Raw genomic sequence first — 72,089 nt, 5'->3', positions numbered from 1 at the left:
ATCTGCTTTGCCTGCTAGAGTTTTTATGTACTGGCCATGTAATATTTTATCTACCGGTAGTAATGTCTCTTTTCTATTTTTTATTTGTCTTTCTTATAGGGCTGTTTGATCTCTTTGGTATTCAGTAAGCCTTCCTAGTATGCTACGTTCAGTGCATCATCTTAATTGTCTTTCAGATGCTCTTCCAATGCCCTTTTTTCTTCTTCAACTGTCTGGTGTAATTGCGACATTCTGTGCCCACCTTTGCTCCTTGGTAAGAAGAGTCTGTCAATGTCCATATGTGGCATGATTCATGGCCATTATTTTTCTGGTCTCCTTAGCCAGAGTTTTTGTTCTGCTTGAGTCCAGTCCATTATTCAGCTCCCCAAGAGGAAGACAAGTGGGAGGTGGGGGGAGGAAGAGGGAGAAGGACAAGCTGCTTAGGAGTGGGGAGGAAGGATGCCCATGTACCACTGGGCCTAATCAGCCAAGGCCTCCCAGCCCACAGTGAGGGGAAGTTGCAGCACTCCTGTTGTTGTAATGGCAGCCATTCTAAAAATGCAGCCTAATTTTGATCATGTTACAACACCATACAAAAGGTCACTGAACAAATGGTCATAAGTCAAGGACTACCTGTACAGAGCTCTGATAGAACTTTCTAGTTTTATTTAATGTCTAAGTGGCCGTTTTCTCTCTTTATTCTTCATCCCCTTTTGCAATGGGATTTCCAATATCACAATTTAGGCAGACAGAGAAAATTTAGCTCTCCTTGATTCTTTCAAGATTCTTTATAATTTCCTTGATTCTTTCCTATATCAAAGTCAATCTTCTCCCCCTGAATTTCTGGCTCAGAGTAAATATAGCCTTTTATGCTGGCAGACATTTTTCTAGGTAAAAATAAACACTGATATTTTTCGTTAATATTATCATGCTTGAATTTTGTAACATATGATCTTCTATTGCTTCGGATCTTTGGATTTATAGCTAGAAAAGCTAAAGGAAGTCTGGGAATGCTATTATCAAGAAAAAACTGGCTTGGTAGTTGATATAACAAGCCTTCAAATTGTGCAAATTGGCAACCCATAAAACCTCTCCAATAATAGTACATGTAGTCCTCAACTTACAGCCATTTGTTTAGTGACCATTCAAACTTACAACAGCACTGAAAAATGTTTTTCACACTTAGTGACCATTGTAGCACCCCTCCATAGTCTGTGATCAAAATTCAGATGCTTGACAACTGATTCGTGTTTATGATGTTTGCAGTGTCCTGGGGTATGGGGTCACCTTTTACAACCTACTGACAAGCAAAGTCAATGGGGAAGTCGCATTCACTTAACAACTGTGTTACTAACTTAACAACTGTTAATGATTCACTTAACAACTGGCATGAAAGGTTGTACAGCAATGCAGACTCACTTAACCACTCTCCTTTGCTTGGCAAAGGAAATTTTGGGCTCAGTTGTGGTCATAAATCAAGGACTAGCATGGTTAGAATGGGTTTCATCACATTTCAGATAGGATGCCCCATTTCGCATTAACTGAAACCTCCAAGTGGTTTTCAGGGGCAGCCCCCTGTAAAGGAAATTACAAGGTTACAATAAAACGGGTTAATAGGTTTTGCACCCATCATCTCAGAGAAAAGTCATGTCAGAGGCAGGATTGGACTTGGCTATAGGAACAACAAATGTCATGCCAACTAATGGTTGGATTCTGAGCTCTTAATCCTAACAGTGAAGGCATTAACCCAGTTACTACAACAGTAGAGTTAGTTCAGAGGTGGTATTCAGCCGGTTCGGACCAGTTCGGGCAAACTAGTAGTGGAAATTTTCAATAGTTCAGAGAACTGGCATATACCACCTCTGACTGGCCCTGCCCTCCAGCCCCCGCCGTTCCCTGTCCTATATTCCTTTGTTTTTTAGCTCAGCAGAGTGGATTGCTGTACCTCAGCTGAGGTAAAAAAAAAAAAAAACACCAGCTCAGCTCAACAGCACCGACACCATATGCAGTCTTCGAGTGCTGCATGCACACAAAGCATGATAATGCATGCAAAGCATGATAATGCATGCAAAGCATGCTCTCATTGAAGTGGTAGGAAAAGATTTGGAATCCCACCACTGAGTTAGTTCAGCTATCACTCTGAATTTCTGCTAATGGTATTAAGTGTTGGTATTTCAACCTCTCAACTGTTCGGCACATTCTGATTACTTATGCAACTTTCTTGTCACCTGAAGAAAGATAATTTTCAAAAGATATGACCAGTCTTCAGGAAGCAGAAGAAGAAAAAACACAACTACAGAAAATCAAGTAATATTTAGCAAAGAAGAGGCAGCTTTTAACACTTCCCTTCTTTATGATATAAGGAAAATGACAAAGAAGATTAAGCACCTGTGAAGAAAGCTCATTGCTATCATAAGGGTTCTTCACAAATAACTTTTCTTTAGATTGGCATCTTTGGTTGAAGCTCTTTATCCTTAAATGCTGATGGACAGAAAACAATACAAGTTTTCCCCTCACACATGTCTAATTGTACATATTACAGGAAAATATGACCAGTTGCCATATTTTATTCGGCTTTTCTATGACTTCTGCTTTAAAAGAATCTCTGAAATCTATGTAAGAGTTATCATCTGTAATAAAATATTAAATGTTTTGAATTGTAAGCTGCCCAAAGTCATTGACTGAGATGAGTGGCTATAGAAATGGAATGAACAAACAAACAAATGAACAAACGAATGAATGAAATGAAATGAAGTCTCTCTGTTAGTGAAATCTATGGTTGGAACCCATCTGAAATTGTATTCTGGAGGTTATAAGATGCCCCTTTATCAATCCACTCGCATGTTTCTTTGCCTGTCCTATTTTTGACGGGACATAGAGAGAGATCCAGAACTGAATCTGGAAGCAACACATTCAGATGTTACTCTCTTGTAGTTTTCTTTGGCCTTTCCTTCTTTCCAACCAAGTTTGCATCCCCAACCACCACCATCACAACACCCTCCCCATGGGAAAAGATTCTTCCCTTCCAAGGAGGCAGAATTTGGGCCACTGCTCATGACAGATTATGCCATCTTCCAGACCAGCCTCAGGCCCCTCTGCCCTATATAGGCCACCTGCTTCCATAAAGGATCGGGGATGCTGGAGCCTGAGGGCTGGGAGACCCATCCCTCAACCTTCCAGTGCCACAGCGGCCTTTCCAGTGGCAAGGTTTGCCCTCCCTCCCCTCTCTCTCTCTCCTCCCCTCCTCCCCATGTTTCTCCCTCCAGCCTAGGACCTCATATCTCGGTAGCTCAATAAACAGAGGTTTCCATAGCAACCAGTTCCGGCTGTGCAGACTTCTCCCACTAATGAGATGAAACAAGAGACGGCAGGAAGGAAGTGCTTTGCTTAGGAACCTGTTGCGGGGAGGGGGGGCGGTTTGAGGGCGCCCAGGCAGCCAAGTCTTTAAAAAAAGATGACACCAGGACTGTCAACCAGGGCCATTTAAAAAACTAGCATTATTATTACTGTTATAAAGCACAATCTGTAAGGCAGAAGGCAACTCCCTTCTACCTGCCTGCTAGGGTCGGGTGGTTGTTTCTAATAGGACAGAACCCTTGCGGTGAAGTGCCAGCAATGAAAATGCTGAAATCGCCACTTCTCTCAGAGCACACTAAGACCTGAAATAGGTACTTCAATCTGTTTTAAGTAATTCTGGCTTTATTCTACTTAGGTTTTTTCAAGGATTGGTCTACGGGGTTGTTGTTGTTTTTTAGAGAAAGGAATGCCCAAACTATACGTCCTCAACATATTTTTCAATAATAATAATAATAATAATAACAACAACAACAACAACAAGCAGCAGCAGCAGCAGCAGTCCAGATTTAACAGAGCAGAAGAGAAGAGAAAATAAAAAAAGAGCTTCAAATAGAAGCAGAACAACTGTGGCAAAAGAAAGCACAGATAGTACCAATAGTAAGAGGCACCTTGGGTGCAATTCCAAAACATCTGGAGGGCCATTTAAACACCATCGGCATTGACAAAATTACCAGCAGTCGATGGCAAAAGGCAGCTTTATTTGGAACAGGTTACCTCCTGCAACAACACCTTTAACGTTATTAAACAACATCTGTCTATTCCAGGTCCTTGGTAAGGACTGAATAGGTGGACAAAAATGCCAAATCCAGTCTAAACATCTGCTAACTGTGTTACCATAATTAATTAAATTTCTATTGTGCTTGATGCTGGGTAATTCATAACTAAGAGATTACAATGAAATTGTTAAAAAAATAAAACCCAATGAAGTGAAGGGTCTCACTCTTCTTTGCCGAAGGTCTGGATGAAGAGTTTTAAACTGCATCAGATCCCCCTCACTTTTCCTTAGGAGACAATGTGTATTATTTCAAACTGAGATAAGGCAGCTTTTCATTTTCATTTGAAAGGGTGGCACTGCTTGGCTCTCCTCTTTCCCCTCTGCTCTTTCCCCTCACCATTGTCCATTCCCATATCTTGCCCTCTTCATTTAGTCAGCAACACACACACACACACACACACACACACACACACACAAGACAAAGAAGAGGAATGTTGAACGTTTCCATATCGTCCTTCACATGGAAAGGCTGAACAAGATACAAAAAGAAGGACATTTGCAGAAGAGGAATAAACTCCAACTCCAAAAAAGTACCCAGCAGTATTCCTCCTGATGCCCAACCTATCTTCGTCTAAAGTGCAATGAAATGCCAACAGAGGCAACCATAACCATTTGATTTATATTTTTTATTTTATTTTTGGGGGACATGAGCCAGAAACCATCACTCCCTTTAGTACTGAAAAATCTCAGGTTTCACATAATAATTTCATGAGCAAGCACATTCCAGTCTGTGAAATATGTGCAAGCTGCAGGTCAAAATTGTCTAGCAAAAGCTATCAATAACACGACCCAGTGAAAATCCAGACTGGAATGAAAGTGGGGGGTCTCAACTGGTATTTTGGAAACCAGATTGAATTTAGATACTGTCTGCAATACGACCACGGTGCTGACTGACAAAAGCTAGGAGTGCTCTCATGAATCACTTGACCACTGGACTGAAAACACTGATCAATGCAATTAATCAATGGGTTTCTCACAGCTCAAGAAGTATTGCCTAACAGATGGATTTTATTCCTACCTGCCCTGTACAGAAGGTTTGTAATGCCCCTGAAACAAGCTCTATATAGTTGCCTTCTAATTTCAGCAATATATTTAATCCTATCCCCTGGGAAGATCAGATCTCGCTCTCTCCCCTTTAAGCTACAGAATATTGCCTGGTATAAGGTGAGATGTTTAAAAGCATGGGGGGCGGGGGCGGGGATGAGATGCTAATTTAAATACCAACATATATATTCTTTGAACAGAAATAACATTGGCCTGTTTCTAAGAGTTGCAAACATCCCCTCCTTGCATTGCTGCATAAAGAAAATGACTCCTTTAACTGTACTTGGAGTAGGATAGTCCAACACAGCCATTCACATGTTCTGCAATACCAGTTGCAAGCAGATGATGGCTCCCAAGCTGTGCTGCTATTAAAATAAGCATAATGCATTTTTAACCCCCTGGGCATAGGCTTTTGCAGCTGCAGGGTCAAAACAGGCCAGGGAAGAAATGAGCTCCATCAGCATATTTTTCAAATGCCGAGCAGCTTTTACTTGGCGCTGTTATCACATAAGGTCAACATAACAATTTCCTTTCTTAGTATTGAGATAGCATTGGTCTAATCCAAGTTAGTGTTCTCTAGATGTGCTAGATTTCTACTGCCATAATCCCTATCCAAGAGGTGGCTGGGGAATTTACACATTTGGCATACACTGAGTGGAGGGGCTACACTAAAAAGTGCTAACCTAATTCACCTAGATTAATACGCCTCTTCCCTAAACCCAGGCAAGCAATTATTATAGGCTGAAGATCACAGCTACAGGAATATGTACAGTGCAGAAGATTCCTAATTGACGCCAAAACAACATCGAGAGTTAAAGCAAGGGCCTGTCTGTTTGCCTCCCTCTGTGCTTTGACCTTTTTCAAAGCAATTGTAGCAGCAGTATGTATAATATGTGTGAAGCAGAATAATTTGGGCCTTGAGTGAGAACTCTGGATTGATTTATTTGATTAACCATTTGTTTGTGTTTGTTTTGTTTGTTTTTCTTGGTTTCCACAGTATTCTCGGGAGTCTTCTCCAACAATAAAATTCAAAAGCATCAATACTGTCCTTCTCCTGCTCCTTCAAAGGCTAACTTTCACTTCCATGGATTATTACAGGAACTACTGTTTGCGCTGTTCTGACCTTTGTAAACATAGGTACATCAAAGCATCTATATGTCTTCTCCAAGATCTTCAGGGCTTTTTCTACCAAAGTGCTACTACCGTAGATTGCAGCATATTTCTTGACTGCTTTTTCCTTTATTATTGATGGCTGATGCTCAAAGGCAGAAGCTACCCACCATTTCAATCTCTTCATTGTTAATTCTAAGTCTGGGTATTTCACCAATTCTCATTATTTTGACCTTTATTTTTAGTGTAAGCCCCTTTTTTCACTGCACTGCTTGACTTTTATTACTGGAATTTGCATTTTCAGCTATCAGGCTAGTGTTATCAGCATAATGCAGGTTATTGGTGGTTTTTACCTTCAATTTTAAAACATAATCTTCCATTCTAGTATTCCTTAATATATTTTCAGCATTGGATTTATGTGAAATTGAATATTTACATTAGTTTACACATTCAGTTAAGTATCTCTTTTTTGGTATTGGTATGTAGATTGTCCTCTTCCAATCTTTTGGCCACTGTATTGTTCTTCAGATTTGCTGACATAATTTGTTGATTCTTCTGTTGCCAGCCATGTTTCTGTGGATATTCCATCAGTTCCTGTAGCCTTCAGACTTGGTAAGATTTGGAGTACTGATCTATCAACTACTACTACCAGTAGAGCTCCTTGTAAGTAGGGAATGCCTTCTAATCTAAACTATCTAGGATGTTGTCATCTCTGATTTTCATTATGTCAGATATTCCTTCCAACCTTGTTTGATTTCCTTTGAATTGGTCACTATCTCTCTATTGGCATCCATTACCATTCTAAATAAAGATTGGAAACCCCTTTTGAATTTAGAGATATTTTGAAGACTTTCTTTGTTTTTCCATGTCTGATTCTATCTTCAGATGTTTTCAGATGAGCAAGCACATTCAGATTTCAGATTTCAGTTTTGAGATGTTGTTGCAATAGTCCTTATCTGTCCCCTCTAAGCGCTCTCTGAAATTATTTGCTAAATTCTCTCTTTTCTTCTCCTTCTCAGTAATTTCCACAATTTAATAATTGCTTTTCCCCCCTTCTGCTTCTTCATTTCTGGCAATCTCTTTCCACATTCATTCTTTACAACTTTTTTGAATTCATTCACTTTAAACTAGTGTGTTCCTTGAAAATAGTGGGCATATTCAAGATCATAAGCATGCAAAGCGGTTGGCTTTCTTCTTCTTTAGCTTAGCTTGGAATTGCATACGAGTAGTTTGTGATGAATTAATTCATTTGCTACTATCACTAAAGTGAGCCTATTGCTCCAGCATCTTCCTATATTGCTGCTACCACCCAATTTAAATGCCTGCTTGCTTTAGCTGAGCAGCTGGGACAACTTCACACCTTAGATGACCCTGCTGTGAATAGATATTCTTGGCATACACTCCTCACATTCTTCCTTCATTCTTCCCAGAAACTTACCCCCACCATAATGAGATAGCACAGCAGGACTTGAGGGAATAACTTGACACTATGTTAATGGCTGGAGACCATTACTAGTCTAAAATCACTCTATAGCCAATCACTGTATTGACTAGCTATCAAATATACTGCCAATATATACTTTTTGATTTCTTGATGACTGCAACATTATAGGGTGACTTGTGTATTTATGAATATTCCATTTAGACCTAGCATTTCAAACTGACCTTTTATGTCATTGATGTTAAGCAAATCTCATGTCTATGGACATTCTCAATAATCCAAGTCATGGTTGTCCCAAAGGTACTTTTCAAAAGGCAACTGGACTTTCTTAGGGGAGGGGGGGGTTGTCCTTGAAAAAAATTCACTTCTCATTCAAGAAGCTTCTTTGCTTCTAACTGGACCAAATCTTGGTGAGTCAGAACCTCAACATCCATATAATGTGCCTTGAGTTCCATAGGAAATGTGACTCCCTATGTATGAATGGATGGGTGTATTAATTAATGGCCAAACTGAAGTAAGTACCGCTTTCTTCTGTATACGTTATATGGAATTAAAAAATGAAATAAAAATGAATTTGGAATGAAAATTTCAAAAGAAAATATTTTAACTAAACAAAACAATATGCAGTTCTGTAGCACCAGTAACACAATGTTGAAATGGTTCCCATGTGGGCCACTGGGTATCTTTTGGGCACATCTACATCACAAGGTGGTTAAAAGTGTGACATGAAAAAAATGTAAATAATTCCTTACATAAATGTTTGCATATCAAATTATTAAAATAGTAAAATATTAAAAGTATACCATAGTCTCATAAAGCTTTGCCAATGAGAACTATCATTGTAAGATGGATTTTGTTTCCTTTAGGGAACAGACAGATGGTTAGGGTTTTTTCAGTTTAATTGGCTTCCATGCTTTCTCCTTAGATTTTAGCAAAAAAATGTAGAAACATTTCATGTAAACTTATAAGGATAAGGAGGAATCTAAAATTGCAATTGTTTCAAAGTAAGCAGTGTTACAATAGGATTGTGGAACCGATGTTTGAAAGATTGAAACTAAATTCATAAGATTTGTGTTTGTTGTTAAGGACCCTTTGTAATTTTCACTGCAAACGCCTGTTGTTTTAGTACAGTACTGTTGTATTATAAGTAGTCAGGATCATTTATACAAGATCACATCAATCGGTCAGAGGATTGTGTGAACTCTCCTGTAATTTTTTTCAGAAGAAAAAAACACTCTTCCTTTGGGGGGAGGCAAACTAGATGATAGTGGTGGATAACCTTCCTTCCAGGGGTGAAATTCAGCAGGTTCTGACCAGTTCTGGAGAACCGGTAGCGGAAATTTTGAGTAGTTTGGAGAACCAGTAAATACCACCCCTTACTGGCCCCGCCCCCATCTATACTCTAGGGACTTTGTAGTAACCTTCCTCTGGAGTCGGGTGGGAATGGAGATTTTACAGTATCCTTCCCCTGCCATGCCCACCAAGCAGGGCCAGATTTAGATGAAAAGAGGCCCTAGGCTATTCCACTTATAGGGCCCTTTCACCTCCCATTTTTAAGTTTGTAAATTACATGAGAGATAATAAAATACATCATTACTGTGATATATATCAATATATTAAATGAAACATGTTGTAATTGGTACTAACCTTTATAAAAAATGTGGCACGGATAATAAATAAAAATAAAAGGCCCCTCTTGATCTTGAGGCCCTAGGCTGAAGCCTAGTTAGCCTATAGGAAAATCCGGCCCTGCCACCAAGCCACACCCACAGAATTGATAGTAAAAAAATTTGAATTTCACCACTGATTCCTTCTGTGTTTGAAGGAAGGAAGGAAGGAAGGAAGGAAGGAAGGAAGGAAGGAAGGAAGGAAGGAAGGAAGGAAGGAAGGAAGGAAGGAAGGAAGGAGAAAGAGAGAGAGAGAGAGAGAGAGAGAGAGAAAGTAAGTAAGTAAGTAAGTAAGTAAGTAAGTAAGTATTCAGGCATCCTGACTTTCTAGGGATCTGGTCAGAAAATTCATTTCTTCTCCTGTAGACACAGAAGTAGGGATATCTGGCTATAAAGCTAATAAAAAAACCCTTCTTTGAAAAGTCAAGAAGGTTTTTTTCTCTCTCAGTTCTGGATGCCATATTTAGGTGAGGAACCTGAGCATATTGTACAGGTACAGGCAATCCTCAACTTGCAACAGTTCATTTAGTGACCATCCGAAGTTACAATGGTCCTGAAAAAAAGAGATCTGTGACCATTTTTCACCCTTACAACCATTGTACCATCCCCGTGATCAAAATCCAGATGCTTGGAGGCTGGTTCATATCTCTAACGGTTGCGTGTCCATGGATCATGTGACCCCCCTCTGCCACCTTCTGAAAAGCAGTGTCAAAGAGGAAGCCAGACTCACTTAACAAACATGTTACTAACTTAACCGCCACAGTGATTCACTTAGCAACTATGGCAAAATAATAATAATAATCATAAAATGGGGCAAAACTCACTTAACAAATGTCTCACTTAGTGACAGAAATGTTGGGCTCAATTGTGGTCGTAAGCCTCGACTTACAGCCATTCATTTCATGACCATTCAAAGTTACAAGAACAGTGAAAAAAGTGACTTAACAACCGGTTCTCACACTTACAACTGTCACAGCAATCCCCTCAATCACCTGATCCAAAGTTGTGTGCTTGTCAACCAGCATGTTTTTCCGCTGGTTGCAGCATCCCAGAATCGCATCATTGCCATTTGTGACCTTCCCAGCTGGCTTCCAAAGTCAATGGGTGAAGCGGGATTCACTTAATGACCGTGTGATTCAGTTTAAAAACTGCAGTGATTCACAAAACCTCTGTGGCAACAAAGGTTGCAAAATAGGGCTTGACTCACTTAACAAATGCCTTGCTCAGGGTGGAAATGGTGGTCATAAGTAGAGGACTACCCGTACAGTGTAAAATCGTCAACTCAAAGGCTCTCCAAAAACTTTAGGCTATAGATCCCACCAATCCGCCTTTGGTATGGTTGAGGGAGATGATGATGGAAGCTTAACCCAAAGGATGCAGGATTGGAGAAGGCTGACCCAGGAACATGCTCCAAAAGCCTCCCTTCTCCAGCTCCCTTCCAAATGTCTTAATGACATTTAAAAAAAAAAATAATAATTACTTTTCGCGTGATTGAAGAAAGAAGAGCGGTGGGTTACAAAAGCCAAAGAGCCCTATGGAGGGTTTTGGCGGGTGCTTCTGTCCACAAAAGGGGTTTGTAAAGGCCATTATTGTTTCCCTCTGCCCCGGAATGATTGGTTCCCCATCTGCCTCTCCTGCCTCCCAGGCGGAAAGGAATCACACAGCACAGCAGGGAGAGGTCCGTGTTATATTGCCTTCTAATTTGCTACGCATTTCCACACCATTTGCTTCCCTTTCTCTCTCCTAGGCTGGAAAGGCATTTGCTGCCCAGGGGGTCGTAGCTGACCAAGGGAGCTGGAGCTAAATCTAGAAGAGCTGCCTGTCAGGGGACCGGCTTGGGGGCTGCCCAGGTGTTCCTATGGTTACCCCGAAGCCACAGGGACAATAAGGGTCTCAGGCCAGCTGACTGGTGGAGATTTGAGAGCTATACATCTATAGTTTCCTTATTGCGAGGCATACTCAGATTCTAACAGGCCAGAAGCCTCTTAATAGCCGTGGCCAACCTATGCTAGCTAAACCTCTCCATCACCCCTGCTGCATTGCAGAAGTTTGTACAGCTGGAGATGGGAAATAAATACTCTAGGAAACTATTTTCCTACCAAGGGCTGTTGTAGTCTAGAAGTTCTGACCAATTTCCTCTGAATTCCAGACTCTCCTGGGTCAACCTGCTCTTGGATTGATATCTAAGATAACCTTTTCCAGATTTCAGTGTCACCAGAGATAAAACTCGGCAAACTGGAAACGGAAGATAAAGACATTTTCGGGCATGGCACCTTGGATTGAAAAGCAGGTTGGCGGACGTTAACATGAGGAAATCAGCTAGATACTCATTGCATTTGGGCTGCTGAAAGATGCGAAATCATTGAAATCTAGAACATGGAAGTTGCACAGCTTTCACTTCAAGCTATAATGAAGCAGAAGCAATTGTTTGGCTGACTCAGGAATGGCCATCAAGCCAGTTTGTCCAGGCTGTGGGTGTCTTCACGTCTCGTGCATTGTGATGTGAATTGCACTTGCAAGCAGTCTATCTGAAATCTCTGCCAGGGTGGCTTTGTTTTGATGGTTTCACAGTTTGTCATTGGGAAATGCTCAGGAAGGTCAAAAAGTGATCTCAAAGGCTGTTGCAATCGTTCCAGTGAAGCACATAAAAAGTCGGCTCTTCTTCTTTTTCTAGTACTGTAATGTCAGTATGTCCCTAGAGCTGGAACAAAATATCAGTAATGTCATGCAGGGTTTTTTTTCCCTCTTTTCAACAGTTTTTATTAGTTCATAATATCGCATGCAAAGAAAATACAAAAATAAATAGTAGGGAAAATAGGGAAGGAAAAAGCGAGGGCAAGGAAAGCGGAAAAAGAAAAGACATTGATTTCCCTTTTGTGCTATAGAATAAGCCATTAACATCAAACCTCAACATTTTATTTTTAAATAATAGTATAAACTAGCTATTTCTAAAACAACAAATCTATCTAACTGGTAAAACCCAAAATCAAAGTTTCATTTTTTCACCACCTCAAGCACAAAGTCCAGAAGCAGTTTCCAAGTAGAAATAAAAGCATATATATATATATATATATATATATATATATATATATATATATATATATATATATATATATATATATATATATATATATATATATATATATATATATATATATATATATATATATATATATATATCCTTTGATCAAAACAGTCAATTTAGCCATCTCTGCTAACTCCATCACTTTTTGCAGCCATTCATCCATTGTTGGGATCGAGGTGACCTTCCATTTCTGTGTGTAAAGTAGTCTTGCTGCCGTCAATATGTATAACATCAAACTTCCCCCAAAAAAATTCTACGTCTTTTTCCATTAAACCCAAACGAAAAGTCTCAGGTTTTCTCTTTATATTCACTTTAAGAATTTTTTATATTAAGATGTGTATCCTACTCCAATATTTCTTTGCTTTATCATCCATCCACCATATATGATAAAAACTCTCTTCTTTACATTTACATTTCCAACATTCATTCAAAATACCTTTATACATTCTTGACAACTTATCTGGAGTTAAATACCAACAATACATCATATTATATAAATGTTTATTTAAGTTATAGTTTAATGTAAATTTTAAACCTTTATTCCACATATTCTCCCATTGTTCAACCATTACAGGTTTTTTTTTCTCTTAAAGCAATCTATATTCCTCTATTTTGACAATAACCTACAACTGTGTGTTTCTATTTACAGTCAGGGCCGTATTTTCCTATAGGCCAGTGATGGCGAACCTTTTTTTGCTCCCGTGCCATAAGTGGGGGGAGCGCAGGGGGGTCGAGTGCGCGCGTGCCGCATCCATAATGCAACGCGCGACCCCCCAGGGCGCATGCGCGCACAACGCGCGACCCCCCCCCATTTTTACATTTTTTTTGCCCTTCCCAGGCTCCAGGGGCTTTATAGGAGCCTGGGGAGAGCGAAAAGAGCCTCCCCGACCCCCCCCCCCAAAGGCCCTCCGGAGGCTGACAAGCTAGGACACAAATACACACAGGCACGAAGTCTATAATATGCATAATTCAGAATCCCCGGACATTTACATTTCCACGACAGTAGTTCTTGAACCACCCAGCTGAGTAGACACGCATACATAAAACGAGCGTGAAAGTCGCTGGGCAAAACCTGGTGAGATTCTCTCAGTTTGGGATCTCCGCTCTCATCTCTTTCCCCTCCCCACGCCGCTCTGTCGTCTGCGTTTCCCTCTCGTTTTACATCCCTTCCCAACGCCACTTGCGTTTCAACACGCGCCCCAATTCCACACGCGGGCACGAATGTGAACCAGCGCACACGCACACACCGAGTCAGACACAGGCTGAGCGGGCAAACCTGCGGCCGCCAGCCGGGCTGTCGGTCCCTTTAAGAGTAGTGCCTCTGACATCACGGCCAGCTGCAGTGAGCCGGGCTGGGTGCTGCTAAACTGGGGATGATTGTGAATTCTCCTCGCACCCCTCGTCAGTTCCCAGCCGAGCGGATCCCGTGATCCAGCTGGATCCGGTAGAGGGGGCGCCTTGTGCTTTCCATCCTGGGTGTGTGGGTCTGTCTGTGTGTATGTATGTAGGTCCATAAGCAGGCGCGCGTGTGTGTGTGTGTGTGCGCCTACGTGTGCGCGAAAAAGTGGGGGAACCGAGTCAGAGACAACCCAGCTGCCTCTCGGCAGCCGACTGCAGCACCAGTGTCTGATCGAAGCCCCTAGGACAAGCTCGGTAGCGGCGGCAGCTGCCATCCTGTCCCTCCTCATTGCGGCTCAGCTTCATCTCTCACCGCCACGGCAACTGGCTGAGCCAAGCCGAGCCTCCCCCTTGCCCCCTCCGCCAGTGGGATCCTTTGAAGAAACAGGGCGCTCTGGGATTCGTAGCGGCCTGGGCATTTCCACCTCTCGTCTTTTTGTCTTTCTTTGCGGCGCTTTTTCTTTCTTGTTTTCTTCTCTCTCTCTCTCTCTTTCCCTCTGAGCGCTTAAAACCACGCTCCGAGCAAACCGGAAGTGACTTCCGGGTTGCTTGGAGCGTGGTTTTAAGCGCTCCGAAGGCGTCAGGGAAGCCTCGGACGGTCCCTGAAGCCTTTGGAACGCTTAAAACGACCCGCCGAGCAACCCGGAAGTGACTTCCGGGTTGCTCGGAGCGTGGTTTTAAGCGCTCCGAAGGCGTCAGGGAAGCCTCGGACGGTCCCTGAAGCCTTCGGAACGCTTAAAATGACCCGCCGAGCAACCCGGAAGTGACTTCCGGGTTGCTCGGAGCGTGGTTTTAAGCGCTCCGAAGGCGTCAGGGAAGCCTCGGACGGTCCCTGAAGCCTTCGGAACGCTTAAAACGACCCGCCGAGCAACCCGGAAGTGACTTCCGGGTTGCTCGGAGCGTGGTTTTAAGCGCTCCGAAGGCTTCAGGGATGGTCCCTGAAGCCTCCGGGGGGCGGGGGAGGCTCTTTTCGCCCTCCCCAGGCTCCTATAAAGCCTCTGGAGCCTGGGGAAGGTGAAAAATAGCTTTTAAAAATGGTGAACTCAGCTGGCCAGCGCGCGCATGCGCGGTGGCCAGCTGACAGGGCAGCGCCTCGCGTGCCCTGACAAATGGCTCCGCGTGCCCCTTGTGGCACGCGTGCCATAGGTTCGCCATCACGGTTATAGGCTAACTAGGCTTCAGCCTAGGGCCTCAAGATCAAGAGGGGCATTTTATTTTTATTTATTATCCGTGCCACATTTTTATAAAGGTTAGTACCAATTACAACATGTTTCATTTAATATATTGATATATATCACAGTAATGATGTATTTTATTATCTCTCATGTAATTTACAAACTTAAAAATGGGAGGTGAAAGGGCCCCATAAGTGGAATAGACTAGGGCCTCTTTTCATCTAAATCCAGCCCTGCTTACAGTAATATCAGAAATGTTAAAAAAGCTCTAACACAATACATATTCTTTTGGGAATAAAACCTGTGGACCTTATTGGAACTAACATTTAAATCAAGATACATAGGATTCTGATGCTAGTTAGGGATTGCCATGTTGAAGGGTACAAACATAAAGAAAGTGCTGTCCTGATTTTAAAAAAGAACCCAAGGGACCTACTCATCTGTTACAAGAAGGTTATTTTTAAAATGCTCTTTGATTTCTATCAAAGTCTCAAAGTATTTAGCGGTAAGGAAAAATCTGTCTTTGAAGCATCCTCCTTCAGAATTAGATATAATTAGGTATAATATACATTATGGTAGCAATGTGTGTTACCACCAAATGGTTTGTTTCAATTTAGATTCATAAGTAGATCAGTGGTCACTTAAGGTCCATCTTAAATAGGAATGTTTCAGCAGCCAGTATGTTATTGTGCACAATGGTTTAAATTTGACCTGGCAAGATTTGCTTCCAAATTCTTATGGAGCAATGAAGTACATGGCTTCATTCTATATTATCTTTTATGATATGGAAGCCACTGGTGGGATTCAAAAATTTTGTGGGCGTGGCTTGGTGGGCTTGGCATGGCTTGGTGGGCGTGGCTTGGTGGGCATGGCAGGGGAAGGATACTGTGAAATCTCCATTCCCTCCCCACTCCAGGGGAAGGTTACTGCAAAATCCCCATTTCCTCCTGATCAGCTGGGACTCAGGAGGCAGAGAATAGATGGGGGCAGGGCCATCAGAGATGGTATTTACTAGTTCTCCGAATTACTCAAAATTTCTGCTACTGGTTCCCCAGAACTGGTCAGAACCTGCTGAATACCACCTCTGATGGAAGCTATAGAAACATGGTCATAGGTAAGTAGAATTATCCCTATAGCTGCAAGAGGAAGAGCTGGACAATAGAAGACCTGTTTTTTCATACAAATGTGTCTAAAAATTAATAAGTACATTCAATATTTTTCTCCAGATACTTTCACTATCAGAAGTTATATGCAGAGAATGACTTAGAAAAAATAACTAGGAGTGTTAAATAGATATTTTTAAAAAGCAACAAGAAAACATCCTTTCTTTCCCATGCAAATATTACTTTAGGCTTGGGGAGGGCTAATTCTGGAAGAGGTCATGCCAACAAATCTTGTTTCATTCTCCCATCATCTTCGGTGTCCTGGAAAGGAATTCTTGCTGAAACTGATCTCAAATCACAGGAAAAAAAATATTGTACTGGACACAAGCACCAGGGTCAAAAGATATAAATAATTTGGCATTAAGTATGATGTGAGTTATTTCAGGCTTAAAGTAAAGAATAGCTTGGTGGAATATGTGGCACTAGTCGGGAGTTAGAACATTAGAGTACTTCGGAAAAATTGTAACACAATTTTGATGATTAATTTTATTTTAGTTTAAGTGTGTATATGCAACCTTGTTCTCCATTTGAAGAAAAATCCCAGATAAGACACAAAGGATTTACACATGCTGGGCTCCAAATTTAGGGGGGGGGATCATTCCATCAAAATGTGCATACAACAGTTTATACATAACAAGAAGCATTGTTATCTATATTTTATTTAATTTGGGAACAGTTGTCTTTAAAGTATTTTATTTTGTTGTTTTTTGGATGCTGAGTTTAGTTTCTTATTTATTTGCTTGTAACCTCCTTTTGTTTTTTATGCATCCTTCATTTGTTGTCAACATGAATTTATTATTTGTGAATTCAATTTATTTTTGTTATAATTTTATTTTTGACTTGTGTTGTACTTATTGTTACTGCTTTGAAATGAAGGGAGCCGTGTATTCTATTTAAGAGTTGTTTTAAGGTGATTTCTACTGCCTAATCCAAATTTGGTATAAAAATGAACATGTTAAAGGGAAAGAGAAGCAGGCTTCAAGCTGCCCAACAAGGTTAACAACAAAATTAAAGTCCATAATAATAATTTACTCACTAAACCTCCAAACATTAGAATACAAAATACCATGTTCCTAGAAATAAAACACGTACCAAAGAAGTACTACCGCACTCACAATCAACACAATAATGGAAAGCAGGTGACTCTTCCTAAAGTGTTCATTTTATAAATTTGTTTCTCTGTAAGAAGATTTTTTTTCCTCTAATTGCTACTCTAGGAAAGGGGTCATTTATGGGGAAAGGACCTGAATGCATGTCTTAAATCACATTCAGATGGAAGCAAGCCAAGCAAAGCATTTTGCTCTCAAGGCCTTTTCATTCTGATATTTCAAAAGCTTTTGGAGAGAGACAGACAGGATGTGATGTATCAGCTGATATTCAGTCTATAATATGAGCTTCCAATAGGCTGCACAACTTTTTAAAGTTGTGTAGAATGCATCCTTTTGGCTTTCAAGTGGAAGAAAAATGCACCCATCTATAGCATCTGCCTCACCCTATTTAATGAGCCTCACATGTGACCTGACCATTAAAAAAAACATAGAATATAGAATAATAGGATTGGAAGGAACCTTGGAGGTCTTCTAGTCCAACCTCCTACTCAAGCAGGAGACCCTATACCCATGATGGCGAACCTATGGCACACTTGCCACAGGTGGCACATGGAGCAATTTCTTAGGGCACTCAAGGCATTGGCCTGTCAGCTCCAGTGAGCATGCGCACACTGGCTAGTTGATTTTGGCCTTCATTTTCAGCTGGTTTTTGCCCTCCGGAGTCTTTAGGGAAGACTCCTGAAGCCTCTGGAGGGCGAAAAACAATCCAACACACAAACCGGAAGTTGGAAGACGGGCCATTTCCGGCCTACAGAGGGCCTCCAATGGAGCTGGAGAGGCCGTTTTCGCCCTCCCTAGACTCCAAGAAAGCCATGCATGTATGCGTGGGACAGCCGGGGGGTGGTCACACGCACATACGCAATGGGCACAGCATGGGGGGGGCATTAATTTATGGGGTGGGTATGCAAGCACATGCGATAGTGCGCACGCTTGTGCTTTTGGCACCCAAGGTGAAAAAGATTCGCCATCACTGCCCTATAACATTCCAGGCAAATGGCTGCCCAGTATCTTCTTGAACACCTCCAATCAGGGGTGGGTTGTTACCGGTGTTACTGCCGGTTTGCTTAGCACATGCTTTGCTTGCATGTGCCATGCGTTGCCTGTAAATTGTTATGTGCATAGCATTAGAAAATGACTAAAAAACATGTCGGCAACAGTGTGGGTGACCGGTGAACCGGTTCGGGGGCGTGGCCAGCCTGCTGTCCCTACCGGTTTGGCAACCCAATCTCTATTTCCACTACCAGTTTGCCTGAGCCGGTGCAAACCGGTAGCAACCCACCTCTGCCTCCACTGATGGAATACCCAGAGGTAAGCAAGGTAGGGATCTTGCTAAGTAGAGAAGTCTGTATTTTTGATAGGCACAAAGGGTTCTCTTTTAAAAAAATATTTCTTTATACTGGGGTATCTAATGGGAGATAAAGAGGAAGTGTTGCAGGGGGAAAAAAGTGGGAGCCACAACTGCACCATCAAAGCCCTGCCCTTTTTATGTACATCATTTTGACAGCACAGTCATGGATCCTTTCTGAAAGACAGACAGACAGATATAGAATTATTATTTTTCAATACAATAAAAGTACATAAAACAAACAAAAAATGAGATGGAAAGTAAGAAAAAGAAGAGAATAATAAAATACAGTATTGCCTTCCACCCTTCTTTCTATTGAGTAATTATTCTTTTTCTCAACATCTTTGGGCATTTTTAATCCCCAAATTCAAAAACCATCAATTTTATTTATTTTTCCTTTGAATAGAAAGTCCACATAAGGTTTCCAGACTTTCAAAAGAATTCATTGTTTTCTGCAAGTTCGGTTAAATTTATGATCCAGTCTTCCACTGTAGATATCTCATTACTTTAGCAGCTTTTTGTAAACAATGATCTTACCACAGTTTCCCATCTTTTTTTTCTAATTCTCTGCCTGTAAAACCCAATAGGAATAATTCTGGATTCAACATGACATGAGTAGCATTTTGACTTTTCACACACACACTCACAGAGAGGGAGGGAGGGAGGGAGGGAGGGAGGGAGGGAGGAGAGAGAGAGAGAGAGAGAGAGAGAGAGAGAGAGAGAGAGAGAGAGAGAGAGAGAGAGACTGACTACAGACACCCCTAGCATGATTGATAGGACTCTTGTGTCTCAGGCAATATAAAATTTTCCAGGATAATTCCATCCCCTACCAACTGTATTCGTAAGCCTATATAGCAAGCCTTGTTGCATCTGCAACCCACTCCACAAATTATTCCAGAGATGTATTGGTGCCAGATGAGTCCCAATATTTTAAAAGCAAGGCCAAAGCTCTCATTGTAGGAGTTATAAAGCAATAAGGAATGGAGCACCATAGAGGTAGCCTGGAGATGCAGTTGATCCTTCTTATTTTATCCTGAGCCCCAGTGACCAGCAGTCAAAGAGGGAACTGACCGGCTCCAACCGTAATCTCAGGTACATTGGAAAGAAATGCATTTCTCCACAAAACACAACTCCTTGACTGCACACCAATTGAAGAAGTCCCTTCTCCTATTCAAAAGAGAGATAGTCAAGATGAGCTCAGGAAGATCATCAACTGAATAACAAGGAAAGGTGGCAACAAGGGAAGAAGGATTTACATGTTAATTTTGCCAAATAGACTTGTGTTGTGCTCTCTGGCTACGCAAGTCCATCTTTGATGTTTATAGATGCCAACTGAGGCATTCGTTTCATTGAATCTAATGAGGCTTTGTTCTGAGTCTGGGGCAACAACAAAGGAAAATTGATAAATTTGGCAAATCAAACATGATTTGCCAAAGGGGAAATGAAAACAAGGAAGGTTTGTTGGAGATATGAACAGCTCCACTCAAATAGAAGGTATTATAAATAATAATCCTAAAAACCAAAGAACAAAAGGCCTTTTTTTAATCTTCAGAAGAACCCCAATCTGATTGAAAAGAGGAGGAAACCTCTCAGGGCTGCTGCTGCTGCTAATGAAGTCGCTCTTCATTCAGAAAGGGCTCTGGAGGAACAGATGAGGAGGAGGCAGCCCAGCCAGTAGTGGCTATCCTTTCACTCATTTGCTCCTTCCTTCTACATTACGTCTCTGCTGTGGCTCCTATTTTTAGGGCATTTACCTGGGCTGCAAAATTTGGACAACCACTTTATCTGCAACTAATTTCAGAGCACTGTTCTGTTCACTAGGTCACTTTCTCTCTTCCCTGGGTTGAGAAGAAACTGGATCTGCACCCAACCTTCTTATTTTCCAGTCAATGATTATTGACATTCTTGTGTTCCTCTTCACAGACTTTGCCACCAAAAAAAAACCCTAAGGCTCATGCAGCACATACACTACGGCACAGGTTTTAGTGTATAACTATCTACTTCATCAGAAATGAAGTTCAAGAAGCTCCTAATAAGCAGCTAGTTATGTATTTAGATACACTCGACTTTTTCTTCTCATTTCCCCCGCTCATGACATCTTGATTGAACCATAATTCAGTTACTGTACACACCCTGCCTTTATAATCACTGGAATGTTTAACACAGTCAACAAGCACAATGAAAACACCAATATTAAAATGAATAACAATGAAAGCAAAGATAATGTCTCTTAGCTCCTCTCCTAAAGTAGAGACAGTGGGGATCAAATGCAGTTTCCTGACCAGTGGTTTTTCCCCAAGTTGGAAGAAGGATATAGAAGGCTCTCTCCCACTAAAGGGGCCTCCTCAGAAGGTCTCCCTGAAAATCTTAACACCCAGGAGCATTCGTAATGAGAGAGGTGCTCTTGCAGACAGTCAGACTCTAAACCTTTTTATCAATATCAATACTTTTAAGTCATGGCCAGAAAGAAATCAGCAATCACTACAGCTTTTTCAACAAGGAATTCACTTGATCTCATGGACTTCTGAAAACAAGAGCATTGCAGAGCAGTAGAAGGGCTGGTGTGTGGAAAAGGCTGAGCTATGCAGAAGGTGAGGGCTGCCATCATAATTATAGGTCCAGATATGAAGTTCAAGCACTTGCAAAAGCTTAGTCAACAGATAATAATTGGTAGTACGAAGCCTGTATATTAGATCAACACCACTTAGGACTATGCGCCCCCAGATGAGAGACAGCAACGGGTTGGGGAGGGAAGGGGAGGCTGAAGTAAGAGAATGGGCCACAGGAAAATTGAGATGAAAGTGGAAGGTCATCAAGAAAGACTAGGTTAGTTATCCGAGTTCTCAGAGAACAAGAGCTACATATGGGAAATGAATGTGGATTGGGTTGATTGAGTAGTTTGCCAGAGTACCAGCCACCTGGCTACCAAGTAGAGACGTAGTTGTATAGTTGGATGGATGTTGGGGAAAAGACAGATCTTCAAGAGGTTAGGAAAGTTGTGGAGAAGGTAATAGGGATAAAATGCAAAGATCTTTAAAAGAAGATAATCTAGAATTCCAGATCCTTTTCATTTGGAAGGTTTAGATTGAGTATGAACAGAAGTCACTGCTGTATATAAAAAGAACAGATTTTCTCATGCAACCATACCACCCTGGAGAATTCTATTTCTAAAGTCTACTTTCCTAAGGGAAAGAACAGAAGATAAAAGTAAAATTGGAAGCTTTGCTCTCCAACAGTTTATTGGAAAAGGAAGAGATACACTAATATACATACAATATTCTTATATCTGAAGGATTTAATAACTGTAGCTTAGCAACAGGAGAAAGACACAATAAAGGTTTCCTGGATTTTCCCTTTAGGGCTCTCACTGACCAAAAATTAAACCTTTATATTTAATATTTCTGTCTCAAAATATATTGCTAAAAACCCCACCAATTTGTATTGCTGAAGTTATCTATTTTGATAGTGAAACATCTGTAAGTAAACATCTAGGCTGAGAGAGCACTAAGGACTACACAGATATTCCTATAATTAAAGGTAAAGGGTTGTAAGTACTTTGTTGAATCAACAAAAAAAGAATAAGCAATCCAACAAAAACAATATTCAAGTTCTTTGCTCTTCCAGTAATTTTACACCAGTGATATTTATCATGCTTCTAAAAATGTTGAGTAAAGAAAGATTGCTTTTAAGTTTTTGTGATTTTTTTAAAAGGGTGCAATGTACAAAAGTAGCTGTTTTGTTATAGCTGTCAAATAACAAAATGGAATCAACAGTTTAATGACCATAATCTAGAGACAACACATTTCCTGACATTTTGCCAGCAATTTTGGCTGGCATCTATATCTGCCTTATCTCTGAAGATGCCAGCCACAGTTGCCAGTGAAATATCAGGAAATTTGTTGTCTATACCACAGTTATTAAACCCTGAAGACCAACACTACCTACCTGAATCTGAGTTTCTTCATCTCCAGCTTTCTGTCCCCGCTGCACCTTGCTGACTTTTAAGAGTAGGCTAACACCGTTCAAAAAAGTTGCAACTTGGACTCTCATTAAGCCTGTCAGGTTTAGCTACCTGACTAGCTATAGCAGTGGTTCTCAACCTTCCCAATGCCGCGACCCTTTAATACAGTTCCTCATGTTGTGGTGACCCCAACCATAACATTGGTATCTCTGTTCCTAAGACTATCGAAAATATGTGTATTCCTATGGTGTTAGGCGACCCCTGTGAAAGGGTCATTTGACCCCCAAAGGGGTCCCGACCCACAGGTTGAGAACCACTGAGCTATAGAAATGTGCCTTCAAATGTTTCCAAGAAAAGTGTCTTCTCCACAGATTGCATATAACAGCAAAGCTCAGAGTAACATATCTGTAGCTCGATCTGTTTGGCCTTTCACCCCATGAACAGAAGAAAGAACTAATACCAGGCATGCTATCCTTCCAACCTAGACTTGCTATAGTTGTTGCAGGAATAAAATCAAAGCAAACATTTGGATTAAACTCTTGAGGTCCTCAGCAAGGCAGACAATGTACTTCACTTACCAAACTCAATCTACTAAGGAAGTGCAGAAGTTTTTAGTTGAAAAGAACATAGTAATTACTGCACTCAAAGAATTTGGAATCCACGTAGATTTTGCACTTCTGTCACTCATCCCTTTAAAGGCAGCAAAGCAATTATAAATGTGCTCATTTTAGCTTTAGCATGTCACCATACTACATCCAAACTTTATTGGCTGTTCCAATCATTCGATCCCTGGTTTGAAGCACATCAGAGAGCACAACAGATGAACACTCCGTCATGTGAGGTCGCCAAGTCAGTGAAGACCATTCTGGGAGAACTTGTTCCAAAATCTTCTTGATGAGGCTACTGAAAGATCAGTGAGGCTGTATATCATTATGGATGAGAGGTAACAGGTTACTATCTAGGGATGGATTGTTTGATTTACCGATGTTCCATGTACTGCATACTGCATGGTCAAGACAACAGAAGGAGCAGGCTTCATGTTTGAATCTACAGATGGCAGCTTATACCCATAGAATGCAACCAAGCAGAATTAGAGTTTACATTGCAAATTGCATCCTGTAATTCCAGAATGTAACCCAGCCACCTCTCAACCTAGGAACTGCCTGCTAAAATCTTTGCTGTTTCTTGGAGAGATATGCAAAGAGTACATGAAGCACAAAGCATAAGGATGCCCCATATGCTTAGAAGGCTTATCTTGGATAGATGAGAAAAGGAGATTCTGATATAGACAGAATACACAAACCTGGATGTGTCAATGCAGAAAATACGGCAGTGTTGGAAAATGGTCCTGAAAACTTTTTCAAGCCATAATTATTGGTTTGTCATGAAACCGGGTTTCATAAGGGTGGCATCACTCCAAACCAGTTGGAAAGTTCACCATAGAGATCCCCTGCCTGGGATATGCAGTGTCCCATACTGTAGAGCAGGGGTCTCCAACCTTGGCAACTTTAAGCCTGGTAGACTTCAACTCCCAGAATTCCCCAGCCAGACTTACTGCTGTGGAATTCTGGGAGTTGAAGTCCACCAGGCTTAAAGTTGCCAAGGTTGGAGACCCCTGCTGTAGAGGACAACAACAAATTTGATCTCTCAAAGGAATGCAATTCAGAAATAGTTCCCCAAAGACGGTTTTAAGAGCTGAGTGGCTCCACGTCCATTTTGAACAGGTCCCAGCTTTCTTCAAACAGGGAGCACACCTTCACAACATTTGTGTTCCTCTTTCGCAATAAAAAAAAGAAACTGGAAAGGAAAGATCGTTTTATCACCTTCAGGAAAAACATGCTCTGAAAAGGACATCAATAACTAACCTAACTGTGCGAATATCCTCCACTCTTTGGTACAGCTAGCCCTTAACTTTCAACCATTCATTTAGTGACATTTCGCAGTTACAATGGCACTGAAAAAGGTGACTTATAGCTGTCTATCACACTCACAACCATTGCAGCATTCCCCATAATCACGTGATCAAAATTCATACACTTGGCAACCGGCATGTATTTAGGACAGATGCAATGTCCCGGGGTCACACGATCAGCTTCTGTGATCTTCTGACAAGCAAAGTCAATGGGGGAAGCCAGATTCACTTAACAACTGTGTTACTAACTTAACAATCGCAGTGATTCACTTCATAAATGTGGCAAGAAAGGTCGTAAAATGGGGCAAAATTCACTTAACAATTGTTTTTTTACCTAGCAACAGAAACTTTGGGCTCAATTGTGGTCCTAAGTTGAGGACTCTCTGTATTTACTGCCTACAGCAGGGGTGTCCAAACTTGGGAACTTTAAGACTTGTGGACATCAACTCCCGGAATTCCCCAGCCAGCCTGGCTGGGGAATTTTGGGAGTTGAAGTCCACAAGTCTTAAAGTTCCCAAGTTTGGACACCCCTGGCCTACAGAAACCAAGTCAAATAGGCTGCTCAGTTTCAGTAAGACCCCCTCAATGAGCTTCTCCTGTCTAAACCAAATATAATGAACAGGAGCCATCCAGGAGTGCTGATTCATTCTAGGAAAGATCTCATTGCTATAATAACTATCATCTAGCAAATGTTCTACTGCACTATCATTATAGAAGAGGGGAGTAATTATCTGAAGGTCTTATGGTACAAAGACAACAAGGGCAAGATAACAAAATAACAGAGTTGGAAGGGACCTTGGAGGTTTTCTACTCCAACCTCCTGCTCGAGTAGGAGACCCTATTCTATTTCAGACCTATGGCTGTCCAATTTCTCTTTAAAAACTTCAGTGATGGAGCACCCACAACTTCTGAAGCTGTTCTGCTGGTTAATTGTTCTCACTGACAAGAAATTTCTCCTTAGCTCTACGTTGCTTGTCTCCTTGGTTAGTTTCCATCCATTGCTTCTCGTCTTGCCTTCTGGTGTTTTGGAGAATAGGTTGACCCTCTCTTCTTTGTGGCAATCCCTCAAATATTGGAAGACTGCTATCATGTCACCTCTAGTCCTTCTTTTCATTAGACTACACATACCCAAGTCCTACAACCGTTCTGCATATGTTTTAGTTTCCAATCCCCTCATCATCTTTGTTGCTCTTCTCTGTACTCTTTCCAGAGTCTCAACATATTTTTAATATTGTAATAACCAAAACTAAGTGTGATCTTGCTAAGGCATCATAAACTGGAATTCACGCTTCACGTGATTCTATCCCACCTTTAATGCAGCAGCCTAGGATTGCATTGGCTTTTTTGGTGGCTGCAGCACGTTGCTCACTCATATTTAAGTGATTGTCCAAGATCCCTCTCGCAGTTACTGCTATTGAGTCAGGTTCCACACATTCTACACCTGTGCATTTGTTTTTTCTTGCCTGTTATTTTCTCTACATTGAATTTCAATTTGTTAGATAGGGCCCAGTGTTCAAGTCTTTTGAGATCCTTCTGGACCTTGACCCTATCTTCTAGAATGTTGGCTACTCCTGCCTGCTCGGTGTCATCCGCAAATTTGGTAAGTTCCCCTTCTATTCTCTCTTCTAAATTGTTTATGAAGATATTGAAGAGTACTGGCCTAAGACATAACCTTGGAATACCCCACTGCTACTTTGGTACTTTTGTAGTAGGTACACAGAATGCTGCTCCCCACACCATCAGCCACAACTAGCCACTCTCCTTAGCAAGATTCACACTTTGCCCAATGATGGGGCTCTCCAACAACCATGGAACTAAGGTATGGGGGAGCAGAGGGCAGAGGATCCACGCTTGGCTAATGAGAGGGGGGAAGGAGCCAGCAGAGAAGGAGAAGAATTCCCTTTTCCATTCATCTAGCGGCAGCAGTAAATCACTGTCTCTCTGTCAGCCTCTTTTAGAGGTGTAACAAAGGAAAAGCTGTGGAGGAAGCAGTTTTCCAAGTAACCTACTTACCTCCTTTTGTTCAAGGACAAGAGGATTGCATCTTGCCAGGGGTGTGGGGGAAAGCCTTGAGATGGTAATAAGGCAATCATTTTGAGGAGGTATGGTACCATTAAGAATTATTTTTACAGCCTGTAATTGATGAAAATGGATGTAAAAGAAATTTTTACATCAAAAAGAGTTCCTGACATCAAAGTCAAATCCTACCTCCTCATCCTAAACTTTTAAGAGACTTTCAAGAAGGAGGTCTTGCTGTCTTTGATTTGATAAAGAATTACTTGACTGGGCCTTTTATGTGAGCTTGGTAATGGCAGCTGGAGAAGAGAGAATCAGTCACTCATTTGAGAAAACCCAAAAGCTTCAAAAGACGTTGTTGTTGTTTTCATTTCTCCCTCATTTGTTTTACTCTTCATGTCCTGAAATGGAGGTTACAAAGTTAATACTCCAGAATATCAAACAGTAGTATATGTGGTGAAGTTGCCCAGAGCCGCCTTATCAGTGAGATTGATGGCATGTAAATGTAATAAATAAATAAATAATACATAAGCAGACATACCGATAATTTATAGATCTTTGGCCATTCTTTCTCAAGAACTATAGTGGAACTTCTCCTTGCAATGATTTAAAATAAAGTCTCCATCATATTATGTGGGCCATGCTATTTGGAAAGAAGTTTAACTAATTTTTCAAAATTGGAGAAAAGGTAAAAACTGCTTGGAAAATTCATACCAATCAACCAACCAATTTTTATTATGGCTGCAGACCAGCATTAAATTCACATCTATCTGCATGAGTCATTATAACCATAATTTTAAGGTTGGACTCCTGCTGTCACACACACTCATGCATACACCCGCTTGGTTCCTCATGAGCTGATATGGTTTTTACACAAGATTTTCATGAATTAAACATCGTATGGCATATCCTTTAACGTGAAGAATAATTTGCTACCTAAATCTGTCATAGAATTTACTTCCAATTGGAAATTGTTCTTGGTTTAGAACAATAGAGGTATGAACAATTCATACAATATAATGCTATCCATGAAGTTGTGTCACATCTGAGATTTGGATTTTCATTTCTATAGAATCATATTTCAGCTTGTTCCATAGTAATTTAATAATTGTGTATTGTTTGTAACTAATTAATGATGTGTAGTATGTTAACCAAGTAGGTTCGATTTAAAGCTCAATAGGATAACTTAATATTTTTTCATGTGGTTTTTAAAGAATCAACTTTCACATGACATATTATATCTTTCAGAAGAATGAGATATTGAATTGCAGATCTAGCATTTATATTCTTAATTATTTTTATCTCTATATAATATGTTTTTATATCAGATCCAGAGAGATCCCATGTGCAAATCAGTACAAGTCATCACAATCATGCATCTGGGTTTTCAAAACTATCATATGCAAAAACCATGGATGAGATGCACCACAGATTCATATTATTGTTTTAAGGAATCTGCATGAAATCATTGTCAGATAATAGATTACATCATTTGCGCAGAATGAATAACTGAAACATAGATTTGACTCTTTATTCTCACTAACCTTCAGGTATACACAATACATATTTTAGTATTAGATTCAGGCAGATCCCATGGGGGAGGGAATGAAATGTGTATAAAATGCCTTGAATTTATACCTTGTATTACTTTATTGCTACTTTGGCATGTTAAGTAGTGAATTTGTGATTGTAATTATTTATTCTGTGCAGACAAATCCCTTGTACAACCAGATATTACATGAAGATTATCACCAGATCTGAATTTGTGTACAAGGTTATTAAAACTTTCAAATCCAGATTGTGCACAGATGAATATACCTATAATTTGATGGTGGATCTACCTGAATCTAGGTATCATTTGTAGAGGAGCCATACTTTGGATTCATATTTTTACACCATGCCAATACCACAAAATGAAGGATTCAGGATAATCGTGTCATCTAAAGCAATTGTGATTTAATTCTGGTGTCCTGAAAATCCCACGTGAAAATTATGTGAATGAAGATCCCTGTTTTTGTACCAAAGCAATGCCAGCATCTATTTGATCCATAGCTTTAATGGCTTATTACATGCATGGTAGCATGAATTTTATTGTTCTTGCTTATGAATCACAAACCATGAGTAATAAAGTTGATCCAATGACTTGGGTTCATGGTTTTCTGGCACAAAAATCTTCAGATTTTTAATTGTTGAACTGCACTAAACCCTAACAGATGCAACATTAGTTGATAAGGAGTTAAATCAAATGGACACTTATAGTTCTGTAAATTGAATAGTAATCTGTCTCATTTTGGGGTCTGGTGACTCCAAATTTTGAAAGTGTGATTGTAATGGTCTCATTGCCTGCAAATATTTCTGATTTTATGTTGGTTTTATGAGAATCCCATGTGAAATCATTTTGGTCCACAAAGCTCCATGGCTCGTCTCCGCATTTTAGTGATATAGCACCTCCAAACCTTGTTGGGTTCCTATGTGTAAATGAGTGTAACTAATGTGATTGTGGTTTCATGGGGATTGCAAATTTTAAAAAGCATGTGCTTGTGTGAAGATCTATAAATCAGATTTATGTTTTTGTGCTATGGTGGTGCCAGAACCATTGGATACAAAATTTTGAAGGCACCTTCAATGTAATGGATGTGATCTAATAATGGTTTCATGTGAATCACCTGTAGTATTTATGCACACTCAAAAGGATTTAATGTTTATCTAATAAAAAAAACTTTTATAAAAAAAGAGGATCCATTTTTTAAAATAACTTATTTGATGAAATAGATTCTTGATGGCTAAGGTTTGGTGCATGTAGTCATACTAGATCTGATTTTATGTGCTTTTATGTACTGATACTGATTTTACGTGCACCTCATGTAAATTAACATTAAAATGAACATTTTGAGTGGAATCCACATTTTTGCATCATGACATGACTCTTTCCATGCCAAGATGTGATCTGTGATTTGATCATGACTTCATATGGATCCCATGTTAAAGTTATGCACATATTTTTATGACAGGAAAATGTTAAAAATCTGCTTCCTAATTGTAGCATCTTACCCATACAATTGATGTGATCTGTTATTAATAATGGAGTTCTTGAAATAATAGGAGGATCTGTATCTCAGATCAATGTATTTGTCTTATAGCACTGCCAGATCCATGGTGATAAGGGAGTTTTTGGTGATTTTTTGCCTTTTTTTTAAAAAAAAGAGCAGATCAAGAGGATACAACCTTTTACACACTTTTTTGCTGCAGGTCAGTGCCAAAATTCATCCAATCTTGATTATTTGAATTATGTATCTGCAGACAATTGATTATTTGTTCCAGGAGGATCCCATGTCAAAATATTATGTGACATTATCTATGCTCGATTTCATTTATCCAGCTTCCATCTAAATTCACCATCCTCGGACTTCTGGATAAGATCCAATTTTTCACCTCATAATTTACAACTCAATTATTCCGCAGCACCTCATTGAAATTACCATACTTGTTTCTCAGCAATACTGCGATGGAAACTGTAGAAACATATTTGTTTTCTTTTCCCTTTCTCGAAAGCCTTCTTTTCAAACATTTAATTCAAATAATAAAGGGGGGGTCATAACTTTAATTTTTGAACACTGCTGTATTTCCTGACTGATTTCCTGACGAGATCGTTTGTCCGTTGGGTGATTCCAGACGCCTAAATCCAAGCCAAGTAAGGGGGTCCCCGCTACGAATTAGGACGGAAGACCCTCAGAGTACTCCAGGAATAGATGGCTGCACCGAAAAAGCTGAGGAAATCATCTCCCCGTAAGAGGCCAGAGATGAAGTCAGGAGTTGGGTTCGACTTTTATCTCTCAAGAATCATGAGAAAATAAAGAGCGAGGGTGAAAGTTAGCACTTTTCCGGCGCGCGTTACGAAATAATGAAGAGATAATGAATATAATGAAGTTCTTAGAATTCCCGCAACCGGATGAAAAGAATTTCGATTCCCACGTTTAACCGGCGTTCTAAATCAACAAGCTTCGAAGGCTTGTTGAGCGCTGAAAAGTGGAAACGCCTCGAAACATTCCCACTTCTTCGGGAGCCGATTTCTGGAGCCGCCACACGTTTTAAGAGCCCTGAAGAACGTCTCTGGCGGGTCCCACGAATCTGGGCTGGGGCGGGCAAGTGTCCTTCTTCTTTCAAGATTTAAACTTCAGGAAAGCCCCCTCCCCCGCCCTCTCCCTCTCTCCCGATTCGGTCCTTTCGTACACTCTCTCTCTCTCAAGTCTTCAGCAACTCGGCCGTCGAGAGACCCAGAAAGCCACGCAAGGAACAATAGGCGAAGCTCGGCTTCCCTTTCTCCGCCACAAGCTCTCAAGCCCCGCCTCCCCCTTATCCGATTGGCCGACCGGGAATTTGGGGAGCCCCTGAGCAGGGCGTGTGGGAAGGCGGAGCCGGTTGCGCGCGCGTTGCATTGTGTGCGCTCGAAGTGAAGCTCTGGGCGTCGCGGGGGGGGGGCGTGTTATTGGGGGGGGGAAGGTGCGCGCGTTGCCGCCGAAACTGGGGGGGACGGCGGCGGCGACGGCCGAGTGGGAGCGCGCGCTCCCGCGGACTCTAAGCCTTGTTCGGCCACAACGCTGGCTCCGCTAAGAGCAAGTCAGTGTTGGCGGAAGAAGCGGAGGCGGCGGCGGCCGAGGAGGAGGAGAAGGGAGCCGAGCGGAGCCAGTCGGGCGCCATGGAGGAGCTGAGCAGCGTGGGAGAGCAAGTCTTCGCCGCCGAGTGCATCCTCAGCAAGCGGCTTCGCAAGGTGGGCCAGCGAGGCAGCTAAAGCAGCGACGACGACGCCCGCCTCGGCTCCCTCTCTCTAACGCGCCTCTTTTTCTCTCTCTCTTTCTCCTCTCCCAACCCCCCCTCCCTATCTCCCTCTTCACAGGGCAAGCTGGAGTATTTGGTGAAGTGGAGAGGCTGGTCTTCCAAGTGAGTCGGACAATGAAGCGAGCAGCTGAGCGCCAAGCCAGCCGTTGAGCCGAAGGGGCTCCAGGGCGGGGCTTGAGGGGCTTGGGGATGATGGGACTCGGGCGAAAACAAGACCCGAGTGGCGCGGCTGCAAAGCGCCAGCCGGAGCGGAAAAGGGACTGGCGGAAAGTCCGGGACTGGGGAACCGCCTGCAACCTCGTCTGGACTTGCGAGCGCTTGGAAGTTACTTCGTTCCTTGCGGGTGTTTTGTTTCTTTTTTTACTCTTCCCCCCTGAGCGTTTCCTCTCGCCCGACCTTCTTTTGTTTAGTGAGTTAAATGTTGCGTCGTTCCTTTATTGGGGTCGCTCTGCCGGTGCCGGCTTTCGGGTGAATTCCCTGCTTGGGTTCCATGTGTTGCTTTTGCCGCTTCTGCTAAAGAACGAACTTCTCTTTAAGTCCGCGGGGCCGACTTTCCGTCTCCCTGGTTGTAACGGGGGTGGAGAGAGCCCGTTGGAGAAGTGTCAAGGCTCCTCCGCAGAAACGGCAAAAGCTTCCTTTGCTCTCCCGTTGACCCGCTTCTGAAACCCCGATCTTCCCGCTGGTGCATGTGATGGGTCCTCCCCCGCCTCGCTTGCAGAAAAAGGGGGAAAGGGTTGTCAGACTAAAATAGGAGCTTCTCCCTTTACCCCTCCTGCCAGCTGCTTCTGAAAGCCAGACTTTCCCTCTGCTTTCATCCTTTTCCTGCTTGACTTCTCTTCTTACACCCCGGGGCCCCCTCCCCACACAGGTGCCCAAGTTATCCATAATGCATCTCAGTGTGCTCTTTCCCCCCCCCCCCTGATTGCCTCCCATGCCTTTTCCATTAAGCAAATTGAAGAGGTCCAGTCATAAAATACAAACTTTTCATTGAGCGGCTGAAAAAAAAATTAAATTTCAGCCCAGAATTAAACTAGTGCTTATTACTATTCAGCAAGTTCTCTTAGGCCCCCTGGCCAAGACAGTCTTTAATTAATTATTACTTTCAAGCCAGCTTTTCCCTCTGATGCCCTCTGGTTTGATTAAATTGCAGCTCTTGTTATTCATAGCCAGCAGGGCAGGAATACTTCCATGATGGGGGTTATGGGAGTTGTAGTAGCTCAACCAATTAGGGAGAGCTAAAGTGTGTAGTGCGCTTTGGATAGGCTTTGCCTCAACATGCAGTCCTACAATAAACAAAACCTCTAATTGTGAATTGTATGTTGTAAGAAAGCAGGGTATAGTAGTGAGTGATTTTCCTTTTTTCTAGGCACAACAGCTGGGAACCTGAAGAGAATATTCTTGATCCAAGACTCCTCTTGGCCTTCCAGAAGAAGTGAGTAAGCCACCAACCTTGCTGAGAGATGGGAGGAGGGCTTGTCACAACTCCAGACGGGCTGGAATTGTGGAAACAGAATACTCAATACAGAGTACTCTATTGTTCCGCCAGATTGCAGCCCATTGGTCTGTTTTTCCTTGATACTGTTTTAAGAGCCTGATTAATGAAGAAAGCTCAAGTGTAAAGTTGATTTGTGATGCTTTTAGACAGAGCTTAATCAGGTGTCATGTTTTCTTTGCTTCTGTATTGAGCATAGGGGTTGCTGTGTAGATTTCATTCTGTACATTGATAAACTAACCAATCTGTTATGAAAAAAAGTTCCTGTTATGTAGCATTGAAGTAGAGAGGATTTAGGTCTGTCTCACTGGATGCTGAGAAGAAGGCTGCAATCGCTAACTTGATGCTTAAGACTGCCTACAGACCTTGGTCCTCATGTAAGTTTTATGGACATTGAGAAATTATAAAAATTGTTACTGGTCAGAAAAGAAGATACTAAATAGTATTTTCTTTGAATACAATGTACAATAGTTGAATATTAAACAGTAGTATCTGTGTGGGATTGTTCAAATTGATGAACGAGTCATGCCAATCCCAGCCCCATCCTTTTCTACATGCATTGAGGATTGTGCGTGCATACAAAAGGGATGTGGTTCAGATCATGTCCACTTGCCCATTTTGCTCCAATGCAGTTGCCACTGATTTTGGGAACTATTGAACATGCATGATATTAGGAAAGAAATGTAAAGCTAAACTAGCTGGCATACAAGAGAAAGGTTGTTTGGTGTTGGAAAGAAGCATGCTAAAGATAGAATTGTGTCGAGGGTAAAGGCAAGAATTTTTTTCTTACATTTGTTAACATATAGTAGTTGTGCAGGCTGCATGAACATTAAGAAGTTTATAAAATGGTCCAAATTAATCAAGTAGGTGAAGATACTAAGTGATATATTCTCTCAATACAAAGCTTGATAACAGATAAGCACAATAATTGGAAAGGAATGGAAAGCTGAAACAATGGTCATACAAGAGAAGTGTGTCAAAGGAATTGGCAAAAGTGAGGAAATACATGTTTAGATTGGCAGTCTGTATTGCTATGCAAAATAAGCCTTAGATTTGTCCTTTGGTTCTGGAACAGCATCCCCAGAGATCCTTATGTGTTCCATCCTAAGCATCTTCCCAAAGTCTTTGAAAACTTGGCTTTACTCCCAGGCCTGAAGACAGGTAGCTTCTGAATCCCAATTTGTTTCTCCTGGGTGAGCATTCCAGACATTCATGAACTATTTCTTCTATTTTTATAGTCAATGAAGATTCTCAATCATCCAGGCCAAGTCATCTGGAAGTTGAGGCCTGGTTACTCAACTTATTTTCTTGTTGGTTCAAAATATTTTCCTGCTTTTCCAAGTAGTTTCTTCAATCTGAACAAGTTAGTTTGGGGGACTCTGCATATATCCTCCAGGAGTTCCTCCTAATCAACTTTCTCAGGCTGAAGAAGCTACCTGGATAAGCAGCAAAATGTTTTGAAACAACAAGAAAAGAAATCCAGTTGCCATTATTTAACTTCTAGACATCTGGGTTTTTTGTTTTTTTGTTTTTGTTCCTTACTTTTAAAATGTAAGCAGAAGTTGCACTTTTCACAGCCTAGAGTCAGGTGGCCTCTAAATATAAAATAAATATACTGACATCACCATTTTCAATGCTTTATCACACTTATGGAATACAAATTCTAAGAATAATATATCGCTGCATCCTCCCACCAAAATTTCCAGTGTGATTCAAGAGGCTGATTGTACAGGTTTGAGCTGCTTTCAGAGTTTGTACAACTGTAGTTTCCTGCACGTATTTTTGGAAAAAACACGAAACTGATTTCCTGTGCAAGTGACAATGTTACAAGATTTATAGATTGGGCCATGCCTTCCCAGCTGTGTGCTGTTTCACAGTGAAAAGTGCAACTTCTGTCTCCTGTAACACATTATAGATTTGATTGTGTCCTCTTTCTTCTTTAGTTATTTTATCTAAATTTTAATTCCAATAATATAGGCCTAGAAGAAAGATTGCTAAAAATGGCACAGAAATATATGAATTTTATAAAAACAACTTAGCATGTGGTATATAAATGCTAATAAGCAAATGCCTGAGCAGGGAATTGAACTAGAGGACCTCCAAGGTCCCTTCCAACTCTGTTATTCTGTTACATGCATTAAAGCTGAGAAATTATTCTCTAAATGGGGATGATGAGAAGAGTAAATAAGATAATTACATTGTTTGTAAATTATATTGTTTGTAAAACAATATAATTATTTGCATGATATGTATCTACTAGGCCTGGGATTTAAAATATTAAATAAATAAATCAAAGATGGATCTGTTAATAAATGTCAACTAAGAAACTGAAATCTCCATTTTCATTAGCTGTGTCCCTTTAGTATTAATAAATATTGCTGTTGATGCCATTCTTTTGCTTTCTTATGGGTTTCTGGCCACTGTTGGACTGAAGAATAATATTGGAGTATTTAATTCTCCTTACTCTGCAATTTTACTACATAATATCATAAAGTGATTAAAAATAATTGTCATCAAAGGAAAATAGCAACATAAGGAGAAGTAAATAGAGTTATTTTAAACTTTACAAATTTATATATGTTTCCAAATTCTAAATCTTTTGTTCCCTCTATTTTTCTTTTTTAATCTATGCAATTCTTATAACTTAAGTGAAGATAGTTCAAGTGATAATAATTGGGCTATTTGGATATCCAACAAATGAAGCCCTCAAAAGTAATAATAATGAGATAAGGGATTTTATGATCTGTGGTACCAAAGCAATGGGAGATATATGACCGGTACAATGCTGGTAAAAAACATTGTCATCGTGGCTATCCATATGAGGGGAGGAGAGAATGCTTTGGCTGGGTACGATGGGCACATTCACTTCTGTGTGCAATATTCTACCAGTCAGTCCAAAATTTGGTGCAAGAAATTTCCCTTTCATTGACTTCAGTGGGAGAAATTTAAAAAATCAGAAATTGCTATCCCAGGTTGACAACAGCCTTACTGATATCAATATGCCAGAATTTAGTACTTGTAGTTCACCTCGCAAGCATAACCTAAATGTATCCGCCTCAGACAGATACCATGTCTTAGAATAAGTGTGCAGCATGGGCAGTATTTTTAGCCTGACATTTTGCAAAGAGGGCTCAGATGGAAGAACGATGGGAACATATGGAGAAAAGATGTTCTGCACAAAAAGGAAGGCTGGTCCACAAAACCATCTGACCTTGCAACACACATGGAGAACATTACTAACTAATTTTGCCTAGAACCCTCAACAGGTACTTATCTTGGCATTTCAAACACGTTTGTCTGGCACCTAATTCTGTTTCCAAGTTGAAGGACAAGACAGCATCATACACAGGTAAACATGGAAATGAGGAACATATCTTAAACTGCATCTCTTTCCCATACCTCTGCCAAGTCCTTTTGCCATATATGTAAGAAACATTTGAATGGGCTGGGTTGTTTTAGCATTTCCCATGCCCAGCAGTAGAAGTCCTCATTCCTAAATATCAAGGGAGTCCTTCAATTGGCTAAGATCAGGTACTTCATTACAACTGCTGTACAGGAGCACTTTTGCTTTGCAAAGTTAAAATTTTGATTTTGCATGAGGATGGTCTAAGCCAGTGTTTCTCAACCTTGGCGACTTTAAGTCCTGTGGATTTGAACTCCCAGAATGCTGGCCGGGGGATTCTGGGAGTTGAATCCACGGGACTTAAAGTCCCCAAGGTTGAGAAACACTGATCTAAGCAATCAAGGATATCATTCACTCTTTTCTTGAACAAATACTTAAGTGTATATCCAGATCAAGGGGCTATGGGGCTCCTGCTGCCTGTTGCCAGTTCCACTGTCTATGTTTTCCCTTGCTGTCCTACAGTTACAGGTTGATGGACAAAATCAGAAAAGAGATTATAATCTTTGACTATCGGCACAACCCAGGATTTCCCCAGATGTTCTTCAGAGAGGTATTGACCAGCCTCTCCAGGCAGATGTACATACCTCCAGAGCAGACAGTCATACAATTTGCTGCCCTGCTGTCTGTTAAGCCACTCTTTCCAATGCTCAAGACTCAACTCTTTGTTTTTTCTGAGGCAGCTCTATCCCATAGGGACCATTCAATAAAAGCTCTGACATTGTCCTATGCATGTCCTATGTTTGTGTTTTGTTACAATGGAATAGTGACTAAGGCTGCTTTTTTATAGACATTGTAGCTGTGAATGTTTACATGCATGAAAAGTATCAAGTTGAAATAATTGCCATAATATCTCCCTCTGTTTAGTTTCAAGGTGGAACAAGAGGATAAAAGAGTTTGGTAGACTGAAGACTAGCAATTGATATGTGCGTTCTCATCTATGTGCTGAGGGAAATCTTCTGTGTGAACTGGTGGGATAGATGCCTGAATCAATTAGTAGAGAATAATCAGGAGGCCATGGGATACTCCCACAAGAGTGCAAAGTTGGCCTAGTCAAGGATGGCAGAGGCTGCAAAACGAAGGGTGGCCTCTCATAAGGAGCAATCAATGTGTTGGTGCCATTTTTCATCTTGTGATGCAGTGTCCTTGTGTAGGGACCTCTTCCATGTGTAGCGTAGAACATATTTTTCTGCCAACCTAGCGTTTATTTTGCTCTTGCTTCCTGTGATTACTACCTAAAGTTTTAAGGGAGAAAAGAGACGTTGCTCCTTATGGATCTGTTGATTGTTTTGATATAATGATTCGCTAACAAATTCTCTTGCAATTCTAGCATGTTGTGCTCCCTTTTTTTGTCCTGTCATTTTCTCCCCAGGTGTCAAAAAGAACGAGTGGCTGTGTTTTGCCAGCACTTCCCCCTGTAGAACTTAAAATGTCTTTTGTTCAGCCCTGTGCAATGAGCCACTGGAGGGTGCTGCTAGCAGTTTATGAGAACCCCTGTTTTCTGTAGGTTGGAAGAGTGGCTGTGCCATTTCTTCTGCAGCTGGGCCTCCCTAATGCTGAAGTGGTATTTGTAGTCTGTTCAGAACCCCTGCTTGGGAAGCTGTATTACATGAACTTTCCTTCCTTCCCTTTATATATTGTGCTCCAGAACTAAAAGAAGAACACGAGGTTTTTGCAAAAGGGACAAAGTTACTGCTGTCTGAATGGGGAAGGGAATTCTGAGGGGTGGTTGCAATTACCTGCGTGGAACCGTTTTGTAATGATGCAGAAGGTGTGTTGGATGTTGTTTGAGTTCAGTAGCTCCCATTGGGTGGCTGGCATATAGCATCAGTAGTACACAGTTTGAAATTGTTGCCCATGAAATGTGCTGCCTACCTGTCATTATTGTATTTGCTGATTACAGATGTTGTTCTGCCCTCTGGGTATTAACTGCCTTAGGTATAGAAGCCAGTTGGCCAGAGGACTAATGGTGTAGTTCCTGAATACAACTGTTCCAATTACATAATGTAAGACCTAAAATATCTATTTTGGGCAGGATACAATATCTTCCTTAACCAGATATGTGAAATTAAAAATGATATATTTGATGCAGTAATTAATACATATTTTTCCTAGTGTTTTCTCATAAATCCAAGGTCTGCTTTTTTCCTGGATCAAATGAATGTTAATCTATTGGTTGTGACAATTGACCAACTAGCTTGTTACCTGAGCCTGGCGTGGGCCGAGAGTGACTGGTGTGGGCCGAAGTCCCTCAGTTGGCTTTCATGCCTAAGACAAGGCTAAAGCTCACAGTCTCCTAGCTTTTAGCTTGGCACTTTAACCACTAGACCAAACAATTCCCATAACTAATAGATAATATCAAATAATATTTTTTTACGGAGGCTTGGGGCTTAAAGTTCCAATTTTCCCAGAAATTGAAAACTTAACTTTTTGCACAGAATTTCCCTTGATTTTATTCACTTCCCTGAGTTATTTAAATTATTTCTTTCATTGGTCTTTTAAAAAAAAAGACAAATTGTTTTTATTTGTGTTTTTATTTATTGTTTTTATTTCATAGTTTATGGAAACCGATTTGATATTTGCTAAATGAAAAGTTATTAAAAAATTGCAAATGCGGAAAGAAATATACTTCATAAGTCTGGATATATGAAATAGAAAATAGTATACGATCATTTTGGCTTCTTCCATGGTTAATCCAGTTATAGATATGCCATACATTTGTATAAGGTCTTTTACAGTACTGGTGGTTTTAATTTTGGTCCCTCCACCAAGGATCCTTTACATTGAACTGATGTGTTTTTTTTACAATGCCACATGTTGAGTCAATGTCTTCTTTTAGCTGTCTGCTGCAGCAGCCGCATTTTTTGTCCCCTGCTTAGTTACAAAAAACTCAATTCTTATCAACATCGATTTAAAGTAAGAAAGTATGCATCCCTTTACATTCACTTAAACCCAACATTAGACCATTTCAGTGGCCCTTTGCTCATTTTAAAGAGGAGCCCTGGTGGTGCAGTGGTTAGAATGCAGTATTGCAAACAAACTGGAGTTCAATCCTGGCGGAACTCAAGGTTGACCCAACCTTCCATCCTTCTGAGGTCAGTAAAATAAGGGCCCGGATTGTTGGGGGAAATAGGTGACATTTTAAACCACCTAGAGAGTGCCATAAAGCACATAGGGCAGTTGCTATTAAAGAGACCCTCCTGGAGCTTTTACTAACCTGAATCTAAGTAACCCTCATTTGGCAATCACAATTGGTACGGACAGTTAGATCATTAAATGAGGTGGTTGCTAAGTGAAACCACAACTGGGCTTATGATTTTACTTCAGCTTTCCTTTGCTTACAGACCTACAAAGGTTATAAATGTGAGACTTGTTTATAAAGTTACTTTTTCCCCACAACTGCAATTGTGCAAGGTCACTAAATGAGGACTAGTTTGATATCATTTGCAAACCTGGCAGCTTACTGCTTACTCCTAAGTTAAGATTTTTTTAGGAAATTTAAAAAGCTTGAGAGACTCTCTCTTCCCTCCACTGAGAAAATTGTCAGTTTATTCCTTGTCACTGCCTCTTCTTTCTTTTTTTTAACCAGTTACCAATGTATAAAAGAAAAATAATTTTTTTTTAACCAGTTACCGATGTATAAAAGAAAAATCATATTTTTGAAGAACACAGAATATAATCAAATCACCAAGATGCACAATCGTAACAAAATATAACAATATATAAAGCTAAACATTATTGGGGGGGAAAGAAAAATGAAAAGTGCGAAAAGAAAAAACAGATTTTGTATATTACATTTATATTCACTAGTTTACCAAAAAATAACATATAATGCTATACTACATCCAGATATGTTATTACAAATTATAAAATCTAAACAGGGACATAATTTTACATCCTTTGATTAGTAGAAAATATGACACTTGTTTTATCTCATGAATGCTTCATTTGCGTGAGAGTCTTTGATAAAGTGAGTATTTGATTTTGTCAGATTTTGAGATTCCTAAGGAAGAGGCAGTGTCAGCACAACATTTAAATTTGTTGGTGGAATACATGCTGGAGTATATTGACTTTCAAAGTAAAGTCAACATAGCTTAGTGGTTCTGGTTTTAGCTTAACTTAGTGGTTCTGGCTTGTACAGAACAGGACATATAGTACGTTATAGTGGTAAAATTGGACTTTTGGGTGCACTTGGGCTATCTGCCAAAAATATACCAAACTGACCAGTATTGTGTTGGCCATTAGTAGGGAATGCTACATGTGGCAAAGGCATAACCTTGTAATTCTATTACAAAACATATGAAAGCTTCAATTGACCAAAACCATGTTGGGCAATGGAAGACAATAATTATGGGTTCATCTTGTGATGACCAATGCATTTGGAAGATTGTGGCTTGGAATGGAAGAAGAGTAAATAATAAAGACTATGAATTAATGAAGTGAAAGAATAATAATTATGAAAGTAAAAGAAATCAGTGGAACAACTTGCCTCCAGAAGTTGTGGGTGTTCCATCACAAGAAGGTTTTAAGAAGAGATTGGACAGCCAGTTGTCCGGAATTGTACAGGGTCCCAGGTCTCCCACTTAAGCAGGAGGTTGAATACCTCCAAGCCCCTTCTAACTGTGTTATTCTCTATTCTGTATGAACAAAGAAAGACTGATATCCAACTGAATAAAATCTGGATCTTCTGAATCAGAATCAATATGAATGCATGCAGGAAAGTAAAGGTGTGGATTTGATTATGAATGCAAGGGCTAAAATGTGTCAGAAAATATAAAAGAGTTTTATTTAGGTTATGGTGGATGTGTTTAAAAATATATTGGTGGTAATTCAAGTTATAGACGTTTTAGAGTGCAGAAACCAGGGGTGAGTTTGAAGAAAAACATTTTGAATGAATGCAATCGGGGGGGGGGGGGGGATATTGTGACACGAATGGTTAGAAATGTAAACAAGATAATAGTATGAAAAGCACTACTGAGCCATTTGGAATGAAAATGAGAAAAAAGAATAGTGATTGCTTGGTGAGTATCTACTTGAAAGTAAATCCATTGACTTTAAATAAGCAATATAACCTGTGTTCATGCAAATATGTAAATATAAGCCTCCCAAGAGACTGAATGGAAATTAATACCAGAAAAGAAGATGTGAGTGCTGTAAAATGAATTAAGATGGAGTTCCACATTTATGCTGATAGGATGTCTGAAAAAATGCTTTGTAAGAATGATGACATGAAAGGGGCTGTGAATAAGAAAAAATACATATGAGTGCTACAAAAAATGGAATGAGAGAAAGATATATGTATGGAGGGGGTGGGTGGGAACCAGTTACAAAGAATGCTATCAAACTTTCCACTTAGTTGTTGGGCATCTCGGGAGAAATTCAGAGAGAAGTGATCATTTAAGTGTGAGTTTTAAAAGAAGAAAATACAGCGTTAAGCATGAATGGGAGCTGAATTAATGTAGGTTGAATATTAAGTGAATTATTAGTAAAGAAATATGTTGATGGTTTGGTTATACCAGGGGTGTCCAAGCTTGGCAACTTTAAGACTTGTGGACTTCAACTCCCAGAATTCCCCAGCCAGCTGGCTGGGGAATTCTGGGAGTTGAAGTCCACAAGTCTTAAAGTTGCCAAGTTTGGACACCCCTGGGTTATACAAAGGAAAGTAAGGATCGCATCCCTTATGATTCTTTCTATTCCTCTTTCTTCTAATGGATTCAAGAATGAACAGAGCAGAAAATTTATGGTTGGTGGGAGTTAGTAAGATCTTGCACAAGAAAGTTGAGAAATTTAAAATGCAAAAGGCAGTATATTGACATCCTGGAAAAAAATTGTTTGCAAGAATAGAAGTGTATGGAAAGATATAGTCAGTGTTTTTGAAAACTGGACTGAACTTACTTTGTTTTCGACTTTTGGGGTTTTATTATTTCTTGCTCCATTTTTGCAGTTAGCATTATGTTACCATGAAACAAAATACAGGTAGTCCTCGACTTACAACAGTTCATTTAGTGACCGTTCAAAGTTACAACAGCACTGAAAAAATTATTTATGACCTTTTTTCACATTTATGACCATTGCAGTATCCCCATGGTCCTGTGATCAAAATCCAGACTTTTGGCAGCTGATTCAAATTTATGACAGTTGCAGTGTCCCAGAGTCATGTGATCGTTTTTGGGGAACTTCTGACAAATTCAATCGGAAAGCCGGATTCACTTAATAACTGTGTCACTACTTAATAACCACAGTGATTCACTTACTGTGGCAAGAAAAATGTAAAATGGGACAAAACTCATTTAACTAATGTCTCGCCTAGCAACAGAAATGTTGGGCTCAATTGTGGTAGTAAGTCAAGGACTAACTGTAGTAGGATGGATATATTTACAATACAATACAATACAATACAATACAATACAATAGCAGAGTTGGAAGGGACCTTGGAGGTCTTCTAGTCCAACCCCCTGCCTAGGCAGGAAACCCTATACAGTTCCAGACAAATAGCTATCCAACATCTTCTTAAAGACTTCCAGTATTGGGGCATTCACAACTTCTGGAGGCAAGCTGTTCCACTGATTAATTGTTCTAACTGTCAGGAAGTTTCTCCTCAGTTCTAAGTTGCTTCTCTCCTTGATTAGTTTCCACCCATTGCTTCTTGTTCTACCCTCAGGTGCCTTGGAGAATAGTTTGACTCCCTCTTCTTTGTGACAACCCCTGAGATATTGGAACACTGTTATCATGTCTCCCCAAGTGCTTCTTTTCATTAAACTAGACATACCCAGTTCCTGCAACCGTTCTTCATATGTTTTAGTCTCCAGTCCCCTAATCATCTTTGTTGCTCTTCTCTGCACTCTTTCTAGAGTCTCCACATCTTTTTTACATCGTGACGACCAGAACTGAATGCATTATTCCAAGTGCGGCCTTACCAAGGCATTATATTTTTATCTGAAAAAGCCTTGGTATTGGCTGGGCCAACCCATAAATCTGTTGATACTGTCAAAAAGCTCTACAGAAGATTGGAGAAGCAGAATTTATCTTTGAGAATCCAAGCTTATTATACTTCAGCAAAACACTTTGAATGTAGTTTTACTTGATTATCATGTCTACTAATTTTCCAAGAACAGATGCTAAGCTAATCATGCCTGTGATTTCCCAGATCTTCCATGAATGATGCCACATCTATTACCTAGCCCAGCATGTGGAACAAGTTACATTTCTGCTAGTAGTTTAGCGATTCCACATTTGAGTTCTAACTCTTGAACACATACCATCAGGACCCAATGGTTTGTTACTGTACATTCTCTCCTAATGTAGAATCTTCTTTAGGTACCTCAATTTGCTTCAGTTGCAACAGTTCCCTCCTTAAGAAAGTCAGATCTCTCTTCTATTTTTTCTGTGGTACAAACAGAAAATATAATTTATATATTTCCTCAACATTCCCAATAACATTCCTGGGTGTCCCTTTCACTCCTCTGTTGCTTAATGGCCCAGTCACTTCCTATTTCTTTGCTCTGAATATATTTAAAGAAATTAATTTTGTTCCCTTATTTTTTTTCCTGTACTATAGTGAAATTATAATGATTGGTACTTACTGAATTATCATTTTACACTTATCCTGGTTTGTACTTTATGTTCTCTTCATTAGGACAGATGTTCCCTTTCCCGCAGGAAGACTTTTAAACTTTTTACAGCTTCCTGGATACCATTAGAAAAAACAAGGCATTTCCCTGGACTTGTTGACCCATTCTTACATTGAGGTTATTTGTGGTTTTAAATAGCCTATTATGAAACAAATGGACTTTATTTTCTTCCACTTTCTTTACTAAAAGCTGTTAAACTCCTTCAGGGGAGAAATGTTCCTAGATTCCTGCTATATCACTCTGGTGTACTTTCCATTTGATTGGCATTCGGAATGAAACTGAAAGGGCCAACCAATTATTTTTATGGAAGTTCTACTATAAATAAGAAAACATAGGCTTTGCAATTTGTACTTTCTAATTATGCATGCACTTGTTATAGCTTACTGTATCTCCTTGGTTACAAGGAGAGATTACAAATGGTAGATTATTGAACAGCCATGCTCCCCTCCCCTCTCTTTCCTGGTCCCACCTTTTTCCTCGCTTGTTCTTTGTTTTCTTTAAGATTCATATACTACTTTAGAAAGATTAATCAGTAGAATTCCCATTCTTCCATCTTCCCCCTACCCATCTGTAGAGGAGATCTTATACGATGCACCATGTTTTGCTACTGGTAGTTGCAACATGTAAATTTCAGTACGGCAGGGATATGTCATTTCTACTGCTTTGAATATTAACATTTAATGCAGTCTTCTTAATAACATGGAATGCTAAGATGTTTTTCCCTGCAGTCAAACATGAACTGATGTTAATTAAACCTTTGAAAGGCAAGCACTTAAACTGCTTTTCTGCAAGAAAACAGACTCCTATTCTCCCTAAAGGTAAATAGTTTGTTAAAGAACATGAGGGCGGGAGAAATATTACAGTTTTGATCAATAGTTTTGTTAGATCAACATTTTACTAAATAAGATATTTGATTTTAATTTTGTAAGATAGTTAGTATTCTGCTAACCCTTCCTTGCGGATATATACTACTTTTGCCGATGCACAAAAAAAATGTTTTCCTCTGAATATTTTATCTGATAACTCATTCTTTGGTTTTTAAATTTAAAGCAAGTGATTTCCGTGATACTGTAATGCTCCTGTACTTTAGCCTTATGAGGCAAAACTTTAAATGCCTCTTTTGAGTCAGTTGTGAAAGCATCTTTGCTGAAATATAAATGTTTTTTTCTTACGCAGGTGGACCAGAAAGCGGTATCTTTTTTTGTTTTAACCAGAATTTTTCTATATCACTGTCTTGACATTGACCACTGGAAAAGCAGTTATTTGAGATTGAAGAATTACATATGTTTCTTACAAAGCAACAACTAGTTGAGTTAAATTGTTACAAGAGAAAGTTAAATAATTATTATCTGTTTATAACTTCCCTCTATCTGAGCAGTATAGAATTTTGATCTCTGCCAAAAATGAAGTAAAGCTGGTAATCATGTAATGGTTTAACGTTGGACCAGAATTAGGGAATTCCAGATTCTAATCCATTTTCAGAATAGAAGCTGATTGTCTGACTTTCTTAGGTCAATCTATCTCACTGACTTATTTGAAAAATTAAGAGGAAGGAATCTAATGTATGCCACTTATATATTTCTTGAAGGAAATACATCAATCTCGCAGAGAATAGAGTAGAGTAGAACAGAATAAAATAAAAGTCTTTATTATATTATACCAGATAATGATATTCAGAAAGGGGAGAATTTTGTAAATTACTGGCCTTTAGACTCAATTAAATTTAAATAATGTAATATTATATCATCTATTTCACACAGAAAATAATACATTTCAGATCTATTAATAGCTGTTAAATTTTTATTCTAAATTGTGGGGGACATATAGTAGGCTTACAGAAAATGAAACTTTTCATATACTTCAGCTCCATGTATCACTCATACTTTGGTTGGAAATGAAACCAACTCTGGCTTTCCACACCATCCACTACTTTCACTTGGTTGTTGACCTGATTAGTCATTTTCCACGACTCTTGATTGGGGATTTCCCTATTTTAATCCTCCTTGACTGGAGAAAAGGGGGGGGGGAGTTTTATTATTTCTTTTCCTTATGAATTAGGCCAAAAGCAGAATATTGCAGAACTCTTTTTAACCTGATTAAAGGGGGAGAGGAGGCTTGCACATTGGCCATATTGATCCTTCTTAAATCATTGAGAAATCTTTGAATGTGAAAGGCAATGGCCCTATTGGTACGAAAGGATCTTATCTTTTTTAACTTACTAAAGGTATATAATGGAACTTTTTCAAATATATCTGTATCCCTAAAAATTTTTAGCACATACAAAATTTTAGTAGAATTTGGTTAAAGTTTATAATGAGATAAAATGCACATAGAAATAAAAATCAAGAAAGATAGAAAAAGAAAAAGTGCAAAGATGAAGGAAGAAAAAGGAAAACGTAGTGGCTTCTGATTTTTTTTTCAGTGCAGTGGAATACAAGAAGAATTAGAACCTCAATCTTTTACATTTCCAATTAATTCAAATCATTTCTATAACAACAAAATCTAATAATCAAAAGTTAAAATCAAAATTTCATTTTCCCCCCCATTTCAAGCATAAAAGTCCGGAAATGTTTTCCAGGTGGAAACGAAGCTAGATTAGTTCTTGTCTTTAATTAAAACAGTAAATTTTGCTACCTCCACCAATTAGATCATCATTTTTCCATTGTGGGAATTGTGTCTTACCATCATTGAGCAAATAAAATTCTCACCACTGCCAACATATATAATAATAAAGTTCCAAACTTTCTTTCAAGTTCTTTATCAAACCCAGAAGAAAGGCTTCTGATTTCAGTTTTATATTTATTTCAAAAATATTCTGAAAATAAAATAAAGATCTGGTCCCCAGTGTTTCTTTATTTTCTCACAAGTACACTAGTGATGATAAAAGTATTAGATTTCTAAAGTATATTTGAAGTTCTCTTATCCATAAATCTCTTGGGTGTGAAATACCCATGATGCATCATTGAATAAAATGTTTTTTTCATCTTATAGTTCAATGTAAACTTCAGTCCATTTGTCTATATGTTTTCCCATTGATCAAGTGTTATGTTGTAACCAAAGTTCTTTGCCCATGAGGTCAGACAGTCCTTGCCACATACTCATTTCCCAAATTCAATTTCAACAACATTTTATAGCAATAACATTGTTCATCATTAGCATACAATGGGATTTCAAATTCCCTTTTTACAAGTTCAAACTTAAATCAAGATATAAGATTTAAGTTATTTCTTATTTAAGTTAAGTCTTTTAATTGTAGAGTGACAAACCCCGCCTTCTAAGGTCAGTTTTTTCAACTTCAGGTTAAGTTTACCTTGAATAAAACTTATTTCATTGTAGGTCCACCAGGTGGGTCTAATTATCATTTCTTTTCTTTTTTTAAAGACTTCTTGGGGTGACAACCAATAAGTTGTCTTAAGAGAGAACCTTATTTTATATTTATTCCAAATTTTTAAGATGGCATGCCTAACAAAATGTTTCTTAAAATCTGTATTTATCTTAACCGTGTGAGACCCACTGTGAGGTTTAATGTTGGACAATGCACCCAAATCTCAATCCATGGCCTTTCTAGCCAAGTCTCAACTCATGGCCCTCCAGATCTAATAATCTTTTATTTTTAGGGTCACCCAACCCTTCATCCAAACCAAGCAGCATGCACCAAACTACAGTATAATCTTAAATCCAGTAGACCTTTTCTGTCTTTTGCATCTTGCAACCATTTATACTTGATTCTCAGACTTTTCCTTTGCCATATGAACTTAGAAATATCTTTTTGCCATTGCTTGATCATCAATATTTGTAAAACACTGATCATCTAAGGTAAAACATTCATTTTAACCTCAGAAATTCTACCAAGATCAATAACTTCAGTTTATCCTCGATAAATCCTTATTAATGTCATCCCAAACAACATAATTGTTCTGAAATAATTTTAAAATTGTATTAAGTCAATATAACCCCTAGATATTTTACCTTTTTTCCACCTTAAAGCTTGACTTTCTTATTAAAATTTTATGATCATCTGCAATCATATTCTTTACCATTTTTTTTCTTTTCGTTTATATATTTTAAAACTAGCTAAGGCACCTAAGTCATTATGTTTCTTTAAATTAAATTAATTCAATATAAAATAGTTATAAATATTAAATATTCCATTCCATAGGGGAGGGGTGTCTTGTAGAAACAAAACTAAATCATTAGCAAAAGCTCTCAGTTCATATATTTTTGAAACCTTCATACCCAACATTTTTTCATCTTTTCTGTTGTCTCCTTTCAAAACCTGCAAGACTAAAATAAGCAGAGAAGATAAAGGACATCCTTGTCTTCTGCCCTTTTGAATCTTGCAAATCTCCATAAATGATAATATGTGTTTGATGACATGTATAAGTCGATTTAATCCCTTAAATGAATTTCTCCCCCATATCCATATCTTCCAAAACTTTAAACATAAAGACCCAAACTAAATAGTCAAAAGTTTTCTCCACATCCAAAAATATTAATGCTGAATATTGTAAATATTCAGTAATATCCAAGGCACTTAGCTGCCTTTTCAGCAGAACCCTAGATTGATGTTGAATAAAGATCTGTAGAATATTTCTCAATTTTTCAGCCAATATTGCAGTAAAAAGTTTATGATCATTATTTAACGAGATTCATTCAGACTTTTTTTGTTAGAGACTTCTTCTTTTAGCAATAAAACAGTATTGACTTCTTTCCAAGACACAGGCATTGTAGAGTCCTGCAAAGTAATATTCATTAGAATCCTTCAGTGATTGTAAGAATTGTCTTTAATGCATTTATAATTTTGATTCGAGAATGCATCCATACCTGGTGCTTTATCTATTTTTATCTTTTTAATGGTGTCTGATATTTTAAAAGTTGTTGTAAGTAGTTTGTCTCTCAGCTTGTGGAATGTTTGGTAGTTGCTGCTTTTGTAGATCCCCCCCCCCCCCAAATCTACTTCCTGTTTCCCTTTTGATGAAATAAATATTATAGCTATTTCCAAGCCAGACATGGATTCAACTATGTATTCTAATTATATTTCTTTGCTAGATATGAATGCTAAGATTTTAATAGCTGCCTTAGTCGGTAGATTACAGCTTATTCTTTATCGTGCACATAGCTCAGGCTAGATTTATACAGGAATTTCAAGCTTCTGACATAATCAGGTTTTTAATTATGTTTGGGCTGTACTACAAAATAAGTAGAGTCTTAACAGCTATAATTTATTTGGATGCTGAGAAAGCCTTTTATATGTCTTTATTTTTTAGCACTGATGATGTTACCTAATTTGAGTAATGAAATGTCTGCAAGAAAAAAACAAGCTTCGAGAGCACCAAGGACCCATTTGATTTTTGGCTTCATTTCTGAGCTAGATTTTTCTTTTAGTTTCCTCAATAACAAATTGGGGGCGGGGGGGTTGTATGTGGGTTTTTTTTAAAACCCATTAATTAGGGAAATCCTTAAAACTGTGGATATCAGGATAATGGGTAGAAATAAGGCTGTTTTAAAAGTCATTCTTTTCACTTGCAAAGCACTTCTTCCTAATATTTTCAGTGTACAGCTCTGAAATATATACTGTGGACCCTTTTATCAATAAAAAACTTCCATTGAGATATACACTTTTTTGAGTAAATTGATTCTTTCATATTATATTATTTTAGATCAATTCATTCTGAAGGAATCAGTCAGTCTTTTTAAAATGTAGTTTGATTTATCAGAGCATTTCTTGACAATGTATTCAATTCAGGTATATGTTGTTTTATCCAGAAGCCATTGCTATCTCTTTTTTAAAATAATTATTTCATTAAAAATTACAATTAGACAAATAAAAACTAATGCGAACTGAAGGGTAAATGAAAAAGTAGTACAGAAAATTAAAAATAGAACAGAAAGAAAAATAAATATAATAAAGAAAATGAAAAAAGTATATAAGGAAATGAGTTTTCTCTTCACCACAGTATGTAGAAACAATTTGAGTGATTTATCATCTTCTCTTAAAATACAACAAATAACCATATCCAATCTCTTATCTATAAATAAATTCTTAAAGCCTTGTAATTCAGTCCTGATCAGCAAAAGTCCATTAAGAGTTGCCAGAGAGAATAGCATATCTATTTTAACCTTGATCAAATAAAACAACTTTATATTTATTCCTTTTTCTTTTAACAATCTTGCTGTTTAATCATTTCCTATAATGTCATAAAACTTTATTTCTTTTCATGTTTTCTTTGTCCCTTCTCACAAAATTTCTTAAATACCTGCAGTATTTGAAAACTATCAAGAACTATACATTTGTTTAATATAAAAGTAATAATAACTATGGACTTCTGGGATTGGTGACTAATTCATACAATGTTAGAAAGAAGACTGTGACCAGATCTGCAGCAACACTTGCTTATCAAAATTTGTATTTTGAGCAATATATTATCAAAATTATAATGTTGATGTGTTAACGTATATTAATATTAAGTAATATGCATTGTGTTTCCATTTTTTAAAAAAATATTCATTGTAATAATATCCCAAAAGCAATAATAATGAAGCAATAACATGGAGTGGTGTTTTATGTAAATCATTGGGTTGTCTGTATTCATACTATTTTGTTTCTACCATTTTACTCCAAACAAGTCAGTATAGAGCTAAATTTTTTACATCTCTTTGTGTTGCTTGATGGTTGCTTATTAATCCAATTGCAATCACAGAATATCTGCGGGTATAAATTTTGGGGATGCAGCTATAGAATACTGCACTAATCTGTTTTAAAGTTTAAAGTATTATAATTGTTGTATATGTCACCGTGAAAGACCGAAATTGGTGAATGTCGACATTCACCGGTGAATGAAAGACCGAAATTGGTGAATGTCGACATTCACCGGTGAATGTCGACACATACCAATTTCGGTCTTTCATGGTGACATATATATAACGAGTCAGCGTAATGCTTTACTTTTGCTTTTCAATTCGCGGTCCTGGAAACTACTCGTTCTAACCGCGCAGGATCACAGGTTTTTTTAAAAAAAAGAAGTCCGCGAATAGAAGACGCTTAAAAGGAAGCGAGGAGCCGAGGTGTCGACAGGATAAGAGTATTAGGGTAAGGGTGTCGAGAGGATAAGGGTATATATTTCGGACATACACCAAGCAACTATGTGAATGTCGACATTCACCGGTGAATGTCGACATTCACCAGATTTCAGACTTTCACAGTAACATATATAAGAGAAAATGGCCAGTTGGGTAAGAGGTGGAATGGTGTAAACATTGAAAATCCATGCCATGTGATCCTAAGGCTGCTGCAATAGTTGAAAGCTTGAGGACTGTTTGTAAATCACATAATTACTCTGAAATAATTTAGAATTTGTATTAGTAATATAATCCCTAGATATTTGACATTTTTCCACTTTAAAGCCTGACTTCCTTACTAAAATTTCATGACCTTGTACAGTCATATTCTTAACCAATATTTTTGTTTTTTGTTTATATAATTTCAAGCCAGCTAAGGTACCAAAGTGACTCAGTTTCTTTATTACATATTCCATTCCATTTTAGAGGTTTTTCAGAAACAAAACTAAATCATTAGCAAAAGCTCATATGTTTCTTTTTTAAACCTTTACAGTTAATATTTTTTTAAATCTTTTCTGATGTCTCTATTTAAAAAAACCCAAGACTACAATAAAAAGCAAAGGAGATAAAGGACATCCTTGAATCTTGCACAGCTTGGGCAAAACTCCATTAATGATATAGGAATTTGCTGAGATGTATAAATCATATGGAATGGAATGGAATCTCAACTATACTGGAATGGTGTAAAGATTGTAAATAGACTGACATTAGACTGACATTATCAAAATAAATAGCTCCAGTATTACTTTAAAGATAAATTTATCCCCATTTACCAGGAAAAAATATTGGAACAGTTTGCATAAGGCAGTTCTGGAAGAGACTAGACAATTGCTAAAAGTCTGAGAACGTATAAAGGCACTTAGCACTTAGCAATAGCTCTTAGACTTATATACCACTTCACAGTGCTTTACAGCCCTCGCTAAGTGGGTCACCTCACAGGGGTTGCCTAAGACCATCGGAAAACACATATTTTTGAAAAAAATACGGAAAACATAAAATACTTTTATGGTTGGGGGGGTCACCACAACTGAAGGAACTGTATTAAAGGAAGGTTGAGACCCACTGCTCTAGCAGCTGATATATTTTCATGGGAATCTTTCATAAAGGACTTCATCAGGATCTTTTGAAAGTAAACAGTATCTCCTGGATCATCTATATCCACCGGTGTACTTCGCAAATAATTAATAACACGCTATCTCATCACTCGCTGCACCTCTAAATATTGCCTGTAGATTCTCAAAATAACTTTTTAAAAGTCCAAATATTTGAAATATTTTTTCTAATGATTTAGTCTAAATATCTATTTAGCCTTATTCTCTGCAGCTCTTCTGAATATGAATATTGCCTTGACCACTTTGGAAATCTCTGCTAATGGTACTATAAAATGTGTTAATATTTTTGTTAGAATATCAGTACTTTCATCCTTTATTTCTGTAATATTCTGTAGTGGTTCTTCCCTGGATTCCCAACTTGAAAATATAACTACTGGCTGATACATCCAATCTATTTCTGTAATAAAGACAGGTGCAAAGAAATTATCATTAACTGTTTCTGAAAAGTCCTTAATAATTCTTTGTAATCCAGTAAATACATTGCCCTACACAAGCATACGTTACACCCCCATTTTCTCACAGAAACAATATTTTTACCATTTCTTCGATACCACTGGATTAGCTATATTTACTTCATTGCTTGCTGTAGAGATGCAAGCTGAGCTTCAAATGTGGTTTTGAGTAAGCTCAAATAATCTGGATAGATTTGTTCTTCCTGTTTGGAAACATTCATCTTTTGAAATCTAGTGCAGTTATTGGACTTCCGTAGCAATTTTCCACATTTAATTGTTTTAAATGTTTTTGTTTATGGGTTTGTTTCTGTTTTGCATCTAAGCAACCATCACCATTACTTTTGATCATATCTTTCTGCATATGTGGTGTGTATATTTGATATGTAACACAATGGTGGTTTTTTATCTCTTTGTATAGTTAAATCATATAGTTTAGTCAAATCGTATAGTTAGTATTTTATTTTAAAAATTTCTCTAGAGGGAGTAATATCATTAATACATTTAAAATTGTGACATTAATATTAGAAATATAATTTCTAAGGTAAAAAAATCAGAATAATTTATTTCTGCTAACAAAATATTTGGAGGGAGTGACAAAATATTTCAGCATAATAGAGAAGAATTCATTGAACCTAGTCTTCACTACAACAAAATGATCCATTAAAGTGTAATGAAGGATTAAGGTAAAGGTTCCCCTCACATATACGTGCTAGTCGCTCCTGATTCTAAGGGGTGATGCTCATCTCCATTTCAAAGCCGAAGACCCAGTGCTGTCCGAAGACGTCTCCGTGGTCATGTGGCCGGCATGCTTAAACGGCAAAGGCACACAGACCACTGTTACCTTCCCACCAAAAGTGGTCCCTATTTTTCTACTTGCATTTTTTCTTTCATGGTTTCGAACTGATAGGTTGGTAGAAGCTGGGACAAGTAACGGGAGCTCACTCTGTTATGCGGTGCTAGGGATTCGAACTGCTGAACTGCCAACCTTTCTGATCAACAAACTCAGCGTCTTAGCCACTGAGCCACCGCAGTGACCAAATTCTATCAACTGAACTGTGGTGATTTGTGATACAGCGTTCTCTTACATAAGAAACAAGCACATTTGTGTTGTGCTGGCAATCCCTATTCCTATGTAGTGAGAAAGATTTCAGTCTGGAGGGGTCACAAGATTCTGTGAAATTTATAGTGGATTTGTCTGAAAAAATAAAATAAGATGATAACTTTCTGTCTTCCCAGGGAACATGAGAAAGAGGTACAAAATCGGAAAAGAGGCAAACGACCGAGAGGCAGACCAAGAAAAAATGTTGTAAGTAATGGTGATTTATAGGACCCATTGAAATTACAGTCACGGGGGCATTGTTGCTTGTAGGTAGCTGAGTTCACCTGCTATGGTGCCTAGTAATCTCTTGTATGGTCTACTTTGACTCCTATCACTTGGAGTCCATATTTATTTGTCATTGGCAGTATCTAATTTTATTTAAGAAAATACAAGTCTGTAACAAGAAACTTTTACATATTGAAATATAATAAGCAAATTATTAAAAGCAAATTATGTTGGTTTTGAAAAGTAAATTGTTTTCCAGATAGAAAATTGATTATGTAAATCTTATTTAAGAGAATAAAGCTTCGGCAAGATTATTGAATAAGTGGGCCGTATTCATGTTGCTGTCGTTCTGTTATGTCTATATTTAAAGGAACCTGAAGCACCCTCCAAGAGCAAATCCAGCAGCTCTTCCTCCTCTACCTCCTCTTCAACTTCCTCTTCTGAGGAAGAGGATGAAAGTGACCTTGAGACAAAGAGAAGTCAGCGGAACAGGGAGAGTCACCCAGTGCCTCAAAAGAAAGCTCAGATTTTAGTTGCCAAACCTGAAAACAAGGACTCGGCTAGGAAGAAACGTGGGCGGAAGCCACTGCCTACAGAGCAGAAGACAACCAAGAGGACAGTCAACCTTACCAAGGTGCTTAAAACAAATAGAAAGGAGTTGGGAGGGGGAGGGGGGTCCAAATTGGCAAGCAAGATGCAGCCACAACACAGTGCTCAAAGTTCTGGCATTGCCATGCTTAAATCCCACATGAAGGAAGCACAAGGTGCCTTTGGTGGCTTTTGTTCTGGAGCATCCTCCAATGATAACCTCTCCAGCCTAGTGAAGAATACTACCGTTGGAAGCCCAAATTGTGGTATCAGCTGGCAAAGCTCCATTGTCCACTATATGAGTAGGATGTCACAGAACCAGAGCTCCACAGATGCCTCTGCAGTGGGACGACTGACTCTGAAGTCAGCTATGTCCTGCAAGAACAGCCTAGGTTTGGATTTAAAACTAAAAAACCAGAAAGGTTCTGGAAACCTGGAATTGACTGTGCAAGGATCCAAAGTGACCAAGAGACCGAGTGGCCATTTCTTGGGGGAACAAAAGATGGGAAACTTGCACAATGGCAACAAAGTTCCTTCTGGCTCTCCCAGCAGCCAGCCATCTTGCAATCAAGAGCTCAACCTACAAGCTTTAAACCTGCAAAGTGTGAAGAATGGGGCAAACTCCGCCAGCAGTAGCCATATCTCCTACCATGGCTGCGGGGCAGTTGGCAAAGGCAGCGGCAACAGTTTAGCAACAAAGACAAGCGCATCCAAGGGCAGCGGACCTGGGAGTGGCCAGAACATCGCCAACACAGGGGCAACATCAACAGATGCAGACCCTTGCAAAGGTGAGAAACCGGCACAAAGAGCAGCCATTAGTGAGAGAGATGTAGCCACCAAGAGTAATGCCACCTGTGCCCAGGAGGGATGCCCCACAAAAGACAAGACTTCAGGCATGTCAGAAGGGAGCACCGGAGAAGAGGAGACTAGTTCTGATTCTGACAGAGATTCTGCTTCTTTTCCTGGAGCAGACCAGAATACGTCTGTTTCCATCCAGACTAGCCAAGACTGGAAACCTACCCGGAGTCTTATTGAACATGTTTTTGTCACAGATGTGACAGCTAATTTGATCACAGTAACTGTTAAGGAGTCTCCGACAAGCGTGGGCTTTTTTAACCTAAGACATTATTGAGATCCAAGGCAGATAAGCATTCTTCCTCCATCTCATTTGACTCTACTGTCCCCATGGATATTAGAAGGAGAAACAAACCACAGTAGTTAGCAACCAGAGAAATATGGTATGGGGCTCTTTTTCAAGAGTCTTGGCTTTACTCATGTTACTCGGCAATACAGAGGAGTATATCGAAAACCACAACTCCATGCTTTTTCCTGTACTTGTACACTTTAGCTATATGATTTGAAAGACCAGAGAATTTTAACATTCAAGAGAATGAATACATGTATGTATGTATGTATGTATGTATGTATGTATGTATGTATGTAAATATATACATATATATATATACAGTATATATTCATTCTCCTGAATAGATTCTCTTACGAAAAATAGTTCCTTATTTTTCTTCCAAATAATGAAGTTTCCACACTTCTCAGCTCCTTATATAAAGCGCCATATAAAAGGTTTGTCTTAAAGGATTGTATGTAAGACATACTTCCAACTTTCTATGGAAACTAGAGGGTATGATATATAAGACAGCATTGGTTTGGAGCTGGGACTAACAGCTATCAAGTAAGTTTGGGTTCAGGTTAAGCGTTGATCTCTAGAAACTTCAGAAGTAGCAATTAACTTGTTTGAACTAGTGTCTCAAAAACCTGGGAAGAAAGTATGCTTTTCATTCTGCCAAATATTATCAGCAGATGCAGGAAATCAACCTTGGAGAACTGCAGAACAATGTTCTCAAGAAGTCATGAAAAGACAGTATGTTTTTCAACTTGCCAAATGTCAACAGATGCCACTCAGAGGAGAACGCTGCCTCATTTTTAACAACAATTTTTTATCATATACATATATATGTAATGCAGGAGGTTTTTACACATTGGAAAATTCTATATGGAATTTAGTTCTACCAGTTCCATGTAAAATGTGACATGTGTAGATCATTGCTTAAATAAGCCATGTGTTCTGAGAAATTGCTATAGGATGTGGTTCAGACCACTTGTAGGTCCCCAATCTGTTCACGCACACATGCACACATATACACATTTTGCATGCTGTTGCTTACACAGAAGAAATGGGAAGGAAGCAAGATTAGAGATTTTGCTGATGCTGAGATTTTATAAGCATAAGATGCCTTATAATGTGAGACGAAATGCTGTTGATGTGTGCTGTTCAAATTGAGTTGAGAATCTTGGAACTTTGGAAAGCAGGTTTTTGAGGTTTCTATGCAATTGATAACTTTCTATAGTCCTAAATGCTCCCTTGAGTTTGGATGTTTGGTTGCAGACATTTCATTACCAAACTAGGTATCATCATCAGTGGTACTGAGTGTGGTGTTAGCTACCTGAGTGTGGGGTCACACACACCCATCAATACTGTCAGGGCAAGTTATTGTACTGTTATAAAAACATGGAGCTAACACCAGAGTCACTAGCACTGATGAGGTTACGTACTCAGAGAATGAAACGTCTGCAAGCAAACAACAGGGAGCATCTAGGACTCCACAATTTAACCCTGAGCTGCAAATATTCTCTTCTATTGATAATATCTTTCTACTTATTCTTACCTGCAATAACTACAAAAAATTATTGCAGATGGCAAGATAACATTGTGATACAGATTGCCATTTATTTTTATTTGATCTTTACATATGTCCAGTATCTCCCAATTAAATTCTGCTACAGGGCATCACTGCAGAGCAGAAACTTCTCTTTGCTTTATTCTTCCAGCAAGGGATGGCTTTATCATTACCTTGACCAGGAAGGTAATGTATGAAACCAGAGAGGATAGATTGGAGTGAGAACGTCCTAGAAGCTATGTTTATTTTAGGCTACCTACTTTTTCTGAAGTCAAGTGGTGATTCGGTTTAGGTTTCTATTATTTATCTCAGAACAGGTGCTTCCTGTTGGTCAAGAGCCATGGTCTAAGTTTGGGCAGCGCTGAGCTCGGTCAAGTCAATTGACAGTCAAGCTCGATCAGAATTTGACTGTTCTAATTGTGTGCTTCTAAGTCCCCATACTCCTAGCATATTCAGTAAAAAGAAAGAGAAACAGGGAATGTTAAATTGATGATAAGGAATTTTATTGAAATGGGTATTTTTGCAGCTTTCAAAGTCAATAAAGTACATGATGTTGGACCACTGTTTATCAGACCCATTCCAAGGTAAAGCAATGCAAAGGTTGTGTTCAAAACTGTGTGTTGAGACCGCAGTTTAGTTTGTTGTGTGCATGTTGTGATGTGACTCAGCAAATGGTTTTCAGACTTTTGGAGCATTGGCTTAGCCTACTACTTTTCTTGCTCGTACTGTAGTTTCTTTTTTACATTGCTGAACCTTTCCGCTCCTGCCATACGAGCTGTGAAGCTAAGAAAAGGCAAGAAGGCAAATTTATCAGGGATAAAGTATTGCTCATGCTTATGTTAGCTCAGCGATGGCGAATCTTTTTTGGCTCGCGTGCCATAAGTGGGGGGAGCGCAGGGGGGTCGTGTGGGCGTGCCGCACCCATAATGCAATGCGCGACCCCCAGTGCGCATGCACGCACTACAGGCGTGACCCCCCATTTTTACATGCTCGGAGGATCGTTTTGAGCACTCCGAAGGCTTCAGGGACTGTCTGGAGGCTTCCCTGACGCCTCCGAAGGGAGTCCGGGGGGGCGGGGAGGCTGTTTTCACCCTCCCCAGGCTCCTATAAAGCCTCTGGAGCCTGGGCAGGGCGAAAAATGGCTTTAAAAAAGGGTGAACTCAGCTGGCCAGCGCATGCATGTTCACTGGCCAGCTGACAGGGCAGCGTCTCGTGTGCCCTGATAAATGGCTCTGCGTGCCACCTGTGGCACGCGTGCCATAGGTTCGCCATCACTGTGTTAGCTAATATGAATTTGTTGAATACATTGATAATGGAAGCTTATTTTTTTCACCAAAGTTTACTCACATAGAAAACAATTCCAAGGAAGTCCATGAGATTTGCTTCCATGGAGCTGTAATTTAAATTTGATATGCCAGGTTATAATAGTGCACTGAATGAGTCTTCTGCAAACAGTGCTACTAGTTCCTTAAGCTTACTCCTCTTGATGTGCACTGCTGCTGAACAAAGTGACAGAGGTTGAGCCGGGTTTTTCCAAAGGGCCTGCAGCCAGGTAGAATGCCTCCAAGGATCAGGCATCAGGCTTAATACAATGTTATTCAGGTAATATTTTCATACAATCCTCCTGGTTTGAGTACTGGGCTGCCTGGGGTCTCGGCTCACCATATTTGTTCCACCTCACCATATTAGTTCCAAAAATATTCTTTGTTGAGATCAGAGGGAAAAATCTCTTGTGAGAATGTGACTTCTTATAGTATAAAAGAAACCATCCAGTGACTATATTACAAACACCCTGACAGATAGCGTAAGAAAACAAGGCATTTGTTCTGAATTGTAGGTTTATATGACTTTCTCATTCAGTGCTTTTAATTAGATGCCTTCTTTTCTCACTTGCTCTCCATTGCAATTAGTTCAGTACTCTATAAGTTGTGTATTCCTCTGAGTCAGATTACACAATTCCCATTTTCTATTTTTTTTTTCTGGAAGTCTCCCCACCTCAACAACTAATCTCCTTAGAGTGCCCAACATTATCTAAGGGGCTTCTGTCCACTTACTTTAAAGCTGTCATTGTGTAATATTGAAGGGGCCGCCTTAGTGAATCCTTTAAATGCCTTTGGTAAAATCTGCCAAATCTAGATGGCCCAGATAATGCCCAGATAAAGATAAGTTGCATGTGTTCTTTGTAGCAATTGGTGCGTCCCACTTAGATATTATCAGTGAAGGATCTGAGGATGAGAATTCCTGTCTGTCTCAGTTTTTTATTGTGCATCTCCTGTTGGAGCTGTCCTTGGCTAAACTATTTTTAAACTTCCATCGTGTGCCTTTTAATTCTGGGTGTATGTTGACAATATTTTGATAATTCTGCCAAAGTAGATGTTTCTGTGGAGAACTAAGTTTCTGGAGCAGAGTCAGAAGAGGAGGATACACAGCAGTTCAGTTAAATGAAGTCAGTTTTCTATTAGACCCCAGCGCATCTTTCTTGTAGAAGCTATTGTCTTTTCCCAAGGAAGAAAACCCCATTAAAATATTGGCAAATATTGCTTATGGGCTTGAAGAATTTGGTGGTTTCAGAAATAGGAGTTCCTCCCACAAATCCCTGTTGTCCCCTAGTCTAATTTCTCAGGTCGTTATGCTGCATATGTACGCGTACATATACACCTGTGTTACATTGCTCTTTGCAGGACTGTTGCTTTTATTAGCTTACATGCAATATTGTCTTCTTGTTCTTTTAAGTTTTGCAAGTCGCTTCTGTTTCTGTTTATTTTCTAAACTCATTTTTTCTCCGACTGTAATCTATAATATGCAACCATTTCCTCTCACAGATACACATTCCTCCTTTTTTCCCTCCGATCTCTATTACAGATCCTTAATTCTGCTTTTCAGGCAGTTCCATTAAAAACTAGCTTCTTTCTCATCTCCAGCTTGTTTGGAAAACCGAAATGTTGCTCTCCTTCAGAAGCTCAAATGCTGTTGTGCCTTTTGGTTAACCAGCTATTTCAGTTTCAAAGTCTAAAGTCCTAAATAGCTTATCTGAATGAGCAAGTTGGCATATTCTTCCTTAGTTGTATATTGTACATGCAACTGAATTCCAAAATGACAACTAACAACTATAAGCAGATAGTTGCATGTGAGTTCTCTAGTTAAGGACTCAATTTTATCAGTAATGGATAGACAACGGAACTCGATGATAATCATTGCCCCTTTTTATTCTTACATGTTTTTCTTGGGCTTGTTGCTCTGCCTCTTCTATGGGTGTTTTATCTATGTAACAAACTGCTTTTAAAAGTTCGGTTGCTACTATTCTACATTTTAAAAACTTTTTATAACAGGTGTGTTACTGCATTAATCGGGTAAATATTTTTGTTTTGGAGTGACTTAGTTACTCGGTTTACACTGAGCAAAAGTGCTCAGTTTAGTCTTGTGATTAACATTAATAACTGCAGTACCAAAAACTAAAGGGGAACAGAGTTACTTTATATTACAGTGTTTCTGCTGCTCCAATAAATATTCACTCTATTCTGCGTCGAGCTCAGCGAAATGCCTTTGCAAGAGACTCGCAAGAATCGGTTCAGTGTTTCTTGCAATGTGTGTCAACCACTGTATGTTCCATTTTTTTAAAAAGCCAAATAGTTCTTGTATGACATTTTCTAATTGCTTTAACTGGAGCTGCTTCTTTGCTTTTATACTAAGAGAACAAAAGTTGGGGATGTTATTACCCTGGGAAAGCTTAGCTTCTTTGTTTGAGTGGGACAGACTTTCCAGGCAGAATATTAAATAAGGCTGACAGCAGTGTCTGTCCACTGATCTCACTGTGGGTTCACTGCTGCACTGGGGTTTATTTGTTTGACCCTGGCTGTGTAGCTTGCTTGGTTCTGTTGTGTGATGTCTATCTCCCCATTTTCTTGCCACTTACTCTAGTTTAGACTTGAGATTACTATTCTGTTTGGTTTGTTTCTTTAATTTATTTCCCAGCTTAAAAGAACTTTTAGACTACATTATGCTGGACAGTTTTTGTATAACTTTCAATTCTCTGTTTTAGTATCAATAAATATTTTTTTAACTTAATTGACTGTGGCTTGTTCTGACTGGTTTGGATTGCCTTTTCACTTTTACCTTGTTTTCCTAAACTTAATCTTAAAATATTAATTCACTTATAACACATATTTTACTGACAATTCAATCTTATACATGTTTAATAAAATCACACTGTATTGTATCAGTTTTATTTCCAAACTTCTGTATATAATTTCATCTTAAAGACTATTTAACTTTGCCAGTATAAAAATAGCTGCTTATATAGGCTTCAGAAGTAGTAGATGAGAAAAAGAAACATTAGAGGCTTCAATCAGCAGATCTGAAGATCTTGAGCAGTTATTAAAGCATATAACCACTGATGCAATAACATATTGCAAATCTCTTAGAGGATTTTCAGAGTACTCCTTAAGACAACTCCCCACACACACACAAAAAAAAACTACAGTAATAGGATTGGGATGTGTTCTATGCAGTTTTCTTTATCCAACACTGAACTGCTAATTTTTCACCAACCTTGCAGAAGGTTGTATGGCTTTTCTGCAGCACACAGGGAATTACCAAATATCCACAGTGGGGGGAAAAGTTCCAAGCAATAAACTCCAAGAGTCTTTTTTTTGTTATAATTTGCAGATGGCATTAATCTTAAAAGGTAGACAAAAATTGAATTACAATACTTCGCTATCAGAATTTTTTAATGAGATCTAAAATGCATTTTTAATGTCACAAGATATTTACACTGTCCTTTGTTCTTATCAATGTTGTGGTGTATTTTTTAGCCTGGATTAGCAACTGTTTAATTACACCATAAAAAAGAAACATAAATAATCATCTGATGAGGAATGAAATTTGAAACCCATCTTGTTTCATTTAGAGACTTTATCTTATATAGGCCTTTTGAATAGTTCACCATACTTTGGTCAAGCTAATGAAGACCTAATCTAATTGACTTATTTTACTTAAAGCTAGAGATTGATAAAGAAGTTACATTTCTTGCTATCTGTACAAGAGCAATTCCTTACAGTACATTTTTCTGGGTTAACGTGCAAATTATTTAGAATAATATTTTTAATTTTTAATTTGTTTGCCCTGTCTTGCCACAAGGATATTCCTATTCTAACACTCTTGACTGCTTCCTTTCTCATGAGTAATTTTAGCTGGAAAATTGATAAAAGCAACTGGATTCTATTAAGGCTGATTATAGTGTAAGTAACAAAATAAAGAACACTGAATAAACCAGGATGGCAATGAAATCACTACACATGTCGACTTTTAACTTAAAATATTCTATGATGAAGCCTTGAATCCAGGATTCTTCAAATGCTGGTAGATTAATGGACTTCAAATGTTTCTGTGCAATGGAACAACACTCCTATAAAACTAAAAATCTGAAACTGATAAATCCAGCTGGAGCAGCTTTGTTCTGCTTTTCACTTTTCCTCCAAATACCGGGCTCTTGCTTCGTCAGCAGTTTCTGGAGTCTTGCCTCGCTAAGACTTGCATAAGAAGGATTTCCTTCGGTCGCATGTGTCCGTCAAGTCCAAGCCTGACTTCCTGGATATAGGGCTTCGTCATCAAGTCACCCCTAGTGGCCATCTTAGGGTGGTACACCCCGATACGCATTTTCTGAAGCTACGGCAGTCAGCCGCCTGAGGCTCAGATAACCACAGCGTGTCCAGCAACCCCGCAGTTTTTCCCAGGGGGCTACCTCTGTGTGGGCATCGGGACAGGATGCAAGGGATGGATGGAGCACCATCTGTCCCCCGCCTCTTCTTCCTTTCCCCGTTTCCATCAGGAAGAATCACATCACGCAAGGAAGGTGATGCTGGCACCGGTTCTGAATGCGTTTAGTATCTCGAAGATTTGCTACGAATCCCCGGGACACAATGACGCGTCGCTCACGTGGAAGGTTTTGAAAAGCTGGCTCCGGCGGTTCCTTCGAGGGACTGGAGTCTGCACCTTCGGGCTTCACTGGAGGTGTGATCTCAGCCAGCGGCTGCAAGTCGTTTAGCGTCGGGGGCCGCAACCTCAGCAGAGGGACCGGGGGATTCTGGGAGTTGCATCCCGGTACCTCTGGAGGGCGGCCGCGTTGAAATAAGCGTGGCTTTGTTTGTGTCGTTCTCCTCATCCGTAGCAAAACTTGGGGTTCGTGTCTCCCGTTCCTTCGCTATTAGAACGGCAATCATTTTGGAAGCGATATGTGGACTGAATGGGAAAAACCTGTTCGTCCACTTCTCCTTTTACAGCTGGAGGTCGCTGTTTCGTGGCAGACGTTGGTCGCAATCCAGCAGTCCTTTTTAAAAAAGCTGTTCTAAGTCTTCTCTAGGGAGAACCCCGGACAACCCTCCCGGGGTGCAAATCAGTGGCGGCAGGGAGGAGAGGATGTCCTGGAAACCAAAGAAGTCCTTGGAGCGAGGGGAAAAAAGCTCTCCGGGTTCGCGAAAGAACTGCCCTCAAGGACCTCTTCACTTTACAAAAGTTACTTGAATGCAGGTTCATTCATTCAGATTAATCCCGAGCGGGGTGGCGTCAAGCATCAGGATCGCTAAGAAGATAATGGGCTCCCACCTTCGTTGGTCCTCTCATGTAAACTGTTATCCAGTGGCCCGTTCATATTTGAACGACAACCCACACAAGCCAAACTACATTTAGCCAGAGCTAAGAATAGTTGCATACGAATAAACGCGCCTGCGATGGTCTGAAGTTGGAATCTTTAATTCTGAAAAATATTAACGGCGGGTGGCAAGAGCTTTCGCTGGGACTCAACACCCAACAAAGCTAACCCTGGTGGCCAGACCCATGCGCTATGTTTCCCAATGATCAAGGGCGCTTTTCTATTCTTGATTGATCGATTCACTTTCTCCCAATTCACCAACTGAAGTCTGACCCTGCCCGATGGAACTTCCGACACGGAGTTTGGGGTGGCCCAAATGACGCACCTTTGACTTCATTATAGAGCCTCTGTTTTCGGGGAGTTGCATCGCTTTCGCCTTCCCTGGCCAGGCAGGATCACGTTTGCCTTGCGAACTCTCTGGAGAACATGCCCAGTGTCCATTTCCCCGGAGCCTTCAGGCTGGGCTTTCTTTCCCCGTTCTTTTTTCTGAGAAGCTGTCCAGAGGTCCTCTCTTCCAGGACCTTCACTAATCCCGAAAACAAAACCTGGTTCTTAGCGGGATGGGACGTCACCATGAAATCCCATATCTATCAGTTCCGCTGGGCATTTTTAAAAAAAGGGGGGGATGGTTAATCACCTCCCTATTGTTGCCAAGAAAATCGGCTGGATCTGCTCATGAAATCATGTGGAGTCTAATTTGCCCCCAGACAGATTTTATTTGTTACCTCTAAGAAGTCCCCTTTGATTGGCTTCTGCCCATCCCTTTCTCCGTGTCTCCAGATACTCCTTACTTTTCCATTCCTTCTTAGTCAAACAGAAAGCTTTCATGCCTTGTCTCATACATAGTTGTCCCCTCTTTGTTACGGTAGATCCAGAGCAAATCTGTCTGGAAAGTCAAGGTAGAAAGAGTTCTAGGGTCTCTGCCTTCGACTTGGTGTAAAAGAGACCAAAGGGATCCACTTGGAGTAGGAAGGGGTGTGCCTTTAACCCAAAAGTTAAACGGTGAAGGGGTGAGAGAAAACTGGCTTTAAGATAGGCACATACATTCTAAGAAGTAGAAACCATTGTCTGGGTACAGTCTTCTGAGCAGAACTGATTGGGCTTTCTTGGCAATCAATTTTTTGAACCTCTCAAATTAAGCTATAATTCTGAGATTTTCCGGTAGTCACCTATTCCAAGGATCAATTAGATCAGAGACAGTTAAGTTTTTCCGAGACCGGCCGTCTAGTATTTTATTGAATGGTAGCCAAAGGGTTCCCCATTTCCAATAACTGTTAAGAAAGTTCATCCGCTGTAAATCCTCCGTTGGTAACGGACCACTGGCCAGGATTGGTCTAAGCAGAGGGGTTTTCTGACAGCTGACTACCTCTTAGCAGCGGCAGCGGCGGCTCTCAGCTCCCCAACAGGGAGGAAAGATCTTAGGCGATCTGGCATTAGTTATCGCCCGTTAAACCAGACGGCGCGAGGCGCGCGTGTGCGGGAACATAAAGGTTTGCGGGTAGAGAAAGCATGTGAGAAGCGGCGATTCCCTTCCCAGGATGCGGCCGTCATCCTGAAAGCGCTCGCCTTCAAATTCAGAATCGCCGAGAAACTCCCCTGTTTCGATCTCCCGAAGGAGGGAGGGGAAGGATATGCTCCCTGCCTTTGGTAAGGGAAGGGGGCGTCTTTGAGGTCCGGGAGAGGAAAGAGTCTGATCTCGTCCCAACCCGGGCCAGCTCAAACTGGCTCCGCTCACCCTGAATTTCACAGTCCACTTCTGCAGCTTTTCCCGAGCAAGAATTTAACCTGCTTGCTGGAGACAAGACGAGCTGCTTACTAAGGCTCAATCCTGGATCTCCGTCTGTGGGCCAAGCCCTCCCCCCGCCCCATTCTTTATGTCGATTGTCAGGGTGCCTTTTAAGAACCTCTCTACGCCGCGCATTCAGACTTTTTATATTTTGGGTGTAAGACTTTTTGCAAACATTGTCAGGTGCTTTGTAAACTAACTTAAGCCAAGTTTCTTCTTAGAGCAGCCTTCCTCAGCCTGAAAATCATGAGAAGTGTTTAAGGCTTTTAACTCCCAGCATTGCTAAGCCAGAGTCACCACCGACAGACCTGGGGGAGGCTGCTTTAGAAATTACCAGCCGAGGCCGTAAAGCAACGCCTAGTGAGTGGGGAGTAAGCGGCCTGCAACAACAGGACGGCGTTCACTTCCTTAGTAAACACGCCGCGATTGGTTTTGCCCGTTTGGCTGGCTGTCTTCGGGGGGCGGAGAGACAAAAAGTACGCGGGTACAAAAGTTGCGGTCTCCCAAAGAGCTTTCGTTTTGCCCTCCCTTCCATTCGCAGCCGCCATCCCGGACGCCGGGTGGCGAAATCGGGGCAAGCCGTGCAGGAGGTGCTGGAAACACCGGCTCCGGTCGCCGCCTTTCAATCTCTTCCTCTTCCTCTGGTGGGAGGGGGGGGGACCTCCTGCTCTCCCCCACCCCCGCTCCCCGGCGCTGGTCTGGAGGGGGGGAGGCGGCGAGAAACCCTCGCCTCTTCACTCCAAGTGCCGGCTCTTCCCTTCCCGGACCAAGGCGAAGGGAAGCAACCCGATGCAACCCCACCCAACCAGTGTTTCTGGACTCGGTAATTGCCTACTTGAAGACGCACACATACACACACACCAGACTGAAAACACGCCAGAATAACAATAATTATGTTGGCGCAGAATCTGGAGAAGGGAGAGGTGCCCATTTAAAATAAATAAATAAAGCTGCCTTTCCCACAGACCCGACGTCTTGTCCTCGTCCTTGGCATGTCAACGCGCGAGGGAAAAGGAATCCACTGGATCGATCTTTAGGGTTCCCCAACTGGAGCAGGCGCGGGAACAAGGAACTAAAGTCAAATTCCTCGCGTGGGGTGCGGAGGGAACCCCTCTGCAATAAGTAAGGAGGGTCTTTATGCCTGCTAGTTCAAGATTACGGCCGTCTATAGTACTCATTGAGAGAGTGGATAAACCGACGGCGTTGCCGCGATTGAATCATAGGGACCCACCTTTACGCTGGGAAGTCCGCAGCCGATCTTGGGAACGCGGTGGCAGTCGCTGTTTCCACTCCTGTCGCCAACTAGCTGCAGTCGAACCCGTTTTACTCCAGACTAAGATAACCGTACCCCGCTCAACTCTTCTCCTAGCGCCTGGGAGCAGGCTGGGTCACGCCAAGTATTTGGCTAGGTTGAGTTGCGGCTTAGGGCAAGTTGAAAAGGAGCCTGGACTTCCATTTCTGGTGGGCATGCCTTCTCTTGGCATTTTGCGTGAACTCGACCTTTCGGTTTCCATCCGAATTGTGTTTGTGGGGGCATGCCAGATGAACCTTAAACCAGGGGTTACGACCTGCAAACCCGTCTTTTAGAGTTAAGCTTAGCGGTTGTGCGAAACCAGCCGCTCAGCAACCTTTCAGGTCAAGGATTGGCATTGTTTCTAACCGCGGGGCGCCCTGTATGGTCCCCCTTCCCACGATGGGCGCGGAGGCGCTAGATTGTCTCCTTAAAATGCCTCCGTTGCATCTGGCTCGGACGCTTCTCGGACTCGCCAGTTTTACGGACCTCCAAACTCTCCGCGCTGCCACGCAACGCAAAACTGCAAAGACCTGGGAAAGTGCGTGGCCAAGAAGGCCATGGCAAATTATTACTTCCAAAGGGTTATGTTGGTAAACAGTGTTAAGGCTACATGGGAAAGAGGGAAGGCTAGATTTAAACAACAATTAAACATGGTTTCGGTTGTTAACACCTGAAGAATTTCTCCCAGGATTCCTGATCACAGAGAAGCAGCGGGTAAGCTAGCTCTGCGGGCCTAACCGAAAAGGGGAAAGGAGCCTTGTATTTTACTTAAAATTCTAATCTGCCCATTTTCCTCTCCTGCCTTTTCAGTTTGATCTCAAAGATCACAAAGGAATTGAAGCCATAAAGGCCCTTTGCTTTACAGCCTTTATGGCTTTTATTAGTGAAATTTGGGGTTCTGGATCATCGCAATTCTATAAGGTACCTGCCAATCCTCTGCTTGGATAGTCCTATTAAATTGTTTTACTAATTCTTTTCCAGGTAAAGGATACAAGGCTGTGCCTTCAGTTCAATTGAAGGCAATAGGAGTAACTGAATTTCTGTAAACTCCCTGGCAGAGCTGGCCTCTGACTCAAATAAGCAACATTGTAAAACTAATTAACGTCTGAAAATAGATTGATTCATGCTTGAATATAGTAGTAGCACTTAAGATTTACATACCGCTTCATAGTGCTTAACAGCACACTATAAGCGATTTACGGAGTCAGCATATTGCCCCAAACCATCTGGATCCTCATTTTACCGACCTCGGAAGGATAGAAGTCTGAGTCAACCTTGAGCCCGCCAGGATCAAACTCCAAGCTGTGGTAAGAGTTAGCCTGCAATACTGCATTCTAACCACTGAGCCACAAGATTATGCTCGTTAGATCCAGCTTCCATCCATAACTTGGTGATAAATACAGATACTGCTCTCCTTTTTAATCTTCAACTTCTTAGGGATTCATTTAATCCCAGAGACTGGTGAATGTCCCAAGAGAAAACGGCTTGAAGCCCAAGGACATCCATTATCATCCAAAAATCATAGAGGCCAGCAACATAATGATATTCCCACGGAAGGGTTCTTTATTTCAGTTTCTCAGCGATCCAGTAGAAGAACAACGTAGGTCAGATTCCTGGTCTCCACAACCTGAATTTTGGTCAAGCATGAAGTGCTTCAAAAAGTCTCCTTTTTCAGTTGTGTGTTGAGCAGCTGGCTAGGGCAAGGGGGTAGCACCATATTTTCCCAATTGTCATACCTAGCTCAGGAAATGGGCTGGTGCACTCCATCCCAACCTCATATCAGAGGAACTGCTGAATGAGCCAAGGGGCAGCTAAGTGTTCTTTTCCCACAAGCAAGGCAAGATAGGGTGACCCTCAGAACTGTGAATCAGGAAGAGGAGTCTTTTATCCCAGAGAGCAACAAATGAAACAAAGCCAAGTCTCTATTTACAAAGAATTATATATATTTCAATTCACAAAAAAGCAGGTACTGTATTAGACATTCCACATTTGCAGAAGACACCTACTTAAGCTTCACTTATGAGACTCTGAGGCCAGTTCAATAATTTTTTTTTTCCTTTTACAAATCTTAAAAGAGAATTAAATAACTCACACCCACATACATTCAATATATGTAACTATGTACATAGACAGATACACTCACATGTCGGTCTAGCTTTTATATACCCATGTGTGTGCCTCTAGAAACCCACATCACAGGGGGCATATACCACCTTTGACACCTGAGGAATTAAGGAGAGCACTTAAGGATTGCTTCTACCCAGGAAATATACTTCCTAGGCATTCTCCCCTCTTCCCCACTCCAGCTCTAAACTATATGGAATCACTGTCAACAAACACATATGCTGACATGCTTCCTCACCCCTGGTTGAACTCAACAGATTTGCAGAGCTACAGAAATGCTTTGAGCTGACTGGAATTTAAAATATTGGTTTTCCTTTAAATAAGAAAGGGAGGGTGAACAGGAGGGAAAAAATTGAAGCTTACTTCTTCAGCACAATCTAAACAAAATGCCCATGTTGGTATTGGTGGAAAAAATCCTACCTCCAATAAGCATGGAGGAGATAGGTGGGCTATGAAACCATATTTCTATCTGAGCCCAGAAATGACCAGGGCATTTTTGCTTCTTGCAACTTGGGGTTCACCTGATTTTCTCCTTGTCTCTTCTTATTAGGCCACACATAGTTTCATGCCCTGTTCACTCCCCCCAATTAGAAAGTGTGTTAAAAGGGCACAGTGATTTCAGCCATTCAGAAAAAGAACAGAGAAGTCAACACATCCCCCTGCTAGGCCCTTAGGGGCTGTGAGACAGATTTGTGCTTTTTGAACCAACAAAAGATGCTTAAATCAATATCTATTGGGACACCACAGCACCTGCTAAAAGCAGAGGAAGCGACCCTTCCCCCAATTTCCTCTGCGTGTCCCCTATTAATCAGGAGCTTTACAGAATAAAGCACAACCAAACCCTTTTCATGAAAAGCTAAGCAAGTTCATCTTCAAGGGAGTAGAGAAATGGTTTAAATGTTTGTTTAAAGTTGACAAGCATTTTTTAAATCACTTGGCTTGGAAATTTGGGGGGGGGGGGAGGAGGAATCAGAACAGATGCTTCTTTCTTTTAAAAAAATGAAAGAAATTTAGCTATAAAAACAGCTAACTCTGAAACTCTGGTCTTTCCCAGGCCCATTACATGGGAAGTTGTCTTGTATCCTTAATCAGAGATTGAGAATGTATGAAGAAAACAGTGATGTTGTGCCACATGTTAATCTAACAGCCTACAAAGGAACTACAAACATTGGGGGAGGCTGGAAAATCCACTTTCAAAATAACAGCAGGAACACTGAGAATATGACCAGTCAGATGCTTTCCTCCCCAACTTTCTGGCATGTAAGGAATGTAAACAGATTTTCTTATTGGAGTGAGCAGGCAAAAGATCAAGAAAGAGAGAGAGAGAAATCAAAATTAAATTAAACTATCAGCTCAATTTCTTCTACTACTCCCACTTTCCCCCTATGACAGTCATATTAAAGTGCATAACAGCAGCTACACTTTAAAAAAAATCTTAACACATCCCCTTCTCCCTTGCAAGAAAAGGTATTCAAGTTAATACTTCTTTGCTAAAACATCTTTCAACTGTTTTTAATGGACACTTTTTAGAGCAACAACTTTTTTTTCAACTGGAGCAAAACAAAGCAAGACAATACTGTAAAGTCAAGTGCTTACTTCAGCTGTCCAGCCAGAACAGTTGTGTATACAGCACACTTGATTGTACAAAGCAACACCTTATAACAATTTAAAAAAAAAACTGGAGCTTTTTCAATCCCCAGATGAATATAATATCCCCATATTTTCAGTCAACATCATATTTGTGGGAAGGAAGGAGAATTGGGGTGGGGGGGATTAAACCAAGGTATTATGATTGATTAACAGGATCATTCATTATCTACACACCAGCTCTTGCAGTTGAGGCAAGAGATGCATCACTTCTGTTTTAATATCCTTCTCCAAAGGCCTTAAATTAAAAAAGCAACAATCAAACAACTTAAGAGTTGAAATATATATATTTATATGTATGTATATAGATATATATATAGATAGATATATGTATTTTTCTTTAAATAGCATATTTACATCTAATAGAAAATATAACTCTAGAGATAATTTTTTTCAACCAAAATTGAAATTGGTGGCAAGGTTTGGGTGGGGAGGGAGAGATAAAGAAAAGAATTAAGGACAGATGTTTGACAAGCAACCCTGTCCCAAAAAGCTTTAAAATAAAAAGTTAAAAAAAATTAAATCCCAATTCAGCCGACCTCTATCCAAAGCCTTTCAATGACTTCTCTTCTCTGAAGGAATTCACCGTTTTTCTTTAAAGAACCCTTGGTCTGTGCTGCTCTCCTTGATGGTTACTGTCAAGAAATTGGATGTCACGTCAGTCACTACTACTTTCTCCAAATTGTTGAGAGATGGGCTCCAAGGTTCTTCTTCTGGGTCACCCAGGATCCGGGAGACAGGGATGCGGGCGATGAGAGAAGGCCTGCCAGCCTGCGTCCCTATGCCATCACGATATAAGCTGCCTTGGTTTGCAGAGCTATGCAAGATCTTAGAAGCCCCCAAGTCCAAACCACTTTGCCCTTTGGAATCCAAGAAATCCGCCCTGTGCTTGGTCAGTCTAGGAGGGTAAGTCTCAGGTGCACCCAGTTTCATGCCAGTTTCCGCCCTTGGGTTGGGAACAACACTGGGTAACTCAGGCTCTCGTCTCCGGGCTAACTGGATCACACTGTGTCCCGAACTGAATTTTGCTGTCCCAGAGTTATCTGTCTCTTCCAATTTTCTAGCTTTTAAGTAGTCCACCACCATCTTGTCGCCAGGCTCCATTGACTTCCGCTTTGAGGCAACCTCTGCCATTTCGGGCAGGTCTTTCCTGGGCTTTGGACCTCGTTTTTTGAAGGCTTCAGGTCGGTCTTCCTCTATCCCCACCCTGTTTTCCTGGATGGGCTCCATTCGAGGCATGCTGGGGGTAGAGGTGGTGGAGCTGCTTTGAGGGGGCAATGGAATCTGTCTCAGTCCTTCTCTAGCCCGGGAAGTAGAGCCCAGGTCCTGGGGAGATCGTCCAGGATAAGGTACCCGGAGGCCCCTAGCAGAGTCACTACGGAATTCATATGTTTTGGCTTTGGCT

At 40.1% G+C, this 72,089-nt stretch overlaps 2 protein-coding genes across 2 annotated transcripts in view; one reads left to right on the top strand and one right to left on the bottom strand.

The window, feature by feature from the left end:
- The first annotated feature begins 31,057 nt into the window (after positions 1-31,057).
- On the top strand, positions 31,058-58,200 carry CBX2 (chromobox 2). Its single transcript, XM_081932902.1, has 5 exons — positions 31,058-31,305; positions 31,432-31,475; positions 32,740-32,805; positions 53,816-53,885; positions 54,274-58,200. Exons 1-5 carry the CDS (start codon positions 31,234-31,236, stop codon positions 55,621-55,623), a joined length of 1,602 nt encoding a protein of 533 aa, XP_081789028.1. The 5' UTR covers positions 31,058-31,233; the 3' UTR covers positions 55,624-58,200.
- A 10,636-nt stretch (positions 58,201-68,836) lies between these two features.
- CBX8 (chromobox 8) overlaps positions 68,837-72,089 on the bottom strand; it is a 4,947-nt gene continuing 1,694 nt past the window's right edge. Inside the window, exon 5 of the mRNA XM_081936367.1 lies at positions 68,837-72,089. This exon is cut by the window's right edge and continues 11 nt beyond it. Coding sequence (XP_081792493.1) covers positions 71,267-72,089 — 823 coding nt within the window. The 3' untranslated portion in view covers positions 68,837-71,266.

The sequence above is a fragment of the Natrix helvetica genome (assembly GCF_964273705.1).
Source record: "Natrix helvetica genome assembly, chromosome: 1".
Classification (NCBI taxonomy): Eukaryota; Metazoa; Chordata; class Lepidosauria; order Squamata; family Natricidae; genus Natrix; species Natrix helvetica.
Note: the sequence above shows the minus strand (reverse complement) of the source record. Positions and strands in the feature narration are given on the sequence as shown.

What these genes read in the sequence shown, in the direction of transcription:
- CBX2 (XM_081932902.1), top strand. Translation starts at nt 31,234, where the DNA reads ATGGAGGAGCTGAGCAGCGTGGGAGAGCAAGTCTTCGCCGCCGAGTGC. An exon ending in TCAGCAAGCGGCTTCGCAAG is followed by an intron (nt 31,306 to 31,431) that starts GTGGGCCAGCGA and finishes CCCTCTTCACAG; the next exon opens with GGCAAGCTGGAGTATTTGGT. An exon ending in GCAGACCAAGAAAAAATGTT is followed by an intron (nt 53,886 to 54,273) that starts GTAAGTAATGGT and finishes CTATATTTAAAG; the next exon opens with GAACCTGAAGCACCCTCCAA.